This window comes from Liolophura sinensis, chromosome 10, assembly GCF_032854445.1.
Source record: "Liolophura sinensis isolate JHLJ2023 chromosome 10, CUHK_Ljap_v2, whole genome shotgun sequence".
NCBI lineage: Eukaryota > Metazoa > Mollusca > Polyplacophora > Chitonida > Chitonidae > Liolophura > Liolophura sinensis.
In genome coordinates, this window is record NC_088304.1 from 12,092,796 (window position 1) to 12,158,319 (window position 65,524).

At 40.3% G+C, this 65,524-nt stretch overlaps 3 protein-coding genes across 3 annotated transcripts; all 3 read left to right on the forward strand.

Moving 5' to 3' along the window:
• Window positions 1-9,839: 9,839 nt before the first annotated feature.
• LOC135476889 (carbohydrate sulfotransferase 8-like) lies at window positions 9,840-13,790 on the forward strand. Its single transcript, XM_064757034.1, has 3 exons — window positions 9,840-9,888; window positions 10,971-11,032; window positions 12,855-13,790. The coding sequence occupies exons 1-3, from the start codon at window positions 9,840-9,842 to the stop codon at window positions 13,788-13,790; spliced, it is 1,047 nt and encodes a 348-aa protein (XP_064613104.1).
• A 23,877-nt stretch (window positions 13,791-37,667) lies between these two features.
• LOC135476890 (histidine N-acetyltransferase-like) lies at window positions 37,668-44,424 on the forward strand. Its single transcript, XM_064757035.1, has 3 exons — window positions 37,668-37,832; window positions 40,663-40,899; window positions 43,900-44,424. Exons 1-3 carry the CDS (start codon window positions 37,668-37,670, stop codon window positions 44,422-44,424), a joined length of 927 nt encoding a protein of 308 aa, XP_064613105.1.
• Window positions 44,425-48,224: 3,800 nt separating this feature from the next.
• On the forward strand, window positions 48,225-54,840 carry LOC135477204 (histidine N-acetyltransferase-like). Its single transcript, XM_064757360.1, has 3 exons — window positions 48,225-48,412; window positions 49,999-50,235; window positions 53,918-54,840. Exons 1-3 carry the CDS (start codon window positions 48,248-48,250, stop codon window positions 54,452-54,454), a joined length of 939 nt encoding a protein of 312 aa, XP_064613430.1. The 5' UTR covers window positions 48,225-48,247; the 3' UTR covers window positions 54,455-54,840.
• The last annotated feature ends 10,684 nt before the right edge of the window (window positions 54,841-65,524 follow it).

Genomic DNA, 65,524 nt, shown 5'->3' on the forward strand with positions numbered 1-65,524 from the left:
TGACTGGTCACAATTTACATCTGAACGTTATGGGGTTGATGTATAGGCCTACTTTCTCCGCCTAAGACAGAAAGGGTCCTGTGTTGTGTCTTCTACGGATTGTGTCTGTCTTGTTTTACTTCTAACAAAATGACGTAATGTGTTGAGACGCATAGTTGTCCATTAGTTGAGTTTTGAGATCGGCTTCTTCCACCTCCAAATGTTGAAATAAATAAAAGACTTACATCATAGAGAGTAACACCAGAGCCGTGAAAACAGTGTTATGGTTCACAAATGGTCACAGGAAACCGGTGAAAATACGGTCTTTTTGTTGTCTTACCTCAGGGTTTTATTCTAACTATTCATATAAATTTATATGCTTATACAGAAGCAAATAAAACGACCAATCCGCTATAGGAATATTAGGAAAATAATGGACGCATAGGAAAAAAAGTCCAGCTATATGACGTGACGTGACTACACAACTTTTTGTTGACATTCGTTTACCGACCATTTGTCTCGCCATGTTCTGTAATTTCAAACGTCACCACTTAGGCTACCTTCACAAACTTCTTAAGTGAACAAACGCTAAGCCCTTCAATTTTCTCCATCGATGGTCTGTTCTAAATAACTGTTTGGGAAGCATTTTTTTCAGGCAGCAATATTTTAGTATATGCATTAAAAGATAGTTGCCTAACCGCTCTGATATGTGCCATCGTACAGTTAGACCTTTTTTACCTTTAGGCATAAAAGAGTTCGGACTTGAAACTCTTCAGTTGAAAGACTGGCAAGGTAACGTGTACAGCTTGTCACTTTGAAAATTTCAGTTTGTGCTATTGGTTAAATTGCAGCGGGTGAACATTTGTTCGATTTTAGCTCCAATTGGAAGTGGATCACTAGTCGAAGGTGGAGGTGAAAATACGAAAGTTTGTTGTTTAAATTTAGAAGATCGAAATGTTGTTGAAATGTACTGTGAAATACATTTATTCTCAAGCTCAAACCGTGAATGTGGGATGGTCTGCCAGCATTCTCCTGATGGTCGTGGGTTTCCCCCGCGCTCTGTCCGGTTTCCTCCCACCACAATAATGGTCGCCGTCGTATAAGTGAATTATTCTTGAGCACGGCGTAAAACACCAATCAAACAAATAAATAAATCAAACTGTGCAAAAGGACCAGTATGTCAAATTTGAACTGATCAAAAAGAATTCATAACCTCTTTGTATGATACAGAAAAAAGGACTAAAACATGACATGGCGCTAAATACAATGTATATGGTAGTGGTTTCATGGAGCTCACTTGCCTAAATAAGCACTTAACTACAATGGCAACGTTGTAGAGATATAAAGTGCACTTAACTAAGGGCAACTTAACACTAAGTAAGCTTCATGAAACCGACCCCTGGTAACTTCAGACCTACCCAGTCCGTTTTCACTTAGAAAGTAAAGTACTCCACCCCCACCCAATCCGTTTTCTCTTTACTTCTGGCATAATGTTAAATGAGATGTTACAAAAAACCGCAACGAAATGTCAATGAAAAGAAACCAGATTTGAAAATTTTTAAAGAATTCAGTTATTATGTATTTTCAGGTGTTTCAAATCGATGAGTCCAACCAAAGAGTGGCCTTACTTCGCAGACAATGTCGATCACCACTGCTCAAACTGATCGCAGACCTGACCACAAATCGAGAGCGAGTCAACAACAGAATATTGGTGGACCCCAGCCACAAGCTCAGCTATTGCAACGTTCCCAAGATTGGCTCTTCCTTCTGGTACAGCGCTTTTGCCGTACTGCAAGACAAAGAGAGCGTCACGCGCTCTCCTTACGACCTTTGGAACAAATACGGAGAAGATTTACATGGGAAGGTCAAGGTGACAAATTTCAAAAAAATTCCTATTAAATTTAGAGACAATTGGCTGCAGGACAGTCTTTTGTTTCTCTTCGTGCGTGATCCATACGCTCGCTTGTTTTCGGCCTACATAGACAAATTCGTCATCCCGAATAGTTTTTACTGGCCCGGCTCTGGAAGAGTAGCTGTTCGTTACATTCGGCCCAATCCTTCTAAGTTTGCTATGAAATGCGGCCATGACGTCACCTTCCAAGAATTTCTAAAATTTTTTCTAGCTACGGAATCTCCAGATAAGAAACTTTCATCCGATCATCACTGGACTCCAATCTACAAACTGTGCAACCCTTGTTCCTATGGCTACAAGTTTATTGGCAAGACGGAAACGTTTCTAAATGACACTGTGGAGATAATTAAAAGAGCAAAGCTTGGAGATAAAATGGACTTTCAGCGAAGCGGTGAATCTGCTGTAAAAGCCGACATCGTCAAAACCGTTGAACATTTTTTAAACCACTCTATTCGACTGCATGGCTGTGTGGATATTGGCAGGAATTTGTGGAGATTGTGGTATGCGTTTAAAGCCAAGGGTTACATAAAACCAGACTCGGAAATTCCACAATTCACCGAAACATTGACGCCCAAGAATACGAAGACAATTAAGGATGAACTTTGTCAAAAAGCCTTACAACTGTATGCAGAGCACTCATTTCCGGGCAGTCGCGCGCAATACCGGCACGAAATTCTTACCAAGGCCTTTCGTGACATCCCACAGCACATTCTCATGGAAGTTAGAAGGGCTTTGCTGCCTGATTTCTTACTGTTTGGTTATAACCCGCAGCCTGATTATATTTTCCCGAACCAGTCTGTATTTATGAATAATGACATTTTGAATTTATGACGCTGTTTATATGTGATTCGATCTGGCATCTCTGTACATAAAGATGGATCCCATTTTTAGTTTATAGATAATGTTTGCCTCGTCATTTGGACTTTCGTCGCCTGTATTCAGCTGTGTGTATGTAAAGTCTTGGTCCAAAAAAAAAATGCATTTCATCAAGGGCATCTAACACCAAAAGCTGTACAGGTCCTCTTGCACGTGACGTCCCGGTGTTAGGGAATGTATATTCATCGTACTAAATTAAAATCGCCAGGTTGGATATGTGAACAGTTGCAATCAAAGCACAGCTGAGATGTATACTTTGATTATCGATTATCCTATAATCTAGCATGATACATAATTTTGGATACACGATTTCCTTTAATTATCCTTGAACATCTTATGTCATATTAGGTTATGTCATATTATAGACTGTAGAGTGTAAATTCTAATAGTGTGTAGAGTGTAGAGTATAATATGACATAACAGGTTATGTAATATTATGGATTGTAGAGTGTAAATTATAATAGTGTGTAAAGTGTAAAGTATAATATGACATAACAGGTTATGTCATATTATACTCTACACTCTACACTTTATTCTAATTTACCCTCTACAATCTATAATATGACATAACCTGTTACACGCTATTCTAATTTACACTCTAAATCTTTAATACGACATAGCCTGTTATGTCATATTATACTCTGCACTCTACACACTATTCTAATTTACACTCTACAATCTATAATATGACATAACCAGTTATGTCATACTAAGCGCTTATACTCTACAAGCGTATTATGTTAATTAGGCCCCTATACTCTACAAGCGTATTATGTTAATTAGGCCCCTATACTCTACAAGCGTATTATACTAATTATACTTTTCTGGGAAGCCTCTGCATACATGTATATTTAGCTAAAACGTGCCTCACTTCGCACACTTCTCCTGAGGATGACTGAGTTAAAGTCGAAATATTGAGATAGTCACAATGAATTTTTTTGCTTAGTTATGTGGAATATCTGTTTCAACGTATAGATTCAGAAATATTCAGAAAGAGGTGACGACGCAGGATGGTTCAGCGTGGACAGTAAACTGCTTTACTACAGCAGCGCCGCAAGAGGTCAAACAAACTTCAGACAGTAAAAACGTAGACCACTGTCTGTGTTCAGATTACATTCTGATTCCGTAGCATCGTAGTCTGATGACCTACTGTCGTGAGATCATATGGCTACTGAAGACAAAATGAATATGATGTTTATTCACGTTATATTAATGCTAAACTAACATTTACAACAATAATAACATTCAAACAATGCAAAGGGACTCCTTCTCGAGCATAATAAAACGGCCCAAAGTTATGGAATTTCTCTTCTTTCCTGTATTAAATCAAAATCATCGGAATAACGTTCCGAAAAAACAGCCAGGTTATAAAGCTTTGTGGCGATAGAGAAAGACCCTTTTGTGCAATTCGTCCATGAGTTTCCCATTTTTACAGAGACAGTGACATGGATTGAAAGTTAAGTCAGGCGTAATCCTTAATACCTACCTCGACCTTATACAAAACGAGTGGCACTTTAGTCCAGAGCAAAGTTGGCAGGGACTTAACTACTACCCACCTTTAAACAACTGGGCCATGGAGATTATCATCACGAAGTGGAAAGATTATTCTGACTAGATCTGTTTTGCGATCGTATGGGTGTCTAACACATCAATGTGCAAGGTTTTAGGTGTTACGTGTCACTGATCTTATCCTTATCTCACAGCACCGGTAAAAAATCATTTCTCGGTAAAAAATCATTTCTCGGAGCCCATGTTTTACAGAGTTGTGTCCCCTTTTGGGTGGTTGTTTAACACTGTATATGTGGCTAATTTATATGCGAAAGAGATACCGCCTGACATTGTGATCTCCAAGCTCAACGATCACCCAGTCGTCGTCTTTCGTCACAGAGATCCATTGGATTTGAGTTCATTTGAAATACAGGTGGCACGTTTTGACCAATTCTGCCAGACAGGCCTGACGTTGGAGATCCCTGATCGCCCTTGCATGGGTGAGAACAAAATTGTCGCCCATGTTGTAGTCTAGGGAAAAAGCTAATTTTGTCACTCCCTCTCCTACCAGTAAGCCAGTGAAACGTCACGTAAGCTGTACAGAAAAACTATCTGGAAAATTGATAATTGTGCAAATCCAAGGAACACACTATTGCTGACTGAAAAATAGACATTTTCCTGTCCTATAACGTTGTGGGGACAATTTTCTTCACCCACGCCGTCTGCGACTAAGGAGATCACGTGGCCCCTAGCTTCCCGGCCGTCTTACAGAATGAAGTGCCACAGCGAAAGACCTGTCGTAACCAATCAAAGCACCTGTCTTAAATTTGCACCACAGACGTGTTTTAATTCAGTTTAACGTCGATCACTGTCAATTTTGTTTCGGTCATATCACGACGGCGTCTCCTTGCAGCAAGCCTTACCCACTGCTGGCATGTTCATATTGCTGCCTCACTGGAACGTCATGTTACATGAAGACACTAAATGAGACGTCCCACACAGTCACATTATAATGACACCGGACTGACTTGGTCCACTTCTTTTGTTGTACGTGGGTACGTCCTGCAGCAACCTACGGATGGTCGCGAGTTTCCTCCGGGCTCTGTCCTTTTCCCTCCCGCTATAATGCTGACCACCGTCGAATAAGTGAAATATTCTTGAGTATTTCCCTGTGTGTGTGAGGATGTATGTAATTAAATATGTGTGTATTTGTTGTTTAAATGTCTTGTTTTCTTTGAACTATTTAACAATGTGTTACATCGTGCGGGTAAGAGCATTTTCTGATTTTATGTTACATTCCTCTATAAGAAAACTGTTGAAAGCGTTAAGCACGAAACCTTTTAAACCTGTAGATTTGGTCAGACTTACCTTGACAACCGTCAGTATTACGGAAACATTACTGATTACTCCTTATCGATGTTCCTTGGTACTTGGCACATCGAATCGGTCTTAAATTTAACGATGGCGAAATACTTTACATTTAGCTATGTTTGCATAGTGTCGGAAAGACGACTAAGCAACGTTTGAAATGAGTTTTACACCGGGTATTGTAGAGTTTTCCATAGCAGGATACTTAACCTGGTGTCTATTACAACCATTTACACTACGTCATGTATTTGTAGATGTAGGCATACGTATGTACATACTTTTTTACGTCGCACTTAAATTGTTTTCAGTTATTTGACGACGAGGAATTGTTGGGAATATGTACATATCCTGTGCCTTCTTGTGTACATGCCACCAAAGTGCTGCCGCCAGTGACCCATCATGCCGAATGATGGACAGACATGACACCCTCCCAAGTCACATTATGCTGGCCAGTACATGGTCTTGTTTTCTTATGCCTAAAGCCAAGCCAGGTAGTGCCAATATTACTGTCGTAGCCATGAGTCCTACTACAGCGAAGCTAAATATAGTCGTTGAGGTTGTGATGTTGGGGAGGTCTCAAAGCAACCAAGGACCAGGTCAACCACAGCAGTTTCCTATCTCTAACCTCTCGATGCAGAGTGCCAAGACAGACAGCAAGGACGACCCGTTTTAAAGTTGTTAGTAGAAACCGATGTGGATTGGATCCGAGAACGACCAATATTCTGGAGGAACTATTTAAATAGCATCAGTCCTTTCTCAAACGGAGGAGTCTATTCGTACCTTCCCGTCACACCGACCTTCCACAACTTGGATTGCAAAATGCATAAATCCCCATACAAAGCTAGGTTTATTGCAAGATCGAGAAGCTGTACCACCAAACTTGTATCTACTCTCTTAACGAACGCACAAGAAGAACATTTATTTTGGAAAAGTACCGTTGTGCAACTGAAAAAAGCGACTTTTTTCCCCAAAATAAAGCGAACGTCTCTCTGAAAAACTAGACACTCAAATACACGCACATATCTACTTGTGATCTGTCCACTCTATACTACAATTCCACATACAGATTTAATTGATAGAATTTCATCACTAATTGTATCGGTGTTTAATAAAACTGGTCACCGCTACATTAACGTCGAAGGCAACAAGGCCTTCTTCAGTTCCATTGTATAGAAGGGTTATCATTTACAGGATGTTTCCATGTTCATTGAGTTCCTGGAATTTCTCATTAATAACATTCGGGGAAAACTTATATCAACAGTATATAGGTGTTCCGATGGATACAAATTGTGCTTCTTTTTTGGTTGACCTACACCTGTTCTCATATGAATACGACTATGTGCAAAAACTACTGAGGAGTAATCCTCAACAGGCCCGATCTTTCTCATTCACTAAACGGTATATGGATGATCACCCAGCTTTAATAAGTCCATACATAATAAAGCCTGTGAAAGATATTGACCCTCCATCGCTGTATTTAAAGGAAAGCGCGTATGTATCTCGCCTTGTGGCATTTGTTAGATCCTAGGCGTGGTGTGACGATTTCAATCAACGTCACCAGTTATAACTGCAAAAACTAGTGTGTGAAGGGTATTCTATCAAATACCTTCACTCCAAGTTTCTTATGTTTTACAATGAGTACAATTCTCTTGCAAGTAAATATGTACAGAGTCTCTGGCGCTCTGCTTCATGATTGTGTCTAATTTCACTCAGCCCGGGGGTAGGGGCTCTTTGTTCATCATGTTGAATTAGATCACCCCTTTGGATATATGAACAGTTGCAATCAAAGCGCAACTAAGATACACATTTTGTTATCGACAACTGATATTCTAGCGTGATACACTCAGTCGCCTAGAACATACCTTGCATCTTTCCAACGTCACTGAAAACTGATGAATGCTTCTGTTTGTACTTTATATACTTTCTTAGTTCTTTGGGGGTTATGTTAAACGTCGTTTTCCAAATAGGCTCGCGACTATTGACCTCCTTGAACGTCCTTATTAATTGACGCCTGCTATACAAATATCTGTTTCGGTGCATTGATTTGTATGAATCCGAATAAAATATGAGCATATCGGATAATAATGGAAGGATGAAAATGGAAATATTATCAATCTTTAGAACCCATCTATTGTTATTGCCGCTGAACCTGAACTCATTTCCAACATTCATAACCTAGAAGCAAATAAAACTGCCTAAAAGACCCGGCTGTACTTCCCGGATGTCAGAAGCACGTGTCCATATAATCTGGATGGGGATTGCAAAAGCAACAAAATACGAATGATTGTACATATGATGTTGTTATTCAACCCTCAGTTGATACCTCAACCAAGCATAATTAACAAATTGCCTGTCTGGTACATTCGGGACTGCATTCCAAGACCGTATAATGTGTTTGCATTCGCTGAATAGCCAGCGACAGACATGTCCGTTAACTTCACATTTACTAGTCCACCAAACTTCTGACACACTCCGTATACAGAGCCCCTTAAATCTGTGATATACTATAGCTCACAAGGAAATCGCGTATGCGTGGTAGAGAAAAACTTTATTATGAGGTGTGTAGACATCGATGAATTGGTAGTGTACGAGTCTATCGGAAACAAGTTCTCTTTGGAGGAGTTTATCTGCGGAAGATAAAACCGGTTATATCCTGGTTAGCACGCCAGCGAGGCACAATGACCCAGGAGCCTCTCACCAGTGCTGTCGCTCTGCCCGGTTTCCTCCCACCATAATAAATGTCAATTAGGTCATTTTATTAAAACATTATCAATAATAATGTGAATAATCTTGTGATTCTTCGATAGCTCTTTAATAATAGCTGATGCACTCCAAATTAAAATGCTTATGCGATTTTGAGGTTGATAAGCTGTCTGACTGTTTCTTCAAATAAGGGGCAATAAAGGCCTCTGTGGCCATTTGGTAACAGTGTGCTAGTGCGGCGCAAAGATTATTTGTTGTATTAAAATCAGTGAATTTGCGCTCCCCCGGTTTCCTCCCACAATAACGTTGGACGCCGCTGTGTAAGTGAAAAATTCTTGAGAACAGCGTGTCCTCAAACGAGTGTGCTATACCAATACGTTGCATTGCTGTCACATGATTTTGGATTCAGTCATTCATTCTGGAACATTCCTCGGCCCGTCACAACATCACTGAGGCGTGTTCACTGCTTCCCTTTACATCATGCTGTCCTAGTTTTGTACTTAATATAATCTCTTAGATCTTACAGGTGGTTTGTGTTAAGTGTGGTTTTGGGGATTGGTCTTGCGATTTTTAGGCACGTCCTTTTTGGTTGACGAATATCTGTTTTAGAGTTAGCTCAGAGAAAACCCTCGCGCAGACTCGCAGACTTAACATTTGTGTTCAGCTGCGAGGTTAAAAGCGTGGAAACTGAACACCCCACTGGGAAAAGGCATCGATTTTGTCCATTAGATTTTTTAAAAGAACAATAAGCATATCGGATTCCAGCCACATGTGGGTTGGAATCAATAACTCCACGTCCGCATTTTTATTTGAAATGCATGCAGTTCGTTTCAATGTATTTTAGGTGAATGCATTAACAGCTGAATTTATGCATGCATTTTAAACAGAATGGCTAGCGCAGTTTATGTGTGTTCAATGGCGAAAAGCTTTTATGAGTCGCTTTTAAGCAAAATGGCTTTTAACGGAATACATTAGTCACGTTTTTTTGGCATGTAAGAAAGATATACTATGATGCAGTTTTAGGTGAAATTATTTATTTGATTTGTGTTTTACGCCGGACTCAAGAATATTTCACTTATTCCACGGCGGCCAGTATTATGGTGAGTGGAAACCAGACAGAGTTCGGGGGAAACACACGACCATCTACAGGCTGCTGTCACATCCTTTCACGTACGGCCAGAGAGGAAGCCAACTTGAGCTGGACTTGAACTCACAGCGACCGCATTGGTGAGCGGTTCCTGGGTCTTTACGCTGCGCTATTGCGCTAACCAACTGAGCCAGGGAGGCCCCAATTTTTGATCAAGTTAAGAGACAGATATCGATAAAGAGCGCGTTCTTGCAAACACTATAGACATTATAGATCAATCCTTGGGATGTCATCTATGCGGTGACATTTGTTCCACTGCGTGATACACATGTACATACATGTGATCTTATGTACATGTTACGCCCATCAGGTCCGTGTCCCGTCAGATCCAAGGTTAGCCTCGTGCATGCTTGGACCATCCTCGCTATGAAGATCTCACAGAAAGCCTTTCTCCTGGTGCTCCTGTTCGGTACAGGTTTGCTATTCATTCTACTTATCAGGTATCAAGGTAAATGAAGAAAACCTTATTACCATACTTTCCTTAAAATTCGCCTTAAAATTTTATTTTTTGAGGCCAATGAAAATACGTTTTGGTGCTGAAAGTTAGATTTGTTTTTCTGTAAAATACAACTATACCTTTACGTTTATTTAACACGTGTTTATTTGGAAGTAAGACATTTCTGTGTGGAATAAAACAATGCAAATTGTTGTGTCTTGTTGTTCAACAAAATTTTATTTGTGCGTAGGATAAGCTAACCTTCAGCCTCAGATATTTGTGTCTATCCCACGGGGACCATGTTATAGACCCGTCAACATGCGTAACAAATCTATGCAGTATTATTTCAAAGGCTAACAAATAAGCAACAGGTTGTAGGTTATAACATTTAAAAATCATACCATAAGCTCACCAATAGCATTGTTTTTCAAAATGGTTAGGGGATTATAGCTTGTAGTTCTGGTCCTCTTCACACTGAAGTTTAGTTTTGATATTGACGAGGATGTTTGCGATAGTTTCACCAGACATGAGTTTGTCTTTTAAACGATTAAATCTCAGGCGATTCCTATCAATGCTGTGAGTTCGAGCCCAGCTCATGCTGCGCCCGCTTCGGCGGCACGTGGAAAAGTCTGTACATTTGGTCTGTATATTTAATCCATATGTTCATGGCGAAGATCAGATCATGTACTTCCATTTCCAAATGATATTGGCTTTAGCACTGTGTCTTAAAGAGCATATTGTATAATATATACGACGATAACGCAATGGTTAGTTCATAGAGTCCTGAGCTATCAGTCCAACAACCCACCCAGTGCAACAACGCATCCAGTGCAATAACGCATCCAGCACAACAACGCATTTAGGGTGACGGCGTTTTGCATGACATGCACGTGAATGTGGTTTATAGGGTGCATTTTAAATTTTTTAATTCAAACTTGTCAGCCAGTTTCTATAAATTTGGCTGATTAAGCAACAATGGAAAAAAATAAATAAATAAAACGAACTCTCACGAGTTGGCTCATTCACAGAGCATATCCTATTTGTCTCCTTTGATTTTGCAGATTTTGTCCAAACAAAGATAATGAAACCGAAAGCAAACATATTGAGTAAATCTGTCAAGAAGGTAAGTATATGTGTCAAAGTCTATGAAGATTCGCAAGCAAATAAAAGTCTAAGTGGTTAATCTTCACGTCTTCATAAAGCGATTAGATGTTGAATGCCCCGAAATGCTGCTCCAAACCATAGAGTCTATCTTTAAATTGTCTTTCTCTGGAATATGCAGTTTGAATGGGTATTGATGCGCTGTGATTGGCTGGAAGTTATTGTTACGTGTCATGATGTTATTCTTGTTGTGATTGGCTGGAATTTATTTTTACATGTTGGAATCTTGTCCTTGTGATTGGTTGGGATATAACATTGAGATTTGGGTTGTTATTATGGGCTGTAGGTTATCAATACGTGTAGAGATATTGTCCACGTGAATGGCTGGAAGTTATTACATTACGTGTAGAGGTATTGTCCTTGTTACGAATGGCTGGAAGCCATTACATTACCTGTAGGAGTATTGTTCTTGTTACGAATGGCTGGAAGTTGTCACATTACGTGTAGGGTATTATTTAACAGTTCGTTTTATGTTGTTATCGTTATTGTGGTTGGCTGAATGTTAATATTCGTTATCTGAGTCATCCTTGTTTTAATGAACGGAGAGTTGACGACACGTGTATAAGTTATCATTCGTGTGTTGTAAACGGTTGAGAGTTATCATAGCGTGATACGAATAGGGATGCGTTTCAAATCAAATAGGAATGTCGGATGGTAGTCTTTGAAACGACATCTAATTGTGGCGAATGTCCATTCAAACGCCAGTGATCTTTGTAAAGGTTTCGTTTACTTTGCTTATTGTGTGACCAAGCATTCGAAACATATAATTTTCTGCACTGATTGTATGTTCTTAATTACTCTTTGGGAAGAATTTTTCAGGCGCCAGTATGTTAGTATATGCAATAAAAATAGTGACCTAACCTCTCTGATACGTGCCATCGTACAGTAGGACCTTTTTTACCTAAGGTATGAAAGAGTTCGGACTTGAAACTCTTCAATTATAAGACTGGCAAGGTAACTTGTACAGCTTGTCACGTTGAAAATATCAGTTTGTTTAACTTAACACTTGCCCTGGTGGTCAAAATTGCAGCAGGTGAACATTTATTCGATTTTAATTGAATTTGATGTGATTTACCAGGCGAAGGTGGAGAAGAAAATACAAAAGGTTGTTGTTTAAAGTTTGAAGATCGAAATTGATAGTGTGAAATACATTTATTTTCAAGCTCAAACCTTGCACGTGGGATGTTCTGCCAGCAACCTCCTGATGGTCGTGGGTTTCCCCCGCTTCCTGCCAGGTTTCCTCTCATCATAATGTTGGCCGCCGTCGTATCAGTTAATTATCCTTGGGCACGGCGGAAAACACCAAGCAAATAAATACTAGTAAATAAATAAATCAAACTGTGCAAAGAAACAAGTATGTCCAAAGAATACAAAAAATATGCAGGATACAAAAAAAAAATAACTAAAACATAACCTGACCTTCAATACAATGTATCTGGCGACACCAAACCTAACCAATCGGTTTTCACTTAGGAAGTAAAGTACTCCACCCCCAGCCAGTCCGTTTTCACTTTTTTTCTGGCATGGGGTTAAATGCAGGAAACCACAAGAAAAGGTCAGTGAAAAGAAAACAGATTTGAAAATTTAAAAAAAAAAACAGTTATTATTTTAATTGAAAAATGAAAAAAATTTATACAATGCTTGAGTCAAATGACGGTGACACACCTACATGTGAGTCAGGACTTGCTTTATTCCGGAATTCTCCCATCAGTGAGTCACAGATATGTTCTCACTGCTATATATACATGTACACTTTTGTATGAGTATGCCCGATGTATTTTCAGGTGTTTCAAATCGATGAGTCCAACCAAAGAGTGGCCTTACTTCGCAGACAATGTCGATCACCACTGCTCAAACTGATCGCAGACCTGACCACAAACCGAGAGCGAGCCAACAACAGAATACTGGTGGACCCCAGGCACAAGCTCAGCTATTGCAACGTTCCCAAGATTGGCTCTTCCTTCTGGTACAGCGCTTTTGCCGTACTGCAAGACAAAGAGAGCGTCACGCGCTCTCCTTACGACCTTTGGAACAAATACGGGGAAAATATACACCAGAAGGTCAAGGTGACAAATTTCAAAAAAATTCCTATTAAATTTAGAGATGATTGGCTGCAGGACAGTCTTTTGTTTCTGTTCGTGCGTAATCCATACGCTCGCTTGTTTTCGGCTTACGTAAGCAAATTCGTCATCCCGAATAGATTTTATTGGCCTGGCTCTGGAAGAGTAGCTATTCGTTACATTCGGCCCAATCCTTCTAAGTTTGCTATGAAATGCGGCCATGACGTCACCTTCCAAGAATTTCTAAAATTTTTTCTAGCCACGGAATCTCCAGATAAGAAACTTTCATCCGATCATCACTGGACTCCAATCTACAAACTGTGCAACCCTTGTTCCTATGGCTACAAGTTTATTGGCAAGACGGAAACGTTTCTAAATGACACTGTGGAGATAATTAAAAGAGCAAAGCTTGGAGATAAAATGGACTTTCAGCGAAGCGGTGAATCTGCTGTAAAAGCTGACATCGTCAAAACCGTTGAACATTTTTTAAACCACTCTATTCGACTGCATGGCTGTGTGGATGTTGGCAGGAATTTGTGGAGATTGTGGTATGCGTTTAAAGCCAAGGGTTACATAAAACCAGACTCGGAAATTCCACAAAGTGTAGCAGAGATGTATGTTTTGATTATCGACAACTTATATCATGGTACACAGTTTTAGATACTGATATCCTTGAACATCTTTGCGTGTTTCCATTATCACTGAAAACTCACAGATAACTTCTCTTAGTATGATTCCGTCGTAATTACGTACCTAATATACTTTCTTAGTTCTTTGGTGGTTTGTGTTCGTTGTGGTTTTTGGAACTGGCCTTGCGACTATTGATCTTGGTATAGGACATATTCTCCCCTGGACATTTTCCGCCCAGACATTTTCCCCTCGCGGGCATTTTCCCATCCGAATATTCTTGAGTACGGCGTAAAACACCAATCAAAAAAAAAAAAATTTTCCCCTCCGGACATTTTCCCCTCCCGGACACTTTCCCCTCCCAGGCATTTTCCCCTCCGAACATTTTCCCCTTCCTATATATCTACATGTATAAGATCAGTGGGAAATATAAATGTTGATAATCAAAGTAGCCTCCCAGACAAGCATAATTAACAAACACGTCTAATAAGATAAGCCTGGTATCAAACATTTATGATGTGGTTTTAGTGTGAGTGACAGAGATTTGGCAGTGTATACCACGATGAATGAATTACCGTGTAGAGTATAATATGACATACTCTACACTTTGCACACTATTACAATTTACACTCCTCAATTTATAATATGACATAACCTCTTATGTCATACTAAGCACCTATACCCTACAAGCGTATTATGTCAATTAGGCCCCTATACTCTACAAGCGTATTATGTCAATTAAGCACCTATACTCTACAAGAGTATTATGTCAATTAAGCCCCTATACTCTACGAGAGTATTATGTCAATTAAGCACCTATACGCTGCAAGAGTATTATGTCAATTAAGCACCTATACTCTACAAGAGTATTATATCAATTAGGCCCCTATACTCTACAAGCGTATTATGTCAATTAAGCCCCTATACTCTACAAGAGTATTATGTCAATTAAGCACCTATACTCTACAAGAGTATTATATCAATTAGGCCCCTATACTCTACAAGCGTATTATGTCAATTAGGCCCCTATACTCTACAAGCGTATTATGTCAATTAAGCCCCTATACTCTACAAGCGTATTATGTCGATTAAGCCCCTATACTCTACAAGCGTATTATATTAATTAGGCCCCTATACTCTACAAGAGTATTATGTCAATTAAGCACCTATACTCTACAAGCGTATTATGTCAATTAGGCCCCTATACTCTACAAGAGTATTATATCAATTAAGCCCCTATACTCTACAAGAGTATTATGTCAATTAGGCCCCTATACTCTACAAGAGTATTATGTCAATTAGGCCCCGATACTCTACAAGAGTTTTATGTCAATTAAGCCCCTATACTCTACAAGAGTATTATGTCAATGAAGCCCCTATACTCTACAAGCGTATTATATCAATACTCTACAAGAGTATTTTGTTAACTATGCTTTTCTGTAAACACGTAATTTTAGTTAAAACGTGCCTAACTTAGCACACTTCTCATGAGGATGACTCAATTTAAGTCGAAATATTGAGATAGTCAAAATAAATTTCTTCGGAGTTTCGTTTGCTTTTTAGTTATTTGGAATGTCTGTTTCAACGAGTAAATTCACAATTATTCACAAAGAAGTGGCATGCTGGATAGTTGAGCGTAGAGAGTGAAGTGTTTTACTGCAGCAGCACCGCGAGAGTAACCTTGAAATACGTGGATTTGTCAATTTGCCTCAGGGTTTTATTCTAATTGATCATATAAAAGCTTAAGTAGTAGCAAATTACACGCCCCGAGCACAATGGTTTAAGGAGAATCAGGTAAAAAAAATAGAGTGATGTTGATTGCAATTCGTCAGTGGTCTAGAATTGCTCAATATGCTCTATTGTGATCACATTTAAAAATAATAACATTCAAACAAAGGGACTCCTTCCCGCGTATAATAAAACGATCCAAAGTTATGGAATTTCTCTTCTTTCCTGTATTAAATCAAAATCATCGGAGTAACGTTCCGATAAAACAGCCAGGTTGTAAAGCTTTGTGGCGTTAGAGAGAGACCCTTTCGTGCAGTTCGTCCATGAGTTTCCCATTTTTGCAGAGACAGTGACATGAATTGAAAGTTAAGTCAGGCGTAAACCTTAATATCTACCTCGGCCTTATGCAAAACCAGTCCAGGCCAAAGTTGACAGGGACTTAACTACTACCCACCTTTGAACAACTGGGCCATGGGGATTATCATCACGAACCGGAAAGAGTATTCTGACTAGATCTGCTTTGCGATCGTATGGGTGTCTAACACTTCTATGTGCAAGGCTTTAGGTGTTACGTCTCACTGATAAAATATTGGTGGTGAGTAGCAGTGATCTTATGGACTGCTGAATATGGGCGACAAATATCCCATAGAATTTTATATGCTGTCCGCTCAGGTTCGCAGATGAGGCCATTTTCATGGCTAGGTGGGGAGGAGTTAAAGCTTAAAGGTGTAAATGCCTAAGGCCTTTATCATATATAGGCCTTATCTCACAGCATCGGTAAAAAATCACTTCTCGGAGCCCATGTTTTACAGAGTTGTGTCCCCTTTCGGATGGTTGTTCAACACTATGTCAACACTAAAAATAGACATTGTGGGGACAATTTTTTCACCCACGCCGTCTGCGCCGACCCTTGCATGGGTGAGAACAAAATTGTCGCCCATGTTGTAGTCTAGGGAAAAAGCTAATTTTGTCACTCCCTCTCCGACCAGTAAGCCAGTGAAACGTCATGTAAGCTGTACAGAAAAACTATCTGGAAAATTGATAATTGTGCAAATCCAAGGAACACACTATCGCTGACTGAAAAATAGACATTTTCCTGTCCTATAACGTTGTGGGGACAATTTTTTTCACCCACGCCGTCTGCGACTAAGGGGATCACGTGGCCCCTAGCTTCCCGGCCGTCTTACAGAATGAAGTGCCACAGCGAAAGACCTGTCGTAACCAATCAAAGCACCCGTCTTAAATGTGCACCACAGACGTGTTTTGATTCAGTTTAACGTCGATCACTGTCAATTTTGTTTCGGTCACATCACGACGGCGTCTCCTTGCAGCAAGCCTTACCCACTGCTGGCATGTTCATATTGCTGCCTCACTGGAACGTCATGTTACATGAAGACACCAAATGAGACGTCCCACACAGTCACATTATAATGACACCGGACTGACTTGGTCCACTTTTCTTGTTTTACGTGAGTACGTCTTCCAGCAACCTATGGATGGTCGTGAGTTTCCTCCGGGCTCTATCCTTTTGCCTCCCGCTATAATGCTGACCACCGTCGAATAAGTGAAATATTCTTGAGTATTTCCTTGTGTGTGTGAGGATGTATGTAATTAAATATGTGTGTATTTGTTGTTTAAATGTGTTGTTTTCTTTGAACTATTTAACAATGTGTTACATCGTGCGGGTAAGAGCATTTTCTGATTTTATGTTACATTCCTCTATAAGAAAACTGTTGAAAGCGTTAAGCACGAAACCTTTTAAACCTGTAGATTTGGTCAGAGTTACCTTGACAACCGTCAATATTACGGAAAAATTACTGATTACTCCTTATCGATGTTCCTTGGTACTTGGCACATCGAATCCGTCTTAAACTTAACGATGGTGAAATACTTTACATTTAGCTATGTTTGCATAGTGTCGGAAAGACGACTAAGCAACATTTGTAGAGTTTTCCATAGCAGGGTACTTAACCTGGTGTCTGTTACAACCATTTACACTACGTCATGTATTTGTAGATGTAGGCATACGTATGTACATACTTTTTTACGTCGCATTTAAATTGTTTTCAGTTATTTGACGACGAGGAATTGTTGGGAGTATGTACATATCCTGAGCCTTCTTGTGTACATGCCACCAAAGTGCTGCCGCCAATGACCCATCATGCCGAATGATGGACAGACATGACATCCTCCCAACTCACATTATGCTGACCAGTACATGGTCTTGTTTTCTTATGCCTAAAGGCAAGCCAGGTAGTGCCAATGTTACTCTCGTAGCCATGAGTCCTACTACAGCGAAGCTAAATATAGTCGTTGAGGTTGCGATGTTGGGGAGGTCTCAAAGTAACCAAGGACCAGGTCAACCACAGCAGTTTCCTATCTCTAACCTCTCGGTGCCGAGTGCCAAGACAGACAGCAAGGACGACCAGTTTTAAAGTTGTTAGTAGAAACCGATGTGGATTGGATCCGAGAACGACCAATATTCTGGAGGGACTATTTAAATAGCATCAGTCCTTTCTGAAACAGCTTTACTCCACAACTTTACTGGATTCGAAAAATGCAGAAATCTCCATACAAAGCTCGGTTTATTGCAAGATCGAGAAGCTGTACCACCAAACTTGTATCTACTCTCTTAACGAGGACACTACAAGAAGTACAGTCATTTTGGAAAAGTACAGTTGTACAACTGAAAAAAATCAGGCGTTAACTGTGTGTGGATCCTTAAAAACTCAAAACGTTCCACTGAAAAACTAGACACTCAAATACACGCACAGTGTAAGGACATATCTACTTATGATTTCTCCACTCTATACTATAATTCCTCACACAGATTTAAGTGATAAAATTTCATCAGAAATTGTATCGGTGTTTAATAAAACTGGTCACCGCTACATTAACGTGAAAGGCAACAAGTCTTTCTTCAGTTCCATTACATACAAGGATTATCATTCACGGAATGTTTCGATGTTCATTGAATTGCTGGAATTTCTGATTAATAACATTTATGTTAAATTCGGGGAAACCATATGATCTACACCTATTCTCATATGAATAAAGATTTTAGACTTTACGATAGGGGGGATGATTTCAATTTTGACATTGTTAATTATCTTTACGTGGACAGCAATATACCGAAGGGTCCTGCACATGGGGTGTGTATATCTCGCCTTGTGGCATTTGTTAGATCCTGTGTGTTGTGTGACGATTTCAATCAACGTCGCAGGTTATTGCAACAAAAACTACTGTGTCAATGGTTATTCCATCAGGCGTTTTCACTCCAAGTTTCTTAAGTTTTACAATGAGTACAATTCTCTTGAAAGTAAATATGCACAGAGCGATCAGAATCTCTGGCGCTCTGTTTCAAGGTTGTGTCTAATTCCGCTTAACCAGGGGCTAGGTGTGTATATTCATCGTTTAGACGACAGATTGGCTATCGATGGTGTTTTCAGCCAATCACAGGCTTTAATTTCAAAGAACTTATTGATGAAGAAAACGTCTTCATATGAAGACAGTAGGGGCGGAGCCAAAGCAACCGTGCGCCGAGTGAGCAGACATTGATTGACAGGTCACCGACCATGTGACATAACAACGGCTGTTGGGTTGACACACTGACAGACCAGTGACAGGAAGAGAGGGCGTGGCTTTGCAGTCGTCTAAAACGAATACGCTTCACTCCGCCCGTCATAATCGTGAAGACTTTTCATAATGACCTCTATCCTATACTTTGACTTAGATCGTCACGATGAATACATGAACTCTTCAAATCAAAGCGCAACTGAGATACACATTTTGTTATCGACAACTGATATTTTAGCTTGGCACATGATTTGAATACTGATATCACTGAGTCGCCTAGAAGATACCTTGAGTCTTTCCTACATCACTGAAAACTGCTGACCGCTACTCTTTGTGTGATTCCATCCTGTTTTCGTACTTTATATACTTTCTTAGTTCTTTGGTAATTTGTGTTAAACGTCGTTTTGGGAATTGGCCTTGCGATTATCGCCCTGGAATGTCCTTTTTGGTTGACAGCTGGTATACCAGTGTCTGTTTCGACGCCGGTTCTGATATCAAAGCGTCAGTATGAATTGGTGCCTATCAACCTGTGATAAGGTTTATGTGCAGCCTGACATCGACTGACACTCAAAATTTGAACGTTCCTTAATTTGCGATCAAGTAAGTGGTGTACCTAGCAGAGTCAAAGGGATGTCACTCGTAACGTCCCTGTACTGTCTTGCCAAGAATTTCAAACTACTCAATAAAAGTCTTACCGGCTTAAAGTTTAGACAATTTGCATTATTTTCATACCCAAAAAAATGCACCTGTACACAAAAAATCCCACCCTAAATCACACAAAATTATATTCCTTAAACAGGAAGTGGTAATATGGTGATGATCTCACATAATGTCTTCATATATCCGGATGGAAAGAGGCACGCCAGACCAGACACGTTACGCCAACACCATAGCTTACCATCGGCGCATTCAGTCATTCAGAGAGGGGCTATCAAAATATGTTTTCATTTGGTAAAAAGCCAGGCTCCCTGTTATATAGTAGCTATAGTAACCAAAACACTACAAATTTAAAAAATAAAATCTCTAGTAATTAATTTTCTTTTGAAAACCGAACAAAAAGAAGTCCGAGTGAGATAGGTAAACATCTGTCATTTCATTGTTTGCTTTTTCCTAAATGCAAGACTTATCAGAAAAGTGATGGGCTCCCATTGGTAGCAGACTGTCAGTACACTGACAAATCATGTCCTCCTCACTGTTGAACAAATTGCCCTCCGTATGATATTATTATGTGTCCGTTAGGTCAATGCGAGCTTATTGTATTGATATTAGCTCGGGTTAAGGAATGTTAACAAAGTATACGCCAGGTAACTGGCGATTTTGTCAACAGGTTATCTCCCCTGTAACGTTATTCTCTACAACACATATATTAGAACGAAGCCTAACGGACAAATTAATTCTATTTCTTGGCTGAAATTGACTGTACGGGGTAATTTACATCAGCCCAGGATATGTGTAAGATGATTTTTCAAGTCGTTATTTATTATTAAACGTTTCGATCAACAGAAGACATGGCAGGCATGAGGTATATAGTGAAAACAGAACCGGGCAGCCTGAATTGTCTCACGCCATTTGTTCGATTCTGCAGAATAAAATGTGATGATTTCAAACTGCGTCACAAATTATTGATTCGAAATTTAACGGGTCAAGTATACACCATTAAACGGCTTTTGTCTGGGCTTCTTAAATTCCATAATAACACACTTATAGGGCAAATATGAACAGAACATCCAGGATCTCTGGCGATCTCTGGCGGTATATAATTCCCCGTAATCCGGGAACGTGTAAAGATTCACATTTATTACATCAGCATGGTGCTTTTATGAAATTATTTATTTATTTTTATTGGTATTTTACAAAGTACCAGTACTCAAGAATATTTCACTTATACGACCGCGGCCAGCATTATAAGGCGAGAGGAAACAGGGCAGAACCCGGGGGAAAGTTACAACCATGTGGAGGTTAATAGTTCAAGTTGAAGCACACGACTGCGATATCTATGTCTTTATCCTGTTACGACCCAAACTGTCTGTATTATAAAGAGATGGCTTGTTCGAAATACACGACAGTTTACGGACGCATATATTCCACAATATATATACCACACAGGCATAAATGCTCAGAGGCAAATTCACAAGAGGGAAAATCCACAGTATAACTGAGTGTATGACGAAATATACACAAAATTCCACAGACAGGGTCCGTGTACTAATAGGCACAGTGTATACAAGAGCACAAATTAAACATACAAGTTCAGACTGAACAAGTGCTCGGTGGAGATAGGATATAACAAAGCCAGAGGCTATAGAGACACCAAAATTCAGCACAAATGGCCTACTAAAGTAATACACGGCAAAAGCATCCAAGCTCTCAATAATTCTCCTTTCTCCGTTCTCTGTTCTCTCCGTTTGACCTGCTTTCATAGGTCTTATATAGCCTGGTGGAATTGTCCAGAGTAAGAAAATTCCTGAACACTTGATGTAAACAAACAGGCACCGAACTGAGCGCATTCTGGAATATTCTAAGGTAGAGGCAGACAGCAGGCGCTGCAATAAAAGGGCAGACCAGATACATATCTTGATTATCGACAACATATAAACTAGCATGGTATATACGATTTGGATACTGATTTTTTTCCATTTAGCGAGAGCATTCACTGTGTCTTTCCAAAATCTTTCAAAAGTGTTGACTGTTTCTCTTTGCATAAATCCGTATTACTTTCATATTTAATATGCTTTCATGGCGATCGTTTATGCTGTACGTTGTTTTGGGACTGGTCTTGCGATTATTAACCTGGAACGTCCATTTTAGTTCATGACTGATATACTTTCCCAATCTGATGAATAAGATGTGCTATGAGGGAGGCGTGTATTAAGCGACACACAAACAAGTATAGGCCTATGTACTTCGATATACTACATATTTTCCAATCGCTTAATAGGACCTTTAAGATTGCAACTATTATTTACAGCCCGTGTTAAATTTTTGCCCTGCCTCTATATTGCTGCTGAACATATCCCAAACATTCCTATTTTAAGAATGTTTGTTGTTTCTTGACATTCAAAGGGCATAGGACATGATATTTATTGGTTGCCCGTTAAATACAATGCTCCATTGTTTTAAATGACCACCGTGCAGGAGAATCTACGCGAGACTTAAGTAATCAATAAATTGTCTTTGGGTTCTGTTTCACAAGATTGCCATCAAAAGAGTGAGTGAGTGGTGCCCCTTGTGATTTAGAGCTAGTGGGTTTATACGAATCGTGCTAAGTAAAATCAGAACACTGGACATATGAAAAGTTGCAAGTATGAAAAGGACAAATTTTTGTGTCGGGAATCCCAGGATTAACCCCTGGCCGGGTCACACCAAAGATTCTAAAATGGTACTCGTTGCGGCCTCGCTTGGCGCTCATCACTGAGAGTTTAGAGCAAGGAAATGGGTCTGGTGGTCCGTTGTCAGTACAATGCGACTGAGTGGGATGTCACGTCTGGTGTCTTTGGTATGATACTTCAGTGGTAGCAGCACTTTAGAAGCCCTGTCACAAGAAGACATGGTATATGCAGTCTTGTATGTCGAAGATGGTACTGGATTTATTGTATGTATATATGTATGGATGTATGGATGTATGTATGTATGTATGCATGAATGAGTAAGTGCTTGGGGTTTAACGTCCTACTTAACAAATTTTCAGTCATAGGACGACGAAGGAATCCTTAGAGAGCATGCAATGTGCCTTCTCGTTGCAGGACGAATTTCCACCGCTCTTTTATCTAGTGCTGTTTCACTGAGACGCCTTACCGAAGGCATGAGTAAGCCGCCCCGCCCAAGCCACTATACTGATAGGGGTCAACCATTCGTTGCACTACCCCCTTCATGCTAAACGCCAGGCGAGGAAGTTACAGCTTCCTCTTTTAAGGTCTTAGGTGTGACTTCACCCAGGATTGACCCTGGATCTACCGCTGCCAATGCGAACGCTTTACCGACTGTGATATCGAGGAAGCTGTTTGTTTATTTATTCGATTGAAGTTTACGTCGTACTCAGGAATATTTCACTTATACCACCCGGCCAGCATTATGATGTGAGGAAACCGAGCAGAGTCCGGGGGAAACCCGTGACCATCTGCAGGTTGCTGGAAGACTTTCCCACGTGCGGCCGGAAAGGAAGAGTGAGCTAGACGTGAGCTCACAACGACCGTATTGGTGGAAGGCTCCTTGGTTATCGCGCAGTGTGGAGTGCTAACCTCCTCGGCCACGAGGAATTGTTTTCATCTAGCATATCTGTCAGTGTGATATCTTACACGGTAAGCTATTCAGATCGATGCTTTCTCTCCATATAATGGACACAAGATAACTATGTCTAATCTTGTACTAGCGGCTATGAAAGATTTTAAACTGATAAACAGAAAAACCTAATTTATGTGTGAGATTTCGCCAGATATCGACAGTAAAACACCGATGGGAATGACCGTCAAATACCTATTGGTTTCATATCAATGAAAAGCCAACGGAATAATATGTCTCCAAACTATAAGCTTTTTCCAGGTGTCATTAGCTTAACAAATAAAAGTAGCAGCAGCAAGCCCTCAGGCTTTGAGCGAGAAAATTGCTGTTGTGATAGCCCCAAGTCAATTTGCTGTCCGTTAAGTTACACATAGTATTTAAATGAACGTGCCTATTTGGTCAGCGTTGTTAAATACAGCAGAAAATTCCTGCGAAATAGGTCTTTTGGTAAATACCACAAAGTGGCTTTGCCATTTATAGCCTGGCTTTTGAGTGATATTAATCCGCAATTCAGCCACCTACGAGATGTGAAAACAGTGGATTTATTTCATTGATACTTTACTCACTTAAACCATTAGGAATCATTGCAGGTGGATTACTTTGTATAGACACAATGTTTTAGACCAATCACTTCTTTGTGTAGAGAGCAGCAGGCTTTTCTGAGGCAGGTCCCTGGGCCCTTATTTAGTACTCCTCCCTTCTTTGGAAATGGCTTCTCTCTTCCAGAGTTCTCAGGTACAATAGAAGACTACAACATAGACAACATATAGTTTCTCCTAGAACCATGTCTAAAGCAGAACTAGGTTAAAAACTAAATGGTGTCAATTACAATTTATTAGACGTCACTGGCCTAAAATCAAACTTCTTTGCTGGAATTTAATAGACACGGTGCAAAGGGGCCAGTCCTTGGGGACTCATAGACTACCGAGAAAACCCCGGTTTATTCATCAAGGCCTCAAACAGACATTCACATACCAGCCGTCAACCTAACTGGACTTTCCAGGTCAATGAAAGACCAATTTCTAAAATAACGTTTAGCATAAACCACCAAAGAACTACGAAAATATGCAAAGAGAGAAATTTCGACGGATTCGTGTAAATAAAAAACAGTTGACATTATTCAGTGGAGATGGATAGACGAACAAAATAAAGCATTATCCCGATAGGTGCATGTTCCATGTTAGTAGATAAGCTGAACAATAAAGAATACCATATAAAAGACTACAGCGTAGAGTAAAACGAGGGCACCAAACGACTGCAAACGGTGGCAACCGCAACCTCTTGCCAGTCTACTTCGGTAAGGGTTTTATTCTGTTCATGTATAAATGGGTAAACCGTAGCACATTTCACGCCCCTGGTACCATGGCCTAAGAAGGACTGGGGAAAAAGCACGGTGATGTTGCAATTTATTAAATGTCATCGGTGTGGAATTACTCAAAGTGCTAAGTTGTCATCACATTTGACTTACAGTAAAAACTGCATTATGGACATGTCCATTTGAAGGTGCTGACATCACAGCAGTTTGACGGGTACGTGTTATTACAAATATAATCCCTCTCCCAAACACCTCACCCCACCAACACCCCCAACCTCTCAGACCCATCCCCCGCCACAGGAAGCAGTCCGATACACATTCTCGACAAGCGATGTCAGTAGTTCTATGGTCACAGGTGTTATTGATATTAAAGTAGCCGATGTGAATAATTTAGCGCCACAGTGTTGTCGTAGAGAACGGAGGATAATTAGGTGCAAAAATACAGTAATGTCACTTGTAATTTATATCACGTGACTGGCCTTAGCGTCTTCGGTAAGTAAGGCAGATTCAACTCTGCCACCCATTCGTGGTCACATCGCCGAATTCCCGCACGCTTGGAGATTTTCTCTTTTGAGCGAAATGTCCGCCGAACTGCAATGTCGCCGAGCAACTCTAGCCGATAGAGAGAACGTCTTGAACATAATATCACCGTTTGAAGGACGAGATTATATGCCGTCATTGTACAATCATATGATAGAGGACCCCAGCTTTGTGGGAGTGCTGGGGCAACTGGATGGAGAAGTGGTAAGTGAACTACAACTCTATAGATGTAACGTGCAAGCTTTATATGTAGGACTGCGATAACTTTGGGAGGTTTACTCACCGAGTAGGTATGAACACTGAACAAGAAGTATATGGCAGAATAAATGTTAGAGGTGAAAATATGACGCTCTTATTCTTACTTTATGACCGTATATTTATGTGGCCCGTGTTGCCTCAGAAACTTAAAGGATTAGTGTCCAGATTGGTCATTTATTCATAGTTAGCTACCCCTGTGTATATTGTTAAAATGAGTGTAAACAATTTTGGGAAAAGGTATAGTAATCTGAGTTTTATGGCATTATAATAACAACATAATGAGGCTGGGTTTATGCATTTTTTCCGCCAACACTCGGTAGTCTCCGCGGAATGACCAACCTTTTCGAGCTGTCGGAGCTTCGCCATTTAGTTAAGTGTTACAAAGTATGCAAGTGACACCGAGCATATCGAATTCCTCCACGAAATGTTTTCCTATTCTGCATACGATTGTAAAAACAGGTGAAGGAAGAACCCTGTAGTTATTTTTTTTTCCTAGTTTTCAGACGATTTGGCTTCCAGTAAATGTCGCTTTGATACACGCTATCCCATTGGCTGTGTCTCTCCTCATTTCTAACAAATTGTGAACCGTGTACAACAATGCAATGGCCGTTTGATAGCTATGGCCACGCTAGCGGTTTTTGATCAGTTACAGAGGATGATTAAAACCCAAAACAATTCAAGGCTAATCATATTGCTTGACGTTAATCAAGACGTAATGACTGGAGATGTAATGTTAAAATTAAAGGTGCGAAAACCAGTGATATCTCTGCATACTATACCAGTGAATACTGTGCACAGGATAGGTGCGCAAGCAATCTTATAACGATAATTCACCTTATATTGCTTTAATCTCTGATCCAGATTTCGAGGATTAGCAACACCGCAGGAAACAAAAGAGGATTAAAGACACCCTTTATAATACCTGTTTGACGTGCTTGAGTAATTCCGGCCATTATATAACTTGGGAAATTGAACAGTTGTTGGAGTTTGTTTTCAGTATTGCCTTGATTAAATGCACGAACATCAATTCACGCGAACCCATTTTTAAAGTAAATCCACTTGGGGAATAGAACGATATTTATTGTGGAGCTGACAGAAGGAAGGAATAGCGAATAGTAAATGTGATATAAACACGACCTACAGTGTAACACAGAATAAACCTATAACTTACCAGTCCGGATTGCCAGTGCGGTTGGAAATGCCTGGAGAGATAACAAATTCAACGTTTGAAATCTTGGAATCTGAAGTCTGACCAGAGATGTCAGTGTCATAAATCGTAACTTGATACGGCAGTATATTTGCTTCTGTGTAGCTGGAATCCATCTCGAAAATCACATCGTTTTGACACAAATTCCCAGGTTATATAGGCCAGCTAGACTTGGGTTAGCCATGTAAGACGTCACCCGAGGGGCTTTACCGGGCGGCCGGCTATATATCGGCAAGGGTAATAAATCTATTGTTTTTGGTGGATTTAAAGTCATAATTACGTTTCTCAGAGGCCCTCCTGGTAACACACTGGTAAACAGGTTATAACCTTTATACTTAAGACAAGTAGCTAAATCTGGAAACTATTCTTTTAAGGCTCTGTGGGCTAAATTTCCTGGGCCGACAAGGATAGATGTTCCAATCTAACTTTGGCTGCGGCTTAATGGTGAAAGCTGGGCTAAATATTTTAGGGAGAAGGACAGTTTCTCCAAAACTCTGTCCATTTCTTGAACTTAAAACCAGGAATTAAAGGAGAAGAACACTTAAAAACATGACACTATAGGCTGAAAAAAGCACATATTTTTCTATCTGGTGGTGACTGCTGCATCATTTTGCGATTTTTCCTCGCCATACACGTAACGCCTGGAAACGGCAAAGCTGGCATAAATCGCTGAGTCCATCTCGTCTTCCATCGTTAACACCCTGTAATTTATGCTGGGGATGTGTTGCCTCTCACCCAATGAGAGTCGTTAAAACTGCCGGCTTGTTCGTGTAAACTCGGAAGCTACGTCCAAAATGTACTAACTGCACTTTGGCGGTTTCCGACTGCAATTCTCTTCCTAACACAGAAGACTTCAGGACTAGTTCTTAAGCGAAATGGAGTCGCGCACAGCGGATTTTGGCGCTGACTTTATTTATAATTTATCAACTTGAGGTACATATTAGAATTTTTATGGCATTCCCCTGCGAGGAAATGCATACTCTTTTCAATGGTATTTGATTGATATTTTTCTTCTCCTTTAAGCTAAATAAGTGCTGTGTGAAAAGCCTTTTAAATCACAAAAAGGGTCATTCTCATACAAAAATGGTAATGCATACCTAGGTAGATTTGCAAATTTCACCTTAAAAATCGACAATATTCGTTTTTATATATTGGGAGAATCTTTTTTCACAACATATAATTCGCTGTCACTTATAAATAAAAAAGCTGCAAGTCGAAGCGCTTCTGTTTGATATAAAGTGGACATAGACCGTTATAAATGGCGGGACATATTTGAAATTATTGCCCCGAAAGTTTAATACGGCTGGAACCTGAATGTCTGTTTGGAGACATAGATACATGTTCTCCTTTCCGGATGACGTCAGAAACACGTTCGTATTAAGAACCTTCGCTATTTTGTTTGTTTGTCGTTGTCAAAATGTATTATTTAATATGATTTATTTAATTTCAGTTATGTCATAATGGCGTGTAGTTTACAGCTTTAGTGTGAATATTTTTGTTATCGTGCTGCGTCACTGACTGGTTGGTATACTAATAGGCTCCACTCATTTGCTGTACGATGGCACTAAGCTAAATAACGCTTGGCTAATTTCCCTCAATCAAGCGAGAACGTATGGCATGGGGTGAAAAGCACTACGCAAAATAAGCCACTTTACAATGCTTTCTGTTTCAGGTTGCGTTCGCAGGTGCTTACGTTATCAATGAGGGTACGACTATGATGACCAAAGGGAGCCGTGTGAGGGAAAGGCTTCAAGGGAAAGGTATTTACACCCGCCTGTGGCACTACCTTCAAGACACCATCAGAGATTATGCACCAGGCCTCAAGTATGAGGAGTTTGCAACTCACAGTACTAACCCACTTCTCCATCAGACGGCGTCAAAGAGAAAGTACACAGAGTTATACAGAAGGGTAAGACTGGAAATGTACTGCAACATGGAGAGCAAAACTAGGGCAGCGACGTGGGGACTCCGCGGCCGAGGGCGTTAGCACGCCAGCGCGGTCTAATCACCCGGGAGACTCCTACCAATGCCGTCGCTGTGAGTTCAAGTCCAGCTCATGCTGTCTTCCTAGTGGGAAGATCTGGCAGTATCCTGCGCAAGATCGTGACTTTCACCCGGGCTCTACCAGGTTTCGTCCCACTATAACGCTGGCCGCCATCGTATAAGTGATATATTCTTGAATAGGCAGTAAAACACCAGTGAAATAATAAAACAAAATAAATAGGGCTGCAACGATAGTGAGATAATTGGTAAAGGGTCACACGAAATCGGCAAAATCTAGTTTTATGAATGTTTATGAGTTTTGTTCTAACTGTTCATGTAAATGCTTAACAAGTAGCAACTTACATGCCTCCCTCAGTAGCGCCATGGCCTACGTAGAATTAGGTAAAGCAAATATATGTGCAATAGTGTGACATTGCAACTTACTTGACGTGACTGGTGTAAATTTACTCAAAATACCCTGTTCACAGTTAATAAATTATGCCAGGGACCAGGCCTAGGGAACTCTTTGTTCACCAGCAGAATGTTGGTTTATGCAAGTATATAATACAAAAGGACTGGAGTCTGGTATGTGAAACTTCAGAAGCAACGACAGTGTGGTAGTTGGCAAATGTCATATACACGTAACCGATGAAATGCAGCAATTTGCCATTTTACCTCAGTTACGGTTCATGTAAATTATGGAATAGCCTCGTAAGACCATCGCTTGAAAAGAGTTACGTGAAGAAAATGGAGTGATCTTAACTGCAATGTAGTAGACGTCACTGTATTTATTTATTTATTTGATTGGTGTTTTACGCCGTACTTAAGAATATTTCACTTATACGACGGCGGTCAGCATTATGGTGGGTGGAAACCGGGAAGAGCCCGGGGAATACCCACGACCATCCTTAGGTTGCTGGAAGACCTTCTCACTTATGGCCGGAAAGGACGCCAGCGTGAGCTGGACCTGTACTCACAGCCACCGCATTGCTGAGAGGCATCCTGGGTCATTACGCTGCGCTAGCGCCCTAACCAACGACGTCACTGTAGGAGAATAGCTGAAAATACTGCGTTCAAATTTGATAAACATTTACGTGATATTTATGCGAAGAGATAACACAGTTACCGATAGTATTCAGCTATGCTAGCTGCCAAAATTGCCTGTCGTTAGTGATACGTAAGGACCCTAACTCCACACATCCATGTCCTAGACGTTTATATTATTGCCAGAAAAATGCAGTTAGACTACTACTTCTAAATAGTAATGTTAATCTCCATAAGCCTGGTGTTAACACCAAGAAGTCATTGCTTCGGGTGACGTCATAATTATTCAGAAACAGATGGCGTGCTGCAGAATGGGCGTGGTGGAGCTAGTGTGACAGTTAGCAACTTGGTACACGTAACCGGTGAAATCGGGCCCAGAAGTCAGTTAAACGGAGTTAAAGTTTCGTGACCCCTGTTCATGATAATTGTCAAAACGTATAACTAATACGACCACTAGCACTATGGCCAAAACAGGATGAGGTCTTAAAAATGCAAAAAAATAAAGAAATTACAGTTATAAATAAGTAGGAATCATCTTATTTGCGATCTGTTTGAAACGCTGTCTAAATTAGCGAGGGCAACGGCATTGGTAACATATAGCTGGTTTGAGTGCGCTTCCCAGGGCACTGCACGGTTCTCTTCAACCATAACGCGGTCGTATAAGTGAAATATTCATGAATACGGCGTAAATCCTAAATAATATACATAGATAAATAAATAAATAAATAAAATATACCTTGTGTTTTCCTGGTGAAGTTTAGCTGCACGTTGTCTGATTGCTTAACCACTATTGTTGTCTATACTTGCTGCGTTCTTCATAGACAAGTGTAAGATTTAAAAAATCTGCTATAAAGAAGATCACCGGACAAGTGTGCGTAGCAAAATTCAGTGAGACGTGCTTTCCTGATACTGACAGCGGTCAAAGATAACCCTTAAAGAACTGATTTGCATAACCTGTTATTTTTCTGCAAATGTAATCTGTAAATCAATTAATCTATTGCTATCCAGTATATAAATGAAAAAAGTATTTTTTAACCTGTCGTTCGGTTGTTCCTTTGGTGTCGACTTTGCGTTTACGCTTTTCATATATAAAGTATTTTATGAATGACAAAGTAAATTCCTACTTTTGCATCGTTTGCTGACAACGTTTTATGTGTACTATGTATGTGTATTTTCAGCCGCTCAGATGTTACAGTCTGCAAAGAGAGTTAATCTCGGAGTTAGGGTTCCCACCCAGTGGCCGTGTTCAGGAAATTGAAGTAGAAGATTTACGCGAAATTCTAGCTGACAAACATTTGTCCGCCATTTTGTTTCCACGGAGACTTGTGATCAACTTTCATGTTTATCTCCCAATAGTGGAGAATGTGAATATATTTAAGACGCACGAGATGTATCTAACGAAGACAGTGAGCGATGGTGTCTCGCAAACCACAGAGCTAATCACATTTGGCGAATGGCACCAGTGCGAGGAGTATCTGGCTTATAGCATGGATGTCTACGGGAAGGTCGATGACACAGCAAGTCTTTCTGAACATATTCACATGCACGCCAAAAAAGCCAAGGAGTTACACGACGGTGATGTCCACTTTCTCATATTTATAGAACCCGAGTATCTTGACGTCACTGACAGCGCATGCAGGTTACTTCATTTCCGTCCAGCACATTTTATTTCCACACATTGTGCTTGGCTGATTCGAGAAATTTGAAAGATGCTGTTTCAGGAAGTTTAAATAATGATGGAGATTCGTATTCTGTATTTGTACTTAAAACAATGAGAAAGTGAATATTTGTGAAACCGTTTGTTAATGAATAAATCTCCCAAAAAAATAGGCTAACAGAGAGTAGATCTACTTTATGTCAGACAGTCCCATTTCATTAACACTGACAAGCTACTGTGAAAATAAAGTGATTTTCAGTTTTGTTGATGTACGTGAATTGGGCATCAAAATAGAGATAAACAGATACCAGCCGAGATCAATAATCGCAAGGCCAATTCCCAAAAAAACCCTCAACGGAAATCACCAAAGAATCCAGAAAGAAGATAAAACATTATGAAATTTAAGACGGATTCATGACAGGAGAAGCAATCGACAGTTTTCAGTGGTGTTGGAAAGATGCAAGGAATGTTCTAGGCGAATGGGTGAAATTAGCGTCCGAAATGTGTATTATGATAGTAAATAAATTGTAAATAATCAAAACATGTATCTCAATGCACTTTAAGCCGGGAGACATGGGTTCAAACCCGGTTCTGGCCATTTTGTCAAAAATGGTGCTTGCTGCTGACTTGCTTGACGTTCAGCACTGATCGGTTAGAACAAAGACACGTGGCTGTGTTGACCTGGTGTCAGTATAATGTGACTGGATGGGGTGCCATGTCTGGTGTCTTGGTCATGATACTTCAGGGGCGGAACCACTTGGGAGGCATGGACTCGTCCTGCTATGGGAAGACACAGTATATTTACACACATCTGACCACTCTCAGTTGTCATATGACTGAAAAATTGTTAATTACTACGTGAAACCCGCAAGCATACATACGTACATGCGAGAACACATGAGCGCAGGTTCCCGTAGAAACCTCCTCAAACCATTACGCTACTTACGTCTTGAAATCGACTAACTTCCTGTCTTCAGCTTTGGGTGTGATGTTCACCGCTCAGGCAAATCGCAGCGTAAAACTCCGCTAAGCACAACTCTATTCCATTGCCTCTGCCTCTGACGTGATGGTGATGGGGGCATTCCCGAGTTTAGTGGACAAAACACGCTACAGTATTTGGTGAAAAGAAACAGGGGAGAGCCTGGAGAAAACCAACGACCGTCCGCAGGTTGCCCGTAGCCTTCCTATGTACGTCACGGAGAGGATGCTGGCTCAAGCTGGACTTAAGTTGACAGCTATCACATAGGTCAGAGGTTTTTGTATCATTGCGCCTGGCCCGCACACTAATCACTGTGCTAGGGCGCCCCTACCCTTGTAATAATACATGTATGTCAACCTTCTAAATTGCAGAGTACACCTCTGCAACTTACAAACAACCACTACTATAAAATGTGTTGCGGACTACGTGCACCTTTCAGTGTCTACACATCATGTGTTGCGGACAATTTGCTGGATTGGACCTACGGGGCCTCGGGATCACGAAGCGATCTTAAACTTAAAGTCAGAATTTCAGATCATTTTAAAATCGTTATTTCTGATGTAACAAAGCAAAAATATTGCTGGATAGCGTGAATTCTAGGTAAGTTAAGGTACAAGTTTGAGCTAGAATAAAGGAAAAGGGCCGGTCTGAATTTAATGATTAAAATTTAGGCTTTAGTCGAAGATGGCTTCATCATCCTGGGCCCAGATGTCTTTTCGACATACTGAGTACTTCTATTTCCAGGTAGATATCTTCCGTAGATTGGGATGCTAATTTGATTAATAAAACTCGTCAACAGGATATCAATTTACCGGTTCACGACATTATGATTTGTGTACTATGCTTCCTATTTATCGAGGTCACCCGGTACCATGTGAGACTCCCTTCCCCACTTTGGAAATGATTTCACGCATTGACACATCACACGTGACCGGTCTGTAAGTCAGGTGAAAGATGATGAACAGCCCCCGTACACTGTAACGCACATTTTAACTCTCTGTCATCGCCGAGTAACAGCGCGCCAGTTGAGCGGATTGGCCGCCGAACTACAATGTCGCCGAGCAACTCTGGCCGACAGAGAAGATGTCTTGAACATAATATCCCTTCTTAAGGACGAGACCATTTACCGTCTTTGAGACTGCCGTCTTTGTACAATCATATGATAGAGGACCCCAGCTCTTGTGGGAGTGCTAGGCGAGCTGGATGGAGAAGTGGTAAGTGGTCTACAACTCTAGATGTAACATGAAAGCTTTGGACAAGCTTTCGATAAGTCTTTTACATCCGATAATTGTTGTATTTACGTTAAGCGCCACGTTTACGTAACTACCATGGCGACGTACTATCCTACAGCACTAGTCCCCATGGAAGTTACGAGCACGTAACGTTACGTGCGCTTTGTGAAACGGGCCTCAGATAATTATGACAAGTGAGCGCCTATCATATAGCTGGTGAAGACATTGCACTACAGGTTGCAAGAACGCATGAATATTTCTTACAATTAATGTAGTAAATTTACGATTCACAAGTTTAGAAAGGTGCCATGTCGTACAACAACATACTGTGTGAGCTCTTCTTTGCAAAGTATCAAAAAAACAAACAAACAAAAAAAAAACAACGTAGCATGACCATCATTTTTCAGCTGTTGCTACACTGAAAGCTAAGTCCTAGCATTTTGTCGTCTTGGTAACATCTAGGGAATGGGTATTAACAAAAAATGTTTACGATTCTATCCAAAAGAGACACTGCGTATTTTTACAGTGCATGAACTATTTATATATAATGTCTGTGTGACAATATTATCCAATCCGTGACTTAGCACTCTTCAGTGCGGAGGCAAATCCTTAAACCGGTCAATTTTACTTGAGTTGCGCATGTGTGACGTATACCCTATTACTTTATTATCCTTATGAACTTTTATGGCCCATGCTGACTCAGAAGTTTAAGGCTCATTGAATGGTGCATGAGGTTGAATGTTCGAATCCAACTTGGGCCGCGGCTTTATGGTAAATAGTGTATGGTTTGTTCTGTGTTGCGAGAAGATGGACCCGTAATTAAATCCGACAAGTGCAGAGTGAAACGTCTTTCAAATTTAACAGAAAGCATTTGCCGGGTTAAAGGAACTGTGATTTTCACTTTGAACACGAAAATATGCAACCGTTTCTTAAATATAGTAGGATTATCTTTTTAGCTCTTTGTCATCAACTATAATGCAAGAAGAATTAAATCATCCTTGTTTCAAGTGAGATTTGGAAGAGTTTTAGGTATAAAATGAACCTAGAAATGTTACGGCTGCCGTCGTATAAGTGAAATATTCTTGAGTACGGCATAAACACAATCAAACAAATAAATAAACAAACCAGTATTCTCCTGGTGGGCTTAAAGTCCCCGGTGCATGCTTACTTTGCCTTATTTCATGAGATTATTACTGAGTGTGAAAAGAGTATTTTGAGTAAATTCAGACTACTGACGTCTAATAGTGAACATCACTGCATTCCCCTCCCTCCACCCTCTAATTCCAAGCATGATAAAGTCAATAGCCCTTCGGAAGATAAGGTGTTTTATCATGCTTTCTTGTTCAGGTCGTAACCCTTTGAAACCCTGTCTCTTTGTCAATTTACCTTAGATAGCGTGTTTTTCTAGCTCTTCATGTTAAGGTCTTAAAAGTTATAGCTCACAATATAATTTTTTCACTTCTTGTTTCAACACTCTCGGATCATTAAGAAACGATTTTGGCAGGCCATTGTTTTTATAGTTATGGACATGTATGAGCGCAATGGCCTTTTTGCCGTTTGGAAACAAGACAGAAACATTATGAAATACAACAAGAGCCACACAAAACAATTCTCTTGGTGGCTAATGCTTATCACTAGTTTAAGTATTTTACTTTATAAGTAAAAGAAACGCGCTGTTTTATTTACAAGCATACTATATTACACCTATTATCTTCAAACACATTAAACAATATCTTCAAAAATTAGCTTTTAAATTCCGTAGAAGATAAATTCTTGCAGTAGTGTACATACACACCCGCTGACCCAGCTTGAAGTTGTACTTGGTACCAGTCGAAGATGGAGCCAGCGAAGGCAAGTTTTATTAGGAAATGTTTATTATTGATAAAAAAAGGTATGAATCTTGTCGAAAAGTTGCGCGTGAAAACTTCGACGGTCAACAACAATGTCTTAATTTACCGATGCCTTGTCTGGTTGTAAGCGTTGCAGATTTAAATAGTAGAAATAAACAATTTATCACATTCTTGATAGAAATGTTCCTGGAATGAGGTAACAAATTGCAGTGCAGAGCCCTTTTATTGGAAAGCATAATGTTTACAGCCATAAAACATTATCTTCTAAAATTCTCCCTGTTGCGTGCATGAGCACCCGCTGACCCATTTGGAACAGGGTACTTATTAATAGTCTGAATTGGAGCCAGCCTACCTGAAATACCTACCTATCGTTTCTGAATGTAAACTTTGCAGATTTTAATAGTAGCAAAGGGCAATTGATCACATTCTTGACCGAAATGTTACAGGAATGAAGAATTTCTACCTGAGTAGAAACATGCAATCGCCCTGGGGTAAAAACGACAAATTTAGGGGGTTTATTTAGGCGATTCATTTACTGAACCGTACAACTGGCTGGGGCTATTTGTGGACTAACAGTGGGCCTTGTCCATATACTTTCATCACAACAATAGTAATTGTAAATTAGGGCATGAAAAATTACCAGTACCTTAAGTACCAGTACGGTTCTGAATCATGCCACTCGTACTTTGTTGTAGCCTGTGCATGATTTACCCCAATCAGTGTGTTGTGTCAAGGAAATTGTTTTACTTCAGCTTGTGCACCGCATGATTTCTTTTTGAGTAAACGGTTGTCATATATTAAATGTACATACAGTGCATTAGTATCATGCGTTTCTTACGGAACTGTAAACACAAGAGCTTCAGGCGTAAAAATGTGGCTGTCGTGACACGTGTGAGTCGGAAAATGCCATGCAACTCGCACACGCCACGGAATGAGAAAAAAAGTTGTTCAGAAAGTTGCTAAGCCATCAGCGAATGTAATTCACCTGGCTTTTGACCATAAGTTTTGGTGCGGATTTTCGCTCTGCAGACTTGCTCGTTGGAAGGTTGTGTTACAATACATACATTTACTATGAGGGTCCTTTTGGAGCGCATATTTTGATTGGTATACAAATGGTATACAAATGTCTGTTTCGACTTGAGTTCAGAGCGACCGCATTGGTGAGCCGATTATGGGCCAATGTGCAGAGCTGGCACGCTAACTACTGGACTAGGGTTACAATGAACAGTAGCAATACAAGTTTACTTGAGATACCTTTATACATTTTCTTGCTTTATATATCAGCAATTTGACTTTTAAATTTTTAAACGAAAAATGATGCGGAATACATACTGGATTTGAAATATTGGAAATTACTACCATATGTAGTACCTTATTAAATATAACATTATCGACGATCTGTCATGTATTAAATGTAAACATAAATGTGAAAATGCATGTCATTATTTCCTTGACTGCCCCGCCTATGCCACTCATAGAAAGCACATGCTACAAAGCATCTTTAGAATTATATCTCCTGGAGTTCACCTTTTTGTTTTGTTTTTTTGACTAGTTGTTCTAAACACATTTGTACTTTACTCTTATTTGGCTCACCTAAACTAAGCGTGAACAATAATCAGCTGATCTTAAAATCTGTACATAATTTGATAAGCATGTCCAATAGATTCGCCATCCAAGCCCAGCAGTAATATGATTTGATTTTGATCTTTCTTTGTTCCCATCACCTTATTCTGTACATGTACATGTCATTTGTTCTCTTTATTTTCTATGTTATTTTATGTATATACGTTGATTTTATGTTGAGGAGATCCCCTCGTGGCTATACGGCTGTGGGAAATCCTCAATAAACAAATAAAGAATTACAATTATGTCTTTATTGACACCAATGGAAATTGCTGAGTGCACCTACTTTCAGGTAAGTATCTTCCCTTGATTGTGGTGCTAATTTTAATAATAAAACTGGTGTTTCGGACTTCTACAAAAATAGGTAGTGTTTTACCGGTTGATGGGCATGTGGTTTGGATACTAGACTCACTGTTGGATCAGTTCATCCGATGCAATTTGACACAACCCGTCCGCTTTCCAGTTTGGAAATGGCTCTATTGCTCCTTAGTTTTCACGCACTGACACACCACACGTGATCTGTACTTAAGTATGTCAAGTGAATAATGACTAAACAGGCACATATAGACCAACCCTCAGTAGTCGCACACACCACACCGCCGAGTGACCGCCTACCTGGAGATTTGTTCTGGTGAACGAAATGGCCGCCGAACTGCAATGTCGCCGAGCAACTCTGGCCGACAGAGAGGATGTCTTGAACATAATAACACCCTTTGAAGGACGAGATTATTTGCCGTCTCTGTACAATCATATGATAGCGGACCCCAGCTTTGTGGGAGTGCTGGGCGAGCTGGATGGAGAAGTGGTAACTGACCTACTTGCAAGCTTTGGATATATGACATCTAGTATATAATTGTTACACGCTACTTAGAGAGTAGATATGAAAAGTGAACTCGTATTACAGCAGGGTAAATGTTAGAGGTGAAAATATGAATGGATTTTCCTTTATGTAGTAAATCTGTATGTCCCTAAACTTTCACGTGATGGCTTGTCGTACAACCACATGCAGCCTAGACTTCACTCTGCAAATTATCAAAAAATCAATCTAGCTTGACCACCATTTTTTTTTTTTTGGCTGTGGTTACTGGAAGTGAAATCATGACATTTTGTTATCTTGGTAACCTTCAGAGGGATGGGAATTAACACTGGGCAAAAAGTTTTCAATTACATTCAAAAGAGAAAAAATACTGATATATTTTAACTTGGGGCAAAATAAGAATGCTGAATTTTATAATGCATGAACCACCTATTATGCTTATGTGGCAATGTTATCTAATCAGCGCTGTCCAGTTCGCAGGCAAATTGTGCGTATGCGTAACCTATAACCTCTAACTTTATGATCGTTATACACTGCTAGGGCCCCCGCAAGCTCAAAAGTCTAACTCTGAGGACGAAATGTCATGGAAAATTGAGGTTACATGTTCGAATCCAACATGTGTTGCTGTGCTATGATACAAGGTTTGTCATCTTTTTCAAGAAGGGCAGTTTCTTCAGGACTCCAACCGTTCACTGTGATTTAAGACCCAGTAATTATGTCAATTAAGTGGTGCGTAAAACGCCTTTTTATTTAAAAAAAACAGCATTTGCCAGACTGGAGGAACTACGAATTTCACCTTGAAAAGGGAAATATGCAACCAGTTTTTGTATATACCAGTACCACCTTTTTTCAATTCTTTGCCATCACATTTTATGCAGACAGGATTCATTCATTCGTCTTTCGAAAATCGAAGTGGGATAGTTCCAGTGTTCACATTATAAATTATTCTTTCCTGGATAGTCATTATGTTGTTCTCACTCTCGGTAGAGCTATAAACATTCTGACAACCGCTTGTACATGAGCACCACAAGTTCAATGTAAGCATTCCATCATTTATTACCCCTTCAGATGACAGAATGAACAAATGAAAGTCCATCTATGTGTGCATTGTGTTAGCGGTAAAAAGCTACAAGGCGAAAGTAAAACATCCTTAATGTAGACTGTTACAGTGAAGAATATGCTATCGTAATCCTCATCAAAACGTTGAAACTGAGATATAACCTTTGTTGTGAAAACGGACTACTTTCATAAATATTCGTGAATAACTTACCCACACAACATACATAGTTAGGAATTACTACGCCTTAATGGCTGATGTCCGCGGCAGAGAATTTTTTGTAGCGAACAAAGCATTACAAATTAGCGCGAAATTAATCTTTGTGTGTTAGATACTTATATCCCAGAGTATAATAAACGTGTAGTATTTGAAGGTACAGCGGCATTCGACAAACACTTCAAGACTTAAGTTCAAACGATGCGAACAAATGTTCACAAAGTTCGGCTTGACTGATGAGTCCAGCCTGTTTGTAGAGGTAAGTTGACAGAAGCAACGAACTCCGATCTAGTTTGCTTTCAAATTATACGTTGAAACGACAGTCTGCACTCCTGTTAAAGAGTAAGGGTGTACTCACACTATTGCCAGCTGAAGCTGAAAACACTTATCCACGGAATCAATCACTTGCTGCCAACATTCCACGAAAATACATCATGGAATTCTTGTCTCAGAAAATAATTAAACCTCACACACAGAAGAGTTCCACGCGAAGGTATTATACACTGCTACATGGTAAGGGTACAAAGATACACCGTGGGTTGGGGCATGTGGCGTGTACATATCTCACCAATTAGCATTTGTTAGATCCTGCATGTTGATTTCAATCAACATCACAAGTTATTACCACAAAAATCACTAGTTCAAGCTAAGTTATTTACGGAACGTAATCGGACATGAAAAAAACAAAAAATAAACAAAACAAAACAAAAACACTCTTTTTAAAGTTTCAGTTATTTTTTTAATAAAGTCGTTTGCACGACTTAGTAAAGATTTCGTGCGCACGACTTAATGATTTCAGGAGCACGGTAGCCTATAACTGACCATTAGAAATGCACGATTGTGTCGTGCGCCGGAGATCTTTGTTAAGTCGTGCGCACGAGGTGTTTGTTACGTCGTGCATACGACTTAATCGTGTATTTCTATTGGTCAATTATCTCGTGAGAAGGACTAACTAAAAAAATATAGATGACACTTTGAAAGTTGTCTTTTTTTCTGTTTAAATTTTTTTCTAGCTATGTCACTTTTAGTTATTGTATCAAACGTCCCAACTCTAAGCTTCTTAAGTTTTAAAATGAGTGTTATTCTCTTGTACAAGTAAATACGGGCAGGGGACCCAGAATCTTTGGTACTCTGCTTCATGATTGTATCTTATTTCTCTTAACATTTAACTGAATAGAGACGGTCTATTCATCGTGTTGAATTAAGATCGCTGTGTTGAATACATGTATAATCATCAGTTGGAATCAAAGCGTATACGTATTTTATTATCGACGACTTGAATATTAACATGGCTCAATATTTGAATACTGATTTCATTCAAACACCAGGAACATTTTTTGCCTCTTTCTAACATCAATGGAAACTGTTGACGGCTTCTCTTGGCATGGTAGCGTCCTAATTTTAATTTTTAAGCTTAAAATTTTTAAATTGCCATTATCATCACGCTTTTGCACCAATAGATCTGTATAGCCCTCAGTGCATCGGCTAAGCTCACGTTCGACAAGCGACAAAGTACCAAGAGGTAAAAAGGAATTTCTCTTTCAGGTGGCCTTTGCAGGTGCTTGGGTCATCAATGACGGGACGACGATGATGACCAAAGGGAGCCGTGTTAAGGAGGGGCTTCAAGGGAAAGGTGTCTATGCCCGCCTGTGGCGCTATCTTTGTGACACCATCAGAGACAGTGCCCCAGGCCTTAAGTACGAGGAGTTTACCACCAACGTTCACAATCCGCTTCTGCATCGACCTGCATCAAAGAGAAAGTATGCAGAGTTATACAGGATGGTAAGAATGCGAAAGGCCACAACGTTAAATAAATAAATGAACGATTATGGCATAACGCCACATCGCTACAACGTTCATAGCACAGTAGAGGGGAAATTGCAATAGATTGGACAAACGTAATCTGGTGAAATACGGTCTCTTACTTATTAACAGGAAGATCCTTACATATTAACGGGAAAGGCGTAATTGTCAGTTACTTTTGAATCACAATCTGTTCGGTTAAGGTCTGTAACGCTCGAAATTTTCAAACTTTATCTAATACCGCTTAATCTGGGGCTAGGGACCGTAAAGGCAGCCATGCTCATTACATCTGCATGATGCCTTTATGAGCAGTTGCAATCAAAGCTGGACTGAGATACCTTGTGTAATTGTTATTTGACCTGGGACTCATTCATGGACTGCGAATTAGAACATTGATATGGAATTCATGCCTGGAATATCCACTGTCTGCCCGGCATCATTGAAAACTGACTACCGCTTCTCTCTTTTGTGTGTTACCGGCTTTATTTCCTATTTGTATAATTTCTTACATACCTTTGTCTTTGGGAGCTAGTGTTAAACGTTGTTTTGGAAATGTATCTTGCGATTATCGACTTGGAACCCCCTTGACAGACTACGAATGGTATACGAATGTCGCACATTCAATGATGCCGGGCAGGCAGTGGATATTCCAGGCTTGAATTCCATATAAGCCTAACTGACAGGAGGCCGCACTTCGTCGGTTACGTGAGAGCAACACTGTCGTGAGTGGTCTGATTTTGCTTTGTCCATTGTAAATCTTTTCTTGACTTGTATTCCTGTATAAACCAGGATTCTGCTGTTGGTTTATCCTTCCTCGAGGCGTCTTTTCATCGTTTTAATGTTATTTTTTGTGCTAATTCGATCACAACCAAGAATCCTGATTAACTCTAGAACTATATCGTCTAATGAAATGCAAATTAACATCACTGCATTTTTTTATCCGCTTCTGATCACGGCATGGTGCTAGGGAGCGCTCAATTTGCTGCTACATATATTTCAACTTTTAATGCAGTAATAGTAAAACAGTAATAATAAAACAGTAATAATAAAACAGTAGTAATAAAACCCTATATGAATAGAACTGACACGCCGTATTTCACCGGTTACGCGTGACCATGCATTTGCAAACTATCACACTGTGGTCGCTGCTCTGGTTTTTCTCTCTCTGATATAAGTCTGTATAGAAGTTATGCAATGAGAGACCCTTTGTTACGATGGCTATCCCTCCGGTCTTTTAACTTTCATAATCACGAGCCTCTGGAAATAGGTAGACGGCAGTGCAACGCACCATAAGACAAGAGGTAGTATTTTTTATTTATTTGATTTGATTGGTGTTTTACGCCGTACTCATGAATATTCAAGAAGTAGTATAATCTTTTTCTGACACTACAGAGGCGTTAAGTCATGTAAACCTAACCGGCTTTTACAGTTATGAATATCTCTGAGATCAGACCCTTTTCCCGTTTATAAAGAACACATAAACATTACGAAACACAACATAGGCCACAGAAAACAATTAAGCCTCTTGATTACTAATGCTTATGGTTGAGAAGTGAAAGAACTATACCGTTTTATTCGAAAGCATACTGTTGACAGATATACACATTAGTTTATACTAGTTTGCACTGGGTAATTTATTAATTGTCTGACCTGGAGCCAGCTTGCAGGATCTACCTACCTGTCGTTTCTGGTTGTAAACTTTGTAGATTTTAATAGTAGCAATAAACAGTTTATCCCATTCTTGACAGAAATGTTACTGGAATGAATAATCGATGCCTGACTGGAAACATGAAGTAGCCGTGGGCTAAAATCTTGCACGTTATGATTTACAAGAAAGCCAGATTAAGAACTATAATTAACTGATTCATTTAGTGAACTTCACAACTGGCTGAAGTTATTTCTGCATTAACACTCAGCCTTGTATTGTTTTAATGTGATTGTTAAATATAATGACAAGACAGCATTTTGAATAAATGTACTCCAGTGACGTCTAATATATAGCAGTTAATAACATTGCATATTTTTTTTTACCAAATTCTCCTTAAGCCTTGGTGATAGGTGGCGTGTAATTTGAAGCATTTACATGAACAGTTAGAATAAAACTGTTCATGTAACTGGTGTAAAGATGCGGTAATTCACCGGTTACGTGTGCTCATTTGCCAGCTACCACACTGTCGTCGCTGCTCTGGTTTTACTCTCAGTATTGTACGTATTAATTATATTGTATGTATACTTTGATCTCAAATAGAATGATTGTTATCATTATCTGCGCATCAAAAATTACCCTATCCATGCATTGTGTCAGTTTAAATTGTTTAAATTTCGTGACCCCATTCTGCGATCGTAGACGAGTTCTTAGCCGCTTTGGGGTACGGAGCTAGAGGTGGGGCCAGTGATGTCTGTAATGTGCTTTTCAATTAATGGGAGATAAATAAAGTCTTACTTCAAGTGATCTGTATAGAAACAATAGTTTATGGTATCGCAGTTATAAATATGTTTAAATATGAACTGCATAACTTGTGATCTGCTTCATATGCTGTTTAAAGAGACTATCAGTAAGTATTCCTTCCAATTCCTAGAAAAGTTCGCCACGTGCGTAAAACGTGTGTGTGTAGTGGGAGGAGAGTGAGGGGATGAAGGGGTGGAGAAGCGTATTTGTGCACCCATCCCTTGAAAACTTTGCCCCCGAGGTGCCCTTAAAATTAGACGTGTAAAACTTTAAGATGTTGTCATACAGGAGACTTTGAATCACATCAGTGAGGTTCGTTGTCCCAAATATGACAGCGGTCAAAGGTATCACTTAAAGAACTGGTTTGTATAAGTATTCTTGAAAAATCACATAAATGACGGTTTCCCGTATATGAACCAATACTGCATTTTGTTTTTTATCATTATTTTAAGTGACAAGGTAAATTCTGTCTTTTTCCTCCCTCCGTTTAAAAATCTTGATTACTAATATACGCGAACGTCTATTTTCAGCCAATAAGATGTTACAGTCTTCAAAGGGAGCTAATCAGGAAGCGGACTTTCCCACCCAGTGGCCGTGTTCAGGAAATGGAGGTGGAAGATTTACGCCAAATTCTAAGTGACAAACAATTATCCGCTGTTTTATTTCCACGGAGACTTGTGATCGACTGGCACGTTTATCTCCCAATCGTGGAGAATGTGGATATAATTAAGGCGCAGGGAACTTACGTGACGAAAACGGGGGACGAGGGCCTTCGAACCACGGAGCTAATCACATTTGGCGACTGGTACCAGTGCGAGGAGTATCTGGCTTATAGCATGGATGTCTTCGGGAAGGTCGATGACACAGCAAGTCTTTCTGAACATTTTCACATGCACGCCAAAAAAGCCATGGAGTTACACGATGGGGATGTCCGTTTCCTGATATTTATAGAACCGGAGCTTCTTGACGTCACTGACAGCGCATGCAGGCTACTTCATTTCCTTCCATCGCATTTCTTTACCACTCACTGTGTTTGGCTGATTCGAGAAATTTAAAAGATTTCATAGGTTCTAATTCTGTATTTCAACATAAAACAATACAGTTCATGCGACATCATGAATGTTTCTTCAAGAGTTTTGTTTGAAATGAGAACACTGTCAGCCTGAAACAAGTCGATTCTAGAAGCGCATTCTTTTATTTATTCTTATCTACAATAAAAATCATTGTTTCTGTATAGTTTTGCCTGCTCGTTAACCAAAGAGGTTCCTCTGCATCACGCTGCAGTCTAACAGCCGGGAACCGGCCTATTATTTCATTGCTTTCATTGCCCAGTTCATGCTCGCTTCTTCTCTGGTCGTACCTGGGAAGGTCCGCCAGAAAGAGGATGGTGGGATGGAGCCCTGTTTCTTCCCACCACAATGCTGGCGGCCGTCGTATAAGTGAAATATTCTTGAGTACGGCGTAAAACACCAATTAAGTAAATAAATGTGTTCACGCAACGCTGTGCTCCACAAAACTCACTCGGAGAGCATCAGAACTTCGCCATCCGCCAATTTCGAATAGAGTGACTCCGTCGCTATATGGTGGACTCGACTGATCTTCCAAAAATTAAGATCATCTTCTTTTTTCACAATATTTAATTATATTTCCTTTGTGTACATTTCTAAGAAAACAAATTAAAGTCAAGACTCCAAACAATTTGTCAATCTACCTTTAACTGGTGTGCATCTCATTGGTTTCTTTTCCCGGACGATGCCGACTGCGGCCGACTCAGACTGAAAATTTCGGTTAGCGAAATTTCACTTGCCGGCGATTTGCCAGGTACATTTGTGGGACGTTACCGTTTTCATTATTCACGACTGACTAGGTCATGAAATAAGAATTACTCAAGAAGTATCCAGGAAACATGTTTTTATAACGCGCGACTTCGATATGTTGAGGATAGCACACGCGAAAGGGTCGCGTTCCAGCTTAGTAAATGGAAGAGTAGAGATCTGTATTTCTGAAAGCTAAGCGAGGCAGAATGGAACTGATCTCAGATCTAATCTCGCGGAAACCAATGCACCGAGCCATGGAGCTGACAAAAAACTTCTGAAGTAAATGTATAAAATCTGTCCAGATCAAGTGAAAGTTTGATGCCAACTCCTGAACTCATTCATCAAAAACATGTCAACTGCAGCGAAACCTTAGGGCATTATTCTAAGTATTTATATAAATGCTAAAGTGCGGCCCCTCGCATCATGTCTTAAGCAGAATTAAAAATGCAGCGATGTTAATAGCTCTTTGGTATATTTCATTATAACGGATTACTCCTCCGTTTTTACAAATTAAGGAAATCTTTGGAACGGACAGACACTCCTTTAAATTGCCAAGTTATATCGTTAGAATAAATTATTATTTCGTTAAAATGAAACCTGCGAATGGTTGTAGGTTTCCCCCGAGATCTGCCCAGTTTCCTCCCACCATAATGCTGCCGACGTAGAATAAATGAGATATTCTTGAGTACGTTGAAAACTAATCAAATAAATAAATCAAATAAATCGTTTTCCTCCATCTTTTCTATACTCTAAATTACGCTTTGGCAACTCTGAAACTTGTCAGTACTGTAGCTAAGTCCCAAAATATTCCGTGGCCAGAAAGCTTTGGTGCATGCCTCTGAGAAAGCAGCCAAAAAATCTTGACATAGGTTGACCGTCAAAATCTGGGCCTTTTTATGCCAGCAGCTGAGAGCGGTGCCTATAAAGGGGAGGTCACTCGCAGCCTCATCACCCACTGTCTCCTTGTGTTCTTTCACCCTGTATTTCAACTTTCATCATTAAACTTATACTTGCTCAAAGTTTAGATATCAAGCATGTACCTGTACACCAAAAATGGCATGCCGGGAGCTAAAAAGGGCTTTACACCCTAAAAGACACATAATTACATTCGTAAAACGGAAGTGCTAATAGGGTACTGATTTCTATCCTTACTTTTTTGGCAGCTCACTTGACCTGAGAGATGAGATCGAAAATTGCAGTCGTTGAGACCTGGATAGGCGTTGAATTCTGCATGGTGAGGAGAATGGAAATGAGACCGAAAATTGCAGTCGTTGAAGCCTGGGTAGGCATTGAATTCTGCATGGTGAGGAGAATGGAAATGACACCGAAAATTGCACTCGTTGAGACCTGGATAGGCGTTGAATTGTGCATGGGGAGGAGTATGGAAATGAGAAAGAAAATTGCAGTCGTTGAAGCCTGGATAGGCGTTGAATTGTGCATGGAGAGGAGAATGGAAATGAGATAGAAAATTACAGTCGTTGAAGCCTGGATAGGCATTGAATTCTTCATGGGGAGGAGAATGGAAATGAGATCGAAAATTGCAGTTGTTGAAGCCTGGATAGGCATTGAATTGTGCACGGGGAGGAGTATGGAAATGAGATAGAAAATTACAGTCGTTGAAACCTGGATAGGCATTGAATTCTTCATGGGGAGGAGAATGGAAATGAGATCGAAAATTGTAGTTGTTGAAGCCTGGATAGGCATTGAATTGTGCATGGGGAGGAGTATGGAAATGAGATAGAAAATTGCAGTCGTTGAGACCTGGATAGGCGTTGAACTGTGCATGGGGAGGAGTATGGAAATGAGGTCGAAAACTGCAGTCGTTGAGACCTGGATAGGCGTTGAATTCTTCATGGGGAGTTGTATGGAAATGAGATAGAAAATTACAGTCGTTGAAACCTGGATAGGCGTTGAATTGTGCATGGGGAGGAGTATGGAAATGAGATAGAAAATTACTGTCGTTGAAACCTGGATAGGCGTTGAATTCTTCATGGGGAGGAGAATGGAAATGAGATAGAAAATTACAGTCGTTGAGACCTGGATAGGCGTTGAATTGTGCATGGGGAGGAGTATGGAAATGAGATAGAAAATTACTGTCGTTGAAACCTGGATAGGCGTTGAATTCTGCATGGGGAGTTGTATGGAAATGAGATAGAAAATTGCAGTCGTTGAAACCTGGATAGGCGTTGAATTCTTCATGGGGAGGTGTATGGAAATGAGATAGAAAACTGCAATTGTTCAAGCCTGGCTACACTGAAAAAACAAATGTTTAACATTTAAACATCTCTTTGCAACAGATAATAAACGTGCATAATGTTTGATTGTAACATCTTTAATACTTAAACATGTTTATCCAACAACTGATAATAAGACCATTTTATAATGCTGATCATGTACACTCATTCAATTTACTACATACATTATTGCATTTATGCTATAAATGTTAGTATTTATAATATACTGCATGTATTTATAAAATAAATCAACATATTTATGAAACATACACGTGTATTTGAAAAATAAAAACACCTTGAACATGTTAAAAGTAAGCATTCATTATAGTGTGTGCACGTGTTAGCGTTCAAAATCGTTTATGAATTTCCTAAAATGAATAAAACTGATCAAATTACAGCTTTTTGAAACTTTGGAATCATTTTAACGCTCTAAATGGTATAGGAACGGATCCGATATTTACTAAAAGGCATTCATTTGTTAAGCACGTTTTATATCGGTTGCAGAGATATGTTTAATTGATAAACATTTAGTTTTTCAGTATAGGCATTGAATTCTGCATGGAGAGGAGTATTGATATGAGACTGCAAATTGCAGTCGTCGAATGTTGAGGGAAATATCTCCTACCCCGACTGAAAATACGAGATTACTGGGGACAGTAATACGATCTTATTTCCATGTTTACATACGCTCAGCACTAAGCAGTTTACATCGACGAGATATGACCTGACCTGCTTTAGGTATCACAACTCGACCCACTAACCAACAAATCTCCCATCGCTGCAGGGTGGAAAAAACATAGTCCAGAACACATTCTTGTGTGTTCAAAATGGCTGAAGAACTGACATGTCGGAGAGCAACACTTGAGGACAGGCAGGCCGTCGTGAACATACTCACTGCCTTTGGTGGGCGAGACTACATGCCAGACCAGTACAGCAATATGATACAGGACCCCTATTTCGTTGGCGTGCTGGGCGAACTGCGAGGTGAAGTGGTAAGTGTGAATTGGTAGGACGAGTTGACCTAGTCTTGTAAAAGCACATACAGGCTCGTGTGGCGTTTCTTCCAGTGGGCAGCCTGGTTACAACGGAAACTGGTTGACCACGAGCAACCGGGAATTTCAATGGAGGTTGATATATTGTCATCATAAAATAGAAATAATACACAATTTTGCATCACAGCGATTTATGTCCACTTTCACAAAAGCTCACAACTTACATGTGCTGTGCGGATTGTTCTGTTGTTTAATATACAACGTGCTGTTATTATCAGGCATAATTCTCAGAATATCTTCCATTTTATTCACCCACAAATACATTTCCATGTTATGTTTCACCTATACACCTACCTCCCATTGCAACAGGCGAAGTGCCCTGATGTGTGCGGTCTCAGATAGACGATTGGCACGTGGCTTCCAATGAGTGAGAATGTTAACGGTGTAGAGCATAGAGGAAGACTGCTGCAGGAACGTCCGGTAGTTGTACGTCATTAGAGGTCACCGATGTTATCACGTTGAAGGCCGGTACAAAGCTGACCAGCTCATGCTGGCTTCCTCTCCGGCCGTACGTGGGAAGGTCTTTCAGCAACCTGCGGATGGTCGTGGGTTTTCTCCGGGCTGTGCCCGGTTTCCACCCACCATAATGCTGGCCGCCGTCGTATAAGTGAAATATTCTTCAGTACGGCGTAAAACACCAATCCAAAAAAACAAAAAAAAAACCACAAAAAAAAAACAAAACTAAGCACTAAGCTGTTAAATGTAGTATCACAGTATGCTTTTTTTGATTGATTTATTTATTTATTTGATTGGTGTTGTGCGCCGTATTCAAGAATGATTCACTTATACGACAACGGCGAGCATTATGGTGGGAGGAAACCTGGCAGAGCTCGGGGGAAACCCACGACCATCTGCAGGTTGCTGAAGTACCCTCCCACTTACGTGCTTTTTTGAGTGGTGACAAAATAGTACAGTGTTATGGACAACAGGATTGATTGGCATCTATGCGTCGAAACAGACATTCGTATACTAGCCGTCAACCAAGATGGACCTTCCAGGTTCATTAATCGCTATTCCCAAAACGACGTTTAACACAAACGATCAGAGAACTGAAAAAGTATACGAAAATAGGGTGGAATCATACAAAGAGAAGCTGTCAACATTTTTCAATGATGTAGGAGGATGCAAGGCAGGCCTTCCCGCATAAAACCAGAGAGGAAGCCAGCATGAGCTGGACTTGAACTCACAGCGGTCGCACTGGTGAGAGGCCCCTGGGGCGAAGCTTACATTGTTTCTCTCTCATAATATAACAACGAATTGGCTGGATTCAAGTACAGGACGTAATCACAAAAGGTGTAGATATAGTACTGAAAAACATACATTGTACATTCATTACATGCTGATCATAGGGATTAGACGACTAAAATAAGAAAAAAATACACACAGTTTCCTGACATCACTTCCTGATATGTTTCGAGATACAACCTCGTCCATTTACAGAATTTATACTGCTTTCGACACGATTGCACGCTTTTATGAGCTTTGCCATGTATACCTGACCAGGTGATTTCCTGTTTTAATTACAGGTGGCGTTCGCTGGTGCTTACGTCATCAATGGTGGCACGACGATGATGACCAAAGGAAGTCGCGTTAAGGAGGGACTTCAAGGGAGAGGGATTTACGGTCGGCTATGGCGTTACCTTCGGGACACTATCAAGGACCGGGCCCCAGGCCTCAAGCATGAGGAGTTCAGCTGTAATACTGAGAACCCTATGTTTAAAGTTCCCGAGTCACAGAGGAAGTATTCGGAGTTGTACAGAACGGTCAGTTTAAATGAAGTTTGGCCATGAGTTGGATAGGTGTCACATCGTTTTATAAATGAAGTAAATCAAAGCAAGTATTTATTTCATGAAAGTAATCGAACAAGCCGTTTGTTATTCGATTGGAAAAGCGGTAAAGTTTTCTCGATGTCTTCTTAATTGCAAACTGAGCGCGAATGGTACCGTCCTCGCTTCGCGCTTCGTGGGCCACGAGGACGGTACGCAAGGCGTGGGATGAAATGTCCCCATCAGGCTTTCATAAAGATCGAAAAGGTTGATCACCAACAGAAGGATGTAAAATGCTTTTGCTTTTAAGGCCTCATCAGGCCTTTACCAGACTAGGTTTTGAACCTGGGTCTCCCGTGTACAAGTTTGATCTAAAACTCTGGGCTGCCACTTGCTAGACTCTCGTTTGCCCATGGCTACTAGAGTTAGTTAGAGTAATTGCGAACGTTTACCACCTAAATAGCTCGATTCCAAGATGTATAAAAAAGTCACTTTTCGCTCTTACATTGCATGCAGTGCTTGGGAACTACCTCTTGGTTTTTACGAGTACAACTGTACAGAAACTGAGACGTTTTACACAAAAGAACGAAAAAGATATATCTTAGGCGGAAAGTATTGATAATTACAGGGTTAATATAATGAAAAGCTTACAACATATAGAATAAAACCAAAACAGAGGCGACAGTTGATAACTGGGAAACGGTTACACATTACCGGTGAAATGCAGCCTCTTGTCAATTTACCACAGTTGGGGTTTTATTCTGACACCCATAAAATTGCTCGCCATAGTATAAGCCATGAACATCTTTAAATAAACTACCAGGCAAAAGAAAGGTTTCACCCACTTCTTGAGCCCATAAAACAAAAACAAAGGCAGATATAAGAATTAAGAAGATTGGTTTATGAACAGGAATCATTGTGAAATATTCTCTCAAAAAGACGTTAAAATATTGGCATTCAATTGGCCACAAAACACAATGAAAGAGACAAGGGGTCAGAAGAAAAAATTACACAAATGTAAAGTTAACTGGCAAGTGCATGTAAAGTCACAGTATCCACAGAAATGAAGGACTACAGTCATCAGTAGCGAGTGTGGCCACCCTGGGCATCAATGCAAGCAAGCACACGCCTCTGCATTGACGTCGTCAGTCGCCGGATGACGTCAACAGTGATAACGTTCCATAGGTTTAACAGCTTGCTCAAGTTCCTGTTGGTTAGTCAAACGGCGGTCAAGGTGATCCCAGAGATGCTCAATGGGGTTCATGTCTGGTGAGTTGGCTGGCCAGGGCAACACGATGACGTTTGCGGTCTCGACGTCGTCTGTAACAATGCGGGCAGTGTGAGGTCTTGCGTTGTCGTGTTGCAAGATCGATCCTCTTGGCTGTTGTTGGAGGAAAGGAACGACGACAGGTCTCAGTACCTCATCAACGTATCGCTGGCCAGTCAGATTACCTCGCACAATAACCAGCTGCGTCTTCATTTGGTCACAAATCCCTCCCCAAACCATGACGCCTCCGCCTCCAAACGGATAAACCTCTCTTACGCAGTTTGGCGCGAGACGCTCGACTCTTCGTCAGTAAACTCGAACTCTGCCATCGTTCCTGAATAGACAGAACCTGCTCTCGTCTGTAAACAGCACTCTCGCCCAGTCACGTCGCTGCCACCGACGTACAATACGTGCCCATCGCAATCTGCGTTGACGGTGTAAAAGGGTCAAGGCCATCCCACAGAAGGGGCGGTAAGGTCGTAAACCAGCTGAACGAAGACGACGCAGTGTTGTTTTGGGGCTGATGACATGGCCTAGTGCCGTCGCCGCTGTTGACGTCGCCGTGACGAATCGGTTTCGGAGGTGGATCTGCCGGATGTAGCGATCTTCAGCCGCAGTTGTTACCCTCGGTCTTCCCGATCTTGGTCTGTCTTGGGTCTGGCCTGTCTGCTGATAGCGTATCAACAACCTCCTGGTGATGGTTTGGCTGCAGTTGAACGTTCTTGCAATGTGACGTTGCGAGACTCCCATGGTGGACATACCGATGGCCTGGTCTCGTTGCGCTTGCGTAAGTCTTGGCATACTGTTGGTGTTTTTTCGGTCACTGAATGTCTGCTCTTTCGAGCAAGGGTATTTATGCAACATTACCGCACGTGCATCACGAGCCATGCCTCAAAAGGACGTTTTGCATGTGGTTGCAATTTCACAATTCCAATTGAAGCGTTCATGACGATGAGTTCTGGTAGAGGAAACGATGCAGTCATACACTAAGTCCTGCTTAGAATCAAACCCGGAACCGCGCTTTTACTTTTTTTATGACAAAAAATACGGTGAAACCTTTCTTTTGCCTGGTAGTTTAGAATGGAGCCCCCATAAATCTGTACTCATCGTCACAATTTACATTTGTGACCAAAATCGCCCAAGCAATAAAAGCTGTTCTGAGACTAACCCGTAACAGATCCACGTGCTATGGTGCCTGTTTCATCAATTCATTATCTTGACTATCTGTATTTTACGTGTCATCTGCCACAATCTTAATCATACTGGACCCAGTTGTATGAACGTGTATTAGTTAAACCTGGTATTAAGTCATATTATAAATTTAAAATTTTAGCCACATAGCCAATGTAGTTCTCCAAGGTCAAAGGATAACAGCAGCAGTTTTAGTTCATATTTAATATGTTACTCAATTGTATTTAGGCTAAGTACAAAACTGAAGACTTGGCTTAAAGTTAAATCTGGTATTTAGCCTTAATCCAGTTTTGAACACTTGGCCCCTGGTGGAAATATTTCAAATTTTTTAAAATCGTATTTTGAACCAAATCAAACTGCGTTTATTGTAAGTTTTTAAAACATTACAGGCGCAAATATCAAGTTGTCATACAAACTAACTTGCTGATAATTTTATTTTCGAAAACGACGGATGTGCAATTCCCAAGCACAAGGCACCGAATCACGAGATCATTCCCCGCGTTGCATGGACAAAAAATTTGTAATTCCCCTGGTGTCGCCATTTGTGGTTTGGTGACAAATAAGCAATAGACAGCTCTCGTTTTGTCGTGTGTGCCGTCTTACTTTCCTTGAAGACCACTTGCCGTCGATCAGTATGGTGTACAAATATGTGCGTCACGTGTTGTAATGTTTGAAAATAACAAAAGTTTGCCCAATGCACTGCAGATTCCAATAGCCGTAAAACTGCTCGCCATCGTGTAAGCGAAAATTTTTTTTTTACTATGGCGTTGTACAACAATCCGTTAATCAGTGAATCGATCTAAAGCATTGGCGAATTTGTGGAAGGTATTTGCAACAAAACCAATATCTGTGTGTTTTAAAACCAGTAGTAGTAAATTCAAAGCAAACAGTTTGATCTACAAACCGTAAAGTGGACTGTATGGAAATTGAGAGAATATGCAACCGCCAATTGTTTATATTCAGTGTACACACTACACACAACAAAATCGGTTTTAATAGCATGTCAAATGTTGATGTAGCCTCTACGAATTTTGATATAATATAACTAAAATAGTTACAAAAATCTATTCGTATGTATAGCATATTACAAATGTAATTGCGATCATTACATTCATTACATCAGAATTTCTGCATATGCAACAGAAAATCCCGGGAAATTTGATGAAGTTTTTACCATTTCGTCACATGTCATAGGTTTTTTTTTCTTTTTTTTTTGTACAGCCAATTAATGTCTATATTCTCCGAAGGGAGATAATCTCCAAACTGCCTTCCGACCCATGTATCCATGTACAAGAAATTGGGATGGACGAACTGCGTCGGATTTTAACGGACAAGGATTTGTCATCCATCTTGTTTCCACGACGACTTGTTATCAACTGGCACGTTTACTTCCCAATCGTGGAGAATGTTGACGTCATCGCCTCGTTGGAGCCTTACATCACACGATCTTTGTCCCCAGGCCGTGACAAATCTTCAGATTTAATTATTTTCGGAGTGTGGTTTCAATCCACAGACCATTTGGCTTACAATTTAGACGTGTACGGAGACGCAAATAACGTAGAGTGCATCGTTGAACATTTGAAGTTACACGCCTTTAAGGCTATGGCTGTGTCCGATGGGGAAATTCGTTTTATGGTATTCGCAGAATCAAAACTCCTCAGACCGATTGATGTCGCATGCCAACAGCTTCATACCATCCCCGGGCAATTCTTCTCAACCCACTGCGTTGCGGTAGTAAGGGACGTAGAAACAGAATAGGAGTCTGTTCCTGTACGTGGCTGATACCTGAATCGGTCTGGTATTGGAGAGAGTGAATTTTAACGGCTCTCAATTTTATGGGAGGAGGAAACTGGAGTGCCCTTAGTAAAGCACCGACCTTTGTCAAGCACCTGACAAACATCCTGACTGAAAGCCGCGACCGAAACAACGAAGCTACATTCGAACGGGCGAATCCATTGGTCAGTGGCCTCATGCTCGCCGTCATCCATCGCTTGGATCATCTACACCAGATTTGGTATTGAACACTTTGTAAAAAAAACCACAGGTCATGTGTAGAAAGCACTCTATTGTCTTTCATGAGATCAATGTCCGAAGCCGAATACTATGTTTGTATACTATACCTCACTGAGTCAACAGTTACTCCATCAGACCTAAAAATGATATTTTTATTATAAATAGTACATGTAGATGTAAATATATTTAGCCTTTTGATATATCCATTAATGTCATAACAAAGATAAGTTATGAACTGATGTACATCCAACAACTAATCTTTCATTTATTTGGAGCTAGGCATATTAAAATACTAATCAGTAATACACCATTTCGTGTACGTGGTAATGTCAGGGTAATATTCAGGCTATATTAGGAAATCCTTTAACCACTACATTTGGGTTCAGGTTCGATCTTAGCTGAACCGTTTCAATCCACCTATAGTGGGGCCTCCGTGGCTCAGTCGGTTAGCGCGCTAGCGCAGCGTAATGACCCAGGAGCCTCTCACCAATGCGGTCGCTGTGAGTTCAAGTCCAGCTCATGCTGGCTTCCTCTCCGGCCGTAAGTGGGAACGTCTGTCAGCAACCTGCGGATGGTCGTGGGTTTCCCCGGGCTGTGCCCGGTTTCCACCTACCATAATGCTGGCCGCCGTCGTATAAGTGAAATATTCTTGAGTACGGCGTAAAACACCAATCATATAAATAAATAAATAAATCAATCCACCTATACCCAATCTTTTGGCCAGCTAAGTCGACCTATCCATTCCTCTGACATATGAGGAACATAGCGTTCTGATACTTTGCCGGTCCATTATGATATATGGGGGAGGAGACAAATCTTGATTTGCTAGAAGTGAGTTGTCCAAAACTAGCATCTGAGTTCGTCTGATCTCTGAAGTCTCTGAAGCAATACGTCAAGCTATATTGTATGGGAGTACCGTGAGTCCTTATTCATGTGACAATTGATAATGGTAGTGCCAAGGTACGAGGGTAGTGCCTTACCGGATACTGTATGACATATACTGTTGACTGTACTGAGTATACTTCTGGCGAATCCCTGTTCATGTGACTAGGGATATGGACAGTGCCTTATACACCAGGTACTGTCTGAATGACGAACATCCCCAGGCGACTATACCTTGGCCATACTGTTTATACTGCTGGCGAACCCCTGTTCGTGTGACAGGGGATATGCACAGTGTTGTGTGCATCATGCACTGTCTGAATGGCGGACATCCCCAGGCGACAAGTTTGGCTCTTCCATACATATCTCTGGCGAATCCCTATTCATGTGATAGGGGATATGCATAGTGCTGTACATACTAGGTACTACCTGAATGGCGAATATATCTAGGCGGCAAGTTTGGCTTTTCTGTATATACTCCTGGCGAATCCCTGTTCATGTGACAAGGAACACACACCAGGCACTGTCTGACAGATGAACATCCCTGTTACTGTCACACTGATGAATGGAACCGAGGGCTGTGGTATTGACATTGACTTTATCATTATTAGGTTAAGTTCCTAGCAGTTTCTCAGATCACACCGATTGGAAACTGCTATTAAACACTTGAATGTCTCTAATATATCCTAAACTACATCCATTGTGTCCAATTCTGCATTGAGTATGTCCAATTCTGCATTGAGTATGTCCAATTCTGCATTGAGTATGTCCAATTCTGCATTGGGTATGTCCAATTCGGCATTCGGTATGTCAAATTATACACCCGGCATCTCCATTTAGGCCTTTACATCACGTTGAAAGCATGGAAACTCCTAAGAAAATGGATAAAAAAACATGATATTACTGCCAGGTTTATGGTTGTGGGCACGAGTGCACACAGTACACAATTATCTTTAGCCACATACATGATAAACCCGCCAATTTTAAAGGAAGGAAGTTTTAGCGGTATTCGAGCTTCAGATTTCACTGCCAGTAAACAGATAGCCCTGCAGCTAGAACTGTCCATCATCGATTGGGCAAGCAACAGCCACCCACTCTCCCCACCCCGTGTCCCTACCCTTGCCACCACAATCAGTGTTAGAAAGTCCATGGCCTAATGATAGCGCTGTAGAATGCCCAAAGAGCCTCTTCAGTGCCATCGCTGTGAGTTCAAGCCGAGCGCATGCTGGCTTCCTCTCCACCGTGAATAGTTCTGTCAGTAAACGGCCGATGATTGCACGTTTCCCCTCGTGTTCCACCCGGTATCCTCCCACCATCATGCTGACTTCCGTCATAAACGAAATATTCTTGAGTACGGTGTATGAATCAAATAAATCAAAATATTGAAACAAGTATAGCGGCAAATGTATACCTAAGAACAACAAGCTGTGCTCAGTCACGCTCTTACTGGATCATCTAGAATATGTATTCTGGAGTGAAGTTAGCCACCATTAACCGTCTATCTGAACATCAAATGCAGCCAATACATTTGTTCAACGCTCATCAAAGAAAGCTTTTCATGGAAGCATAAATTCTATCCATATCTTAAGATCATTGCATGACTAAACACATTCTGTCATTTGTGTTACAGTCACTCTATACCTATCTGTGTTAACCAAAATCAATTCATTAATTTGTTAATGTCACAATGAATTTCACACAGTATTTATATGCATCTTTAGAGTGTTTTCTTTCCTACTTAACGTAATAAAGTATTCCCTTTATCAAACAATTGTCTTTTTTTCTCAGCTGCAAATTGCAAGTATTATAATGCTCTTTAAGGTAAAAGAAAGCTAAATTATGACGTAATGTTCAACGTATAGACAACTGAATACTATGGGTAAAATACTTGCATTTGGTTTTTTTTTTTTGATTTTGTAAAGAGTGTTGAAAGGCATTCAAATTTTTTGAATACTATAGTGGGCTTAATGAACCATACTGACGTTATCTAGGGACTCTGGCGTCAAATCACCTTTTTTCCTGATGTTCATTAGAAGGAAGAATTTTTGGGGAACATTATTTCAGTAAGCTTTCATTCACGAGTATGTTATGGTCCATAAATCCCACCACAGAATTCAAATATTTGAGCGCATTTAACTCTTTTCGCAAAAATCTAAAAAAAATATATCAAAGTATATTTGTGCATAGTTTTAAGTGGGATAAACTTCCTGAGGCGTCAGAGTTCCTAACTTCTGATAGTATGGTCCATAAAGCCCACCTTAGAATTCAAATATTTGAGCGAATTTAACTTTTTTCACAAAAAGTCTAATAAAAATATTAAAGTATATTTGTGCCTAGTCTTAAGTGTTCTATTTAGTGATGCCTACTTGAAATTCTTTTGGAGGTCTTCTCCTTTAACATTTTCTTTTCGATTCAGATAATTCCTACACTCTACAACCATATTTTAACTCAAGAAGACACAGTATATGTACACACACCTACTCATTCCTCGTCGTTAAATGCTTGAAAACACATACACACACACATACGTAAGTACATACACACACGCACATGCAGTTCAGCCTGAGGGGGATAGTGAGGCGACTTGTTGACCCGTATCAGTATAATGGCTCGAGCGGGGCAGCTTACTTACCTTCGATAAATCGTCTCAGTGAAGCAGCACTAGATGAAAGAGCAGTGGAAATCCGCCCTGCAACAAGGACATGCACTCTAAGGATTCCATCGTCGTCATATGACTGAAAAATTGTTGAGCACGACCTTAAAAAACACACACACACACACACACACACACACACACACAAACACACACACACACATACATACATACATACATACATACATACATACATACATACATACATACATACATACATACATACATACATGAAATCCAGTACCATCTTCGACATACAACACTACTTGTAATACATATACCGTGTCTTCCTGTCACAGGGTTTCCAAAGTGCCGCTACCACTGAAGTATCATACCGAAGACACCAGGCGTGACATCCCACTCAGTAGTATTGTACTGACAAAGGACCAACAAGGCCTATTTCCTTGCTCTAAACTCTCAGTGATGAGCGCCATGCGAGGCAGCAACAAGTACCATTTTAGAATCTTTGGTGTGACCCGGACAGGGGTTAATCCTGGGATTCCCGACTTCGAGGCGAACGCTTTCACCCCTAGCGCCACGGAAAAGGTGTCATGTAACGCGAGCAGCCAAGAGTTTTGAATGAGTCCGAAAGACAAAAAAATGTCTTGTGCGCACACATTTAATCTACATCCAAATTGTGAGCATAAGTTATTAGTTATGGTTGATAAAAGAAATATGTATTTCATTGCGCTTTGATTGCAACTGTTCATATGTCCAATGTTCTGAGTTTACTTAGCACGATTGGTATACACCCACCAGCTCTAAATCACAAAACAAAACATCCCTTATAGTTTCTATATATACATAGTTAAAGACATAGAGAGTAAAACCAGAACAGCGTCGACAGTGTTATATTTGGCAGATGGTCACACATAATACGGCGTCTTGTCAGTTTACCTCAGTTACGGCTTTACAGTTTTTACTTTACTAGCTGTCCATGTAAACGCTTAAACAGTAGCACCATGGTTTAAGCAGAATTAAGTTAAAAAAAGTGTGGTGATGATAACTGGAATTTATTAGACGTCATTGGTCTAGAATTACTCAACGCTGTGTTGTCATCACATTTAACATACAATCACATTAAAACAATGCAATGACACCAGGCAACATGGCTTAACTAAGCAGAATTAGGGGAAAAATGCTGTGATTTTTTTTTTTTTTTTTTTTTTTTTTTTTTTTTTTTGATTGGTGTTTTACGCCGTACTCAAGAATATTTCACTTATATGACGGCGGCCAGCATTATGGTGGGTGGAAACCGGGCAGAGCCCGGGGGAAACCCACGACCATCCGCAGGTTGCTGACAGACCTTCCCACTTACGGCCGGAGAGGAAGCCAGCATGAGCTGGACTTGAACTCACAGCGACCGCATTGGTGAGAGGCTCCTGGGTCATTACGCTGCGCTAGCGCGCTAACCGACTGAGCCACGGAGGCCCCTACCGAAAAATGCTGTGAAGAAATATTCAAAATGTTATGTTGTCATCACAATTAGCAAGCAATAACAATAAAATGTCTTACACGGTCATCTTGGGTTAGGGGATGGCCACTCGGGTCGGGCATGGACATCTCGTATGAGAAAGAAGTTGAGAAAATCCCGTGATCTCAGCCAGGCTGCGAGTCGTGTTGTGATGGAAGAAAAGCTGTCTAGTTTGTTTCCCTTCAGTCTGATCACATCTAGTTCTTCGCTAATCTCGCGCAAACAAGCGGCGATGGTTAGGCATGTCTGCGTTAGCGCCATTTTGAATCCGGCAGCGATGGTTTTCGTCGAGATGTCGAACTTTGTATTCAAATCACCGGATAACTGTTGTTCATTACGAGGGCTGTTTAACCATCACTTATTCGCCATGTTCGTTCCACTCGACTGGTCAGCTCTCGTACAACACAGCCCAGGACACGTTTAGAATAATAACCTGGTATCGGCAGACAATGCCCTGAAGGTACTGACCAAGAGTGACCAGCCTGAGTTCAGTGCGGTGTTTAGTGCGGCCAGAGCAGCAGCATCACGATGGCGCATACAAGTAGTTCCTTATACAACTCTGGTCAATAGCAAGAACCTCTCCACAACTGGGCGCATCTTATACAGGAAGTGGTCAAATGGCCGAATCACACTCGACCATAGATCCCTCTGGCCACCTCACAGCCATCAATGCCAGGGTATAGGATGACCAGGCAAGAGGTTTCCAACAGACCCCAGCGTTGACGCTAATGAGATAGCCCCTGCAATCCATTAACACCCAAATCATATTACTACGCGTGAATGGCCAGCTATTACCGGTTTCTCGGTGAATGCTTACATTTCATGGGTGTGGTGAGGAAGGTGGGGGTAGAATGGTAAGCACGTCGACGGATTAATCCCACAGCGGTTATGTAATATTATTACGTTCTGGAGTCCGTATGTTCATTGTAATGTACATTGTGCATGCTATATTGTCCATTTAATTCACTACAGAATGTTTGACCTATTCATGTATGAATCAGATGAACAATTTTATTGTATATCATTTATGTATATAGGCCCCTAACCACATACTCTACATTTTATTACCTTAATGATATTTTACCTTAATGATTTATTACTTTGATGATTTATTACATATTTACCCGGTGTCCTTTCACTGAAAATCACTAAACCATGACCTGTAAGGCTATGTGGTTACATTCGATTAAATGCAGTTCAAAACTTTATTCACGAACGTCACGCAATTGTAAATATAAGTAAAACGGCGAAAGAAAAACTGCAGAAGGTTTGTCATCTCCCTTGAATTTAAATACTGACAATAATATGGCAAAGGTGAACATAAGGACTTGATATATTGACATTTCGCAAAACGCATTTGCACTAAGACATAAGTAAACAAAAACACGTTATAATTAACCTCATCCAGTAGTTACATAAATGCAGTTTCCTATAGATAGGCTATTGTCCCGACCAAAACTTCATGAAAGTTTAACGGATACAAAGGGCATTGAGGCAGTGACATAGGGAAATATTGAAAATCGGCGCAGTTATGGTGTTATTTAAACGTCGTCACTCATTTCGTGTACGCATTAATGATTTTTTTTTTATCAAGATGTGTCCGATTGAATTGAAGTCAGGTTGCACTGTCTGTATTTATTTATTCATTTATTTTATTGGTGTTTTACGCCGTACTCAACAATAATTCACTTATTTGACAACGATCAGCATTACGATGGGAGGAAATCGGCCAAATATCAGTGGTTTATCCCCGACATTCCACTTTCCAACATCCATTATACTGAACATTCTGACATAAGTGAAAAGTTCTCGACGGCCTTAGACAAAAATCTGGCAACCAATTAACATGTATGGGTTAACTAATATCAAGCAGGTCTTATATGTTAGATTATTCCCAACGTTGCTGTTCGGGACCAGGATTTTCGTAGCACTGCTGCATAGAACAAGCAGTTGTACATATTGTGATCAAATATCCGTTAAGCTATTATGACTGTGTGCCCCTTTGTTGTAAGCATAAGCTAATTGCATGAGGCGCTTTTCAGCTCGCATGATCATACTTCTAAATAAACAAATCCGCGTGGCGATATTAGCATTACTTGAACAGATAGAATAATACTCTAATTAAGCTAGGCTGACAACAGGCCGGATTTCACAGTGTCGTCGATGTTCTGGCTTAACTCTCATGTCTCTCGTCTTTTGTATTATTTTCCTTGCAGGGTGCAAGTCCCTGATGGATGAGTTCGCATCAATCTTTCACTGTAGATCTAATGAAGCATTATGCGTCAGGAGTTTTTGTCCTCTCCCTGGCTTGGTGCGATGGTTTCACCTCGGATTTCACCGGTTACATGTCACCATTTGTAAACTACATGTATCACACTGTCGTCGCGCCTTTGGTTTCTAAGGTTCTGTGGTTTGGCCGAATTCTAGGCTTCATAGGTTTCGTAAGTCGAGAATAGAAAAATACAAATAAAAAAAAAAATGAAAAGCGGGCTAAATTCTGAGTTGTTGCCGAAGTATGTAATGTTGTAAGCATGGGTAAAAATTACCAGATGTTTTTGTTGATCCATGCGTATATGACTTGTTCTGCTCATGCGTACCAATTGCACCACTCGAAACAGCCATCTGGCTTATTGTCGTTTATAGGTGACATTACCATATGTCAGTACACACAACCTGGCAAACCTGACAAAGGGTGAGAGATTAAGGCGTTCAGCAGGGGTCAACATATACACATCATCGCTTTCGGTCACTTAATCCTCAACGTGAAAGCGGTCAGTGTGATTACGACATTCAGGTACTGACCTGTCAGTGACCTTTCGACTTAACGCCTGCCGAGTTAATCGCTTGATTAACTCCATATATATCAGGTTATAGTAATTAGCTAGCACGTGCGCTGATGATGTCATTAGACCCGTTCGGTGTCTGGAGAATACCTGACCTGATTTGGATGCAGGGCAATAAATAATAATGTAAGACAATAATTATGAAGTAAATTTGCTTGTTTATGAAGCTTACTACAACCAAAAGTGCTTTTTTGGCTTATTTAAAAGCTATTAGTATAAATGTTATTAATATTATCGTTTTCATCATGTTTATTTTGTTTTAATGGAGTTGTGATTACGAATACAAGACTATAGGTGAATTATTTAGTTCTTCCGTGGGGATCACATTCCTAATCCTCGTTTAGATCTAGCCGTGACTAATTGCACAAAGCCACGTGTGATTTTAATTATAAAAAATTCTAAATTTTTGGCACAGGAAGTTGACATTTTGACACTTTTGTCATAAAATGATATTACTGAGGTGGTCAGAATTTTGATTTTTGTGGCTCGAAAATAACTCCTTAAATCCCGAAACAGCTTTGTCGATACGGTCCCTGACTTTGTGTCCAACACGCTGCTAAGGACAAACTGAATAGAGGTTCACTGGGAGAATTCAGACGTGTAAAATGTTTGAAAGAGAAACGTTATTTCTTTACATACATGGGGAAGTTTTGGTAATCGTGCACGCTGTAAAATGAGTAGCGAGTCTAGCAATTACCAAATAGCCCAAGGATACCATGTTATAGACTGCTTGTTTGCCCCACCCCTCACTTTCAAGATAGCAAAACAAACAAATAAACAAATCAATAAACGTAAATGTATGTATGTACAGAAGGGCACCATCTACAGCAACATCAGATAACATTTTCACTGAGTTTTAGAAAGGGGACTTTATTTAGTTGCATGCCTATTACAGGTACTATACTTTAAAGAGTTTTGAAATCTTGGTTGAGCTAAAGCTGTGATGTTGCTCATATTGCAATCTGTGAATTTATTTATGTTATTTGATAGATGTTTAGTCAAGAATTTTTCCGCTGTAGGATGATCGGCAGGTGTATGGGTAGGCGAGATTGCAATATAAAGTTAGTTGAGGTCAACACATTGCGAAATAGGACTGGAACGTTCTGGAAAAAAGTCAAGCGCGTGTCATATTGAAACGGTTTCAAAACAATTGGAATAGATCCAGTGCAAGTTTATTGTAACCAGGCGATCAGCTAGAGCACATTGGCGTATGAGGGTTACGTAGAGGTCAACTTGGGCTAGCCTTGACCAAAAAGAGTGTTTAGGCTGTTGTGTATACATGTTAACAGCGATCCCAGAGACAGACTGGCGGGCGCGGTCAGAGTAGATGAGTTGTTTTGCAGACAGACCTATATTGTAAACAAATGTGAACACTAGGATGAAGTCTCAAATCGATTACCAACAAATCGGAAAATACCTTCGGATCATTGGTGAAGACATCGACAGCGCCCACAGGAAATCACAATCGACATTCCTACTGCGGGTAGCGCGACATTGGCTGAATCTCACGAGGGGTCGAGTGGCGCGTGATCCAGTGTCCGACGATGCGGCGCGCGGTTGACGTCACAGGTTCATCTGCTCGAGGTAAAATGACGTTTGAAACCATGGAATTATATACATGTATATATACAGACAGAGCTGAAATCCGTGCACATGTCTACAGCCCTTATATATCAAACTTACAGGCAAGGAATATCATTTAGCGAATGTCGTCTTTCATTAACAAATCAACATTATGGTTTATACGCAAATGCTTTTATTCTATGGGTATTTCATCCGTATATGATATATTATTGGAAAACTTTAAAAAGCTCTTTGGTGATGGACAATTTTAAAAGCTTTGAGATCAGTTTGGGTAAAATGAATTTTTAAAATTTATAAATAGGATTCTTTCATGGATTGTTTACCAAAACCTGTTTATCCTGCGCTCTACCAGGAACATATAAGCATAAATAATTTACTACTATAATAAACTATAATATACCAGTACTACATGTGCGATTGTTTGCTGGTTTACAACCGACGACAATCGTGATCAATACTTAACTGTTCCTGCAGGAAGTGTGTATCGGTTCAAACTACACGATTTTTCTTCTTTCATTAATACGTTAAGTTGGGCTATAACACTGACTAGATAACGTCCAGCACAAACAATCATATGTGCCAGGTAAATATAGCTACATGTTTTATCATGTATCAGAAATCCATATAGAGGCTTTCATTTTTGGATGTGTCATTTGGTGAAAATCCTCGTGATCAGTTCATAACGGGCCCTTTCATGGTAGAATACTTCTGCAACTTTTGTCATAAGCAAAATCTGTAGAACAAAGTATAAATCCATTCTCGTGAGGTGTTCTGTGCGAGTATTCCATTACATAAACATATAATTGTTCGGTAACAATCTGACTTGTGTAATAAACATTTGTGCTGTATAATATATGTTTTATTTATTTTAGGTCAGACTAACAAACTTTCACCAACGCTCTATACAACAATGGATACAGTGCTAAAGGGAAAATGGATATCTTACCGTGAGAGTTTGCACAATCTGAGAAATACGTGGATGGGACTGAAGGCAAAACTATTAAGGTCACAGTCAGGTATTGGAAAAACTGTGCCTGGTACTGCATACGCACAGAATTAAGTAATAGAAAGACGTAATAAACACGCTGAGTCAGAAACTTAAAGGTGAAGAAAATTTAAATATCAATCAAATACCACTGAAAAGAGTATGTATTTCCTCGCAGGTGCATGCCATAAAAAATTCTAATATGTACCTCAAGTTGATAAATTATAAATAAAGTCAGCACCAAAATCCGCTGTGGGCGACTCCATTTTGCCTAAGAACTAGTCCTGAAGTCTCCTGTGTTAGGAGGAGAAATGCCGTCCGAAACGGCCAAAGTGTAGTTCGTACATTTCCGGTAGAACTCTTCTTCCCAGAAGGTAGTAAACAGTACAGTCCG

Bases quoted from the DNA above. Each gene is read 5' to 3' on its own strand.
- LOC135476890 (XM_064757035.1), top strand. From the start codon at position 37,668: ATGGCCGCCGAACTGCAATGTCGCCGAGCAACTCTGGCCGACAGAGAG. The intron at 37,833-40,662 runs GTAACTGACCTA...TTTCTCTTTCAG, and splicing joins GCGAGCTGGATGGAGAAGTG to GTGGCCTTTGCAGGTGCTTG. The intron at 40,900-43,899 runs GTAAGAATGCGA...GTCTATTTTCAG, and splicing joins ATGCAGAGTTATACAGGATG to CCAATAAGATGTTACAGTCT.
- LOC135476889 (XM_064757034.1), top strand. From the start codon at position 9,840: ATGAAGATCTCACAGAAAGCCTTTCTCCTGGTGCTCCTGTTCGGTACA. The intron at 9,889-10,970 runs GTTTGCTATTCA...TTGATTTTGCAG, and splicing joins GGTGCTCCTGTTCGGTACAG to ATTTTGTCCAAACAAAGATA. The intron at 11,033-12,854 runs GTAAGTATATGT...ATGTATTTTCAG, and splicing joins TGAGTAAATCTGTCAAGAAG to GTGTTTCAAATCGATGAGTC.
- LOC135477204 (XM_064757360.1), top strand. From the start codon at position 48,248: ATGGCTGAAGAACTGACATGTCGGAGAGCAACACTTGAGGACAGGCAG. The intron at 48,413-49,998 runs GTAAGTGTGAAT...TTTTAATTACAG, and splicing joins GCGAACTGCGAGGTGAAGTG to GTGGCGTTCGCTGGTGCTTA. The intron at 50,236-53,917 runs GTCAGTTTAAAT...TTTTTTGTACAG, and splicing joins ATTCGGAGTTGTACAGAACG to CCAATTAATGTCTATATTCT.